The sequence below is a fragment of the Aphelocoma coerulescens genome, chromosome 1A, assembly GCF_041296385.1.
Source record: "Aphelocoma coerulescens isolate FSJ_1873_10779 chromosome 1A, UR_Acoe_1.0, whole genome shotgun sequence".
Classification (NCBI taxonomy): Eukaryota; Metazoa; Chordata; class Aves; order Passeriformes; family Corvidae; genus Aphelocoma; species Aphelocoma coerulescens.
Genome location: NC_091014.1, coordinates 67,241,802 through 67,309,129, shown reverse-complemented (window position 1 = coordinate 67,309,129; position 67,328 = coordinate 67,241,802). Strand labels below are relative to the sequence as shown.

The 67,328-nt window shown below is 45.5% G+C and overlaps 1 long non-coding RNA gene across 1 annotated transcript; it reads right to left on the bottom strand.

Moving 5' to 3' along the window:
• Positions 1-11,762: 11,762 nt before the first annotated feature.
• LOC138104297 (uncharacterized) lies at positions 11,763-62,137 on the bottom strand. The gene is made up of 3 exons (XR_011148006.1): positions 61,937-62,137; positions 14,661-14,771; positions 11,763-14,350 (listed from the first exon to the last, which is right to left on the bottom strand). It is a non-coding gene; the product is annotated as an uncharacterized lncRNA (long non-coding RNA).
• Positions 62,138-67,328: the final 5,191 nt, after the last annotated feature.

The following is a 67,328-nucleotide window of genomic DNA, read 5'->3' as shown; positions in this document are numbered from 1 at the left end:
GTGTTGGTGACAGACATATACCCAAATTTCTCTCCTGCAGTTCATCCTTGCAGTCTGCCCCAAACCCCTCTTTGGGGTGTTCCTCTGACACAAAGCCCGAGACCCTCAGCAGGCGTCACACCCATTCTGACACAGCGACACATGCCCTTGTAATCCGGGTGGAATCCGCCAGCACCGAGATTAGTCGGTGATTATCAGCTGGCTCAGAGTCAAACCAGCAGGGATTTCATACGGTTACATGCCCCCAAACAATCCACACGCATTCCAGCTCACTCCACCTCCCTTCTTCCCCCCCCAAAACCGTCGGGAAAAGCCAGGAGGGAGGAGCGGACTCACCGCAGCAGCGCAGCTGCCTCCGAGCATCTCTCTCCGGGGGTGTCCCCAGCCGGTCGCGGCGCAGGAAGAGGCAGCGAGACAAGAAGCTGCAGACTGCGCTCAGCTTTCTTCTCCACAAGGCAGGTGAGTACATCACCTGCTGGGTCTCCCACAGCCGTGGTGGATCTTCATGCCTCTTGTTCCGTCTCCCAGTGGCAGCCACCAAAACGGCACCGCGAGCCGCAGGCACCGTGGGGTTGTCGCGCAACTTTGCCAGAGTAAGAGGTTACAGCACGTTCTCCTCCCCCGCCGCCCTCTCTTGCCTCTCCCTACACTGTTTATCAGATTAGGGGACTGGGAAGAGGCCGGAAACGAATGCAGAGGACTGGGATCCCCCAGGAGTGAACCACTGACCTTTAGTGCCATGCTCAGCAGCCCGGCCAAGTGGGAACTGGGCCAGCATTTCTTCTGCAGGTTTCTTCAGGACATGCCACGACAGCTTTGCAGACAGTAAAAGTATGTGGGATCATGCCTGGAAACCAGTCTGTTCAGAGCACTCCTTCAGACCAGCACAAGGGGCTGTCAGCAAGCTTTTTGTGTGCTCAAATCGGTCCAGACCACCAAATGAGGGGGCAGAGAAGAGTGGGAACACTTACTAACTCACTCACTCATTCACTCACGCACGGAAGGCAGGGAAAACTCAGCTGGAGTCACCCCCTCATATCCAGCCTGTGTTCCCGGGGGAGTCACATTTACCGTTTTTAATGAGACAGGGAAATATCTGGATGGGGTGTGACAGTGACACCAAGTGATGCCCAGCGACTGCACAAGGGCAATGCAGAGAGCCGCAGGGATTGGGTGCCATGTGGAGGTACCAGTGCAGAACCAGGACCCTGGATCCCCACCCTCCAAGAAACAGCCCAAAGCCAAGTGATGGGGTTCTGCTTGGTCATCTGGGGTGTGGATACATCCTCTTCTTTTCCCAGTGGGCAAACTCCAAATAAAATCGAGGGTAGCACCATTTCTCATACCATTGCACTGGGTCTGTCACCAGATCCATCACAAACCCGTCTGAAGGGCAAAGCACCAAAGATTAGCTTTTCAAAGCAGCTTTAGGAATTAGGCATATCATGTGCTGGGAGTTTTTCATTGAAACACAGCATGTGCCGATGCTGCTGGACAGCTACTGAGTTTCTATGATGTATGGAAACTACGAAAGAATTTAAATAGATATTTTTGGGAAGAGTGATTTAGGATGAAAGTTTTGAATTTTGGGGGTCAGGGGGTTAGAAGGGCAATCCAGTTTAGAAGAGGGTTTGACTGACCTTTGGTATCATATTGGGTTTTTGCTGATTCAGGTTCAGGGAAACAATTATAGTGAACTTTACAATTATAGTGAACTTTACACACTTTTTTTTTTTTTTTTCCCAGAGCTTTCTATAAAGACCCTTTCTTGAAGTTTTCTAATTGCTTGTGAACCAGCAGGTTTCATTTCTGTATTTTTGGTGCCCCAGTCCTAAAAAAGGTCCAGTGATTTATCTGTGTGAATAGATGGAAGTGATAAACCAGACCAGTCCTTTCTATCTGTCTCATGTAGATGGGACTATGTTTTTTTTTATAACTATTTGGTAATTTAAGTAATGTTTGTTGAGCTATTTATATTGATGTATAAGACTTAGAATTACAGACACAAAACTTTTCCATCAAACTTTTTTTACCCTGGTGAAAAAAAATTCACCTGCAGTGAATTTTCACAAATTTCATTTGGGGCAAACTATTTTATTGTTCACATAAACTGGATTTTTTTTTTTTTTTAATACCATGAAACATATTTTATTTTCTAAAGCCTTCCCTGTTCCTGAAGTATTCCCAGTGGTGCTGTTGCAGATGTTCACTAGCACGACTGGCAGATGGAGAGATGTCACCAGTAACGTGATACTTTTACACTCCAGGAATGGGTGTCCTTTGATGAATGTCAGGGCAACTGTGAGGGCAGTTCTGCAGCAACCACACACAAAAGCCTCAGGGCTTTCATTTTCAGCAAGAACTCAGTAGGAAAAAAAACCCCAACATTGCTCCTTCACTGAAATAGTATTAGGGGAGCTCTGATGCCAAAGTGAATTGGGTTGTTCATTCAGTGACTTGGCAAGAAAAAAGGGTATTGCAGGAACATGGATGACAGGCACAGTAATAAGGAATTCAGTTATATACAGTGTGTGTCAGCTCAGCCAACTCCATCAGAGATTAAGAAATATTTTAACTAATGACAGGCCTGTCTCCAGCATAGTCTAGAGGTGGCTGCCACAAAATCATTATCAAATACCAGCAGTAAAACAATCCTGAGGGCTTCTAGACTGTGCAGCTTTTCCTCTTCGGTCCTATGACTGCTGTTGCTTCCAACCAAAGCTGTACTAAAAGCACAAATTACCAAAAGAGACCGGTTTTAACACTTGAGAACGACAAAGAGCAGGGAGCCACTCTCATCTGGATACCCAGGCTACATCATGGTGCTGCTCTGAACCCCACAGCAGACACTTGGCAGATCACAGAATCAGAGAATGGTTTGGGTTGGAAGGGACCTTACAGACCAATCAGTTCCAACTCCTGGCCATGCACAGGGACATCTTCTCCTACCCCAGGGTGCTCAGAACCCCATCCAGCCTGGCCTTCAACACTTCCAGAGATGGGAGCTTCTCTGGGCAACCTGTGCCCCGACCTCAGCACCCACACAGGGAACAATTTCTTCCTCATATCCAATCTGAACCGGCTCTCTGTCAGTGTGAAGCCATTGCCCCTTGTCCTGTCACTCCAGGCCCTTGTCAAGAGTCTCTCTCCATCTTTCCTGTGGGCTCCCTTCAGGGACAAGAAGGCCAAAATGAGGTCACCCCAAAGGCTTCGCTTCCCCAGGGTCAAGAAGAAGATGATCTCTAAGGTCCCTTCCAACTCAAACCATTCTGTAATTCTCTGATCCCTTGTGCAGCAGAACAAACCTTGACGTGATATCACCAACCTCCTCAAATCAACAAAATACCAAGTAATAGCAGCAGGACTTTCAAGCTGGGTCAAAGAATATCTAACCAGTTAAGGCACCACAACCTTAATGACCAGCACACACTCAAAGATTGGATGTGGCCGGATACTTTCTAAAACTTGTACCCACCTGGCCCTTGGAACACCCGAATGGCATCAAATTCACTTCCTGCGCAATTCAAGTGGATCAAACTGCTCAAGAGTTTGATGCATGCAGTGATTCAGATGTAGTGGTTTTTATGCAGATAATGAGAGGTAAATATCAGAGCTGAGGATGCCAGAGAACAGGAAGGAAGGTGACAGACCTGCAAATCTCTTGCTCAGCTCATATCTACATCTGCACTCTTGCTAAACATGCTGCTTATGGGATAACACACGAAGCAGGAGATTGTCAACAGTTCCAGCAGATGAAGCACCTTGCTCCTTGGCAAGAGTGCCCTCCAGAGAAAGCCCTGAACTCCTGAAATGGCATCTTTGTGAATATACTGCCGAGGGAGGTTCCTGTCATCTCCCCCAATTCACGCTTTTCAACAACCACAACTGCTCACAACAGAAATAAATGACAGCTGGTTTTATGAGTACTCTCTCAACAATGGGGACACAGTAATAGATGTTTTTACAGCAATAGAATAATAATTCTATTATATTCAGAATAATAACTGAATGGCTGAGTTGGTTTTGCTAATATGCAATTACCAGCTTACTGGGGAAATACAGTGGTTTCAGGTGGCAATCAGCCATTACTAAAACACTCTGAAAACCTCACCAAACTTTTCAGCACATCTGGGTCTAGTCCACAAAGGTCTTGTGCATGAAAAAAATCCAGACTCACATGTATTTAGAGCAAAAAGAAGCCCTTAAGAGGCACAGTGAAGCAGCTGAAGCTGCTTCTGGCACAGGGATTCTGTTTCCTGATGGCCTCAGTTATGCACCATGCAACCAACTGCACAGACCTTGAAAGGTTTAGAACAGATTACAGGGAGGAATTTTTGGCAGAGGTACTGAGCAGGCTGTCTCTGTGCACAGGACTGGGAGACTGCATCAACTCTCGTGTAAATTGCAGTCTTAAACCCCAGTATTTTAATTTTACCAGTACAGATTTTTCACTTTAATTAATCCGTGGGGGTCTCAGAAAAGTCATGTGGCCTCTCCGTGCCTCAGTTCCCAGAGCTGTAAAGGAGCAGCAAGCCTTTTCTCTCCCACAGGAGGGTGGTGAAGGTGACCTGCAGTGAGTGGAGAGCCAAATCTGCCATGTTCCACCCATCTGGATGCAAACTAGGGTATTTCTGGCTCTGGGGCTGTTGTCTTTGTGACCTTGGGCCAGTAATTTCGAGTGTGAATCATCTGGAAATAGCCCTAAATTTAGGTGTCTACATCTAATGAACTTCTGCAAGGCTTAATGAACTCTACAAGGAGTTCTAAGGCTGATCCAGCTGTCCACACAGAGGAATGGGCTGACTCTCAGGGTGCCTCAAGGTATCTCACCTGAGCTCCAAATGTTCTGGTAGGCAAAGGATTCCTGCAAGTTCTGTGCCATATCCGTGAGATCCACGTGGATATCAGAGCTATCTTAAGGCATCTCCAGTGCACTGGACACCTGCCTATGTACAGGCCTCTGAACTGAGTCCTCTTTGCTTCTAGACCCACCTTTTGTCAGCCTTGCCTACCTACCTGATCACTTCTTTGAGAGAAGAACCTTCTCTTGTGATGTGCTTTTGTGACCAAGCATCAGTCTTGGCTGTAGGAGCCTGAAATAGCTCTGTATCCAACAGTGCATTCCCAAATAACTCCTAGGCCTAGAGAACTCAGAAACCTTCGGCTCTCATCTCAAAATCTGCTGTCCTTTCAGCATGTCTTGAATCAGTGTTATTTCAAAGTTGCACTGGGACTGGCAAGGAGAAGGGACTTAATGCTGATGCCAAATGTCATTCAAAAACCTCCCAGAAATGAGCTTAAAATTACGTATTGATCAATTGGGTAATAACAACCTCTTACTAAAGTAACACCCAAACCCCAAACCTTAGGCATCATGGTAGCAACAAGGCTTTTACGCCAAGATCTTGGCATAAAAGGAGCGAGGAGCCAAAGGAAAGAGAAGGTGATGAGCCTTCATTTAGACATCCAAGGGATGCCAGGAATATTGTTCTAGTCCTAGAGCTCTACAAAGACCACAGAATGAACTTGATTGTCCAAGGGCTCTAGCAGAAGCAGCCTGTGGATCTCCAAACCCAGACCCCATGGCATTTCCAATATGCTGGAGCCATGGTTAGAACACAGATTTAATTCCTGCTATAATTAGTGCAGTACCCCTCTAATGAGAGTACAGTGCTGATGACTGCTGTCTCTTGTTTTTCCATCCCAAACCAAGGGAATACAGAATTTCCACATACCCGTCTCTCAGTAATACTTGAATACTTCACTGCTTCTGAGAACTCTCCTCTTCCATTTCACTCCCACACAAATCCACCAACAGCACTGAGCCGAGAAATTAATTCTGACCAGCTGTTCCTATTGGAGAGTACATGACAGGACTTGCCACTGAAGATCCACTGCCATTGGAAAAGGGATTATTTTTCCTTTTTTTTTTTCCCTCTACTTTCTGATATTCCTCCACTATGTGCACTCAGCTGATCAAACATGCCAGTCATACCAGATGCTACTTCAGAAGCTGAAGAGAGACATTAAATGGTGTACAAACATTGTGCAGGCCACCTGCAAATGTCTGGGGTTCCCACTGTAGGAAAGAAGATGGTCTTCTAATTGAAATGCTGCTGTTGAAAGAAAATAATGTGTATTCTGTTTTTAAAATCAGATGCTCTGAATTATCACATCAACATCTGTCAGCCTCATGGGGATTCTGGAAGTCTAAGACAACTCTTCCTTTTTTTTTTTGTTTGCCTGGTAAATACCTGTAGGAACCCGGAGTGCCAAGAACATTTCTCTGCCTGTTTTTCAGGGTTCTTACCCCCCTGAACAACACTGTTTTAGCTTCAAACCTTGGAAAAACTTACCAACAGCCAGACAAGAACTAGAAAATACAGTGGTGTGAATTAGGTGATAGACTACTATGTAAGATTGTCACAGGGTGAAAAATTCAGAGGTTTTGGGCTTCTCTTTGTAGTAAATAGATAAGAGTAAAAAATATCAAAATGGAGGACTGTTGTTGTTCTCTAAACCTTCTTCTCCTTCTTCTACTACTCCATGTTCTGCAGTAAAAGTAGTTTGGAATGATGGGATAGAGAATTCTGCAGTTCCTGGCCGGGTTACTGAATAATTGGTAGGAAAGTGAAAATAATGTACATTTTTAGTAACTATTGGTTAAAATATCTTTAAAAGGCTGTGTAAATCTTGATAACGGGGCTCACTCCTGCTCTTCTGTCTTCTATGCTGTACCTGGGTCACGCTAGTATCTCTGTTCCTCTGATAAGACTTAATAAACAACTATCTGGAAGCATTGAAACTCAAGGAAAAGTCTCTGTTTATCTTTGAAACTCCTTGCAAGGAATTTTAAAAAATTCTCTCCCATCAGGAGGGACTTGATTTATGGCACAGTTCAGTGTCAAATACCCATATCATCCTCCCTCTGCAAAGATGTCTCCACCGAATTAGACTTACCTAAATCCCTCTGTGATGGTACCATGCTTTCATCCCTGCTGTTCCTGCCTTACACCCGGAGAAACCTCTCCACAGAAAATAGTATGGCTCCTTTTCATCATCAAACCTTTCACCCTAATTATGCCTGCAAGTTGCTGACATGTGGTGGTCAACCAGGCCGTGATGTGTCCCCAGCTCTTTCCACTTCACCTTTTATTCCCATTTTGCCTGCTCCTGCCATTATCCTGCCCGTGTCTGCAAAGCACTGGATCGTGTCTAACATGCAGATTGCAGGCTCTGCAGAGTCTGACTCCCCGTGCAGTGACTACCAAAGTATTTATGGCAGCAATAAAAATTGAGGATGCAAAATCCTCTTTCCTTCTCTAATGATCTGGTACATCTGCTCCCAGTGATCTGGAAGCCAAATAGAGCAGATATTTATAGGAGCCAGAAAATGAGCAGTTAGACTTTCAAACTTCTAATGGTGGATTTTGGAGCCAATAGGCAGTACAGAGTGTTCTGATCTCTGTCCTTTAAAGAATTACTGTTTGGAGAACAGCAGACACCTTCCTGAAATTGCCTTATATTTACAGTAGCAAAAAAGACTCAGTTTGGTCATGGTCCATCCTGAATCTCTTATCTATGTGTGAAAAAAGAAGATTTCTCCCTCAGTTAATGTAACTCATGGCAAAACACAGTGATGTGAAGTCCTTACTGAGGCAACAAACTCCTCCATGCAGAAAAAAATAGCAACATCTCTACTGGGCAGGACTTTGGCTGGATTTTATGTTTTGCTCTCACAGCGATGAACACTCTGTTCAAGACCTCAGGGGCTCTGAGCAACCTGGCCTAGTGGAAGGTGTCCCTATCCACGGCAGGAGGTTGGAACTGGGTGATCTTTAAGGTCCCTTCCAACCCAAACCATTTTGGGATTCTCTGGAAACAGCGTGGGTGATTCACTGGAGAAAAATTGCCATTCCCCCCTCCATTTATTGCAGAAAAAGGATGTGGTTGGGACTCCTCCAGTTCAGATTCCTTAGACCTGTGGTGAATCAGTCAATAATAGAAGGGCCATACACAATCAAACAGCTGCAGAGCTGCATCATAAAAGTAGCATGACTCCTTTGCAACTCCCCGAGGTGTTATGAGGTTTAATTTCTGTTTTATTCTTAGGGATTCTCACAGAAAGACAATCTGTTCATGAGAAGTGCTGTTAACATCATTGCTGCTATTGGCAAGTACAGTCCTGGTAAAGGTAGCAACAAATGAGCCAGAGTAACATGCAGGAATTCCCTCTCCTCCTGTTTTCCATTCCCCTGCAACCGCATTACATACCAGGGACATTAACCTGGCCTATGGGCACAGGTCTTGTCACAATTCCAGGCTACAGATCAAATCCTGAGGGATGATGTGGGCTAGCAATCCTGCTTTGGTAGCTCACAGTACTTCAATAGACTTCATCCTTCCTTTTCATCTTGACTACTGTGAGAAGTTTGGAACTCATCCATTTGGGATTGTGCACGCTCCTTAGGTTTGTGGGTTTGTCCTTGTTGCCCTCCAGTGCTTTGAGACGCAATCTTCTACACACCAGTGTGGGAAAAGCACAATGATAGAATATTCTCCGAGCTGGAAGCCAACAAACCACCCCTGTGGGAGGAAAATCCTGACCTCTGCCACGGGAGATATGATGGAATACAGAGCAGGCACTGACCTTGGAAAGAAAGCCTGGTTCTGAGTATGCAGGTCACATACCTCTGTCTCATCTGTTTGTTAAAAAAATGGAGGGTGGACAATTTGTCTTCAACTGTCCTATAGCAGATGAAGGAAGCCTTTTAAATGACTTTCTGTCAGGAGGAGATTTAGACAATTAAAAGATGATATAATGACTCTGTAGCTAGCAAGGCCCAAACTAATGATATAAAGAAAGCAGACAGAAGAAAAAGGGACCCCCTTTTGCAAAAAAATGTCTGCATGGCTCATGGGCTTCCTTAAGACTACAAAGGTTGTGCACTGAAATTAGGATAATATGCTGAGCCCTGGGCTGATAGTTCCATCTCTATGCTAAGTAGGTAAGGAAGAAGATTCAAAGAGAGATTTGAAGGTTTCCTGCTGCTCCTTGCAAAAACATCTCCAAAGGCATGCATTTAGGACCCTGGTAAGTGCCAGCACAGGCAGTCACCAGGCTGGGTTGTGCAGTGCCAGAATCGCCCTCCACACAATTCATCAATAGATCCCTCCCATCTGCTTACAAAAGTGTTCAGGATTTCATGGCCTCACCTGCCCAGCCCCTTCCCCAGGAGCAATGTCTCAGCCAAAAAACAGCTGCCACCAGTGAAAGGTGACAAGGGAAGGGCCTCGTGTCACATCTGAGAGCTCTCAGGGGTATCCTGGGGAGCTGGTGATGCTCCCTCAACACTGTGGGAGGGGTGCAGCAAGGTTTCCATGCATGCATGGCAGTGATGTCTCATAAAGAGGACAGCCCAGCTGTGGCCCTAAATTAATAGAATAACCCACCCCTTTGCACTATCAGGAAATCACTTCTGTTGGGGCCCTTATACCTCAGTTAAACGGATTATCAGAGATATCCTGTAGATTCCAGGCAAATATTCATTCTCTCTGAGCTACCTGGAAATCAGCCAAAGATGCCAGGGCTCAGTTGTAGACTAGAGACTTAGGCCAGTTCTTTTATTACCTGGGTCTTTTTTTGTTGCCATGTAGCCATGAGTCTTTAGTCACGTCTCAGGCATCACAGTCTCTTCTTCTATACTTGGGAACATTTAACAGCTGCAAGAAATCTGTTATAAAAGTTGATTTAGCAATGGAATCATAGGCTCTCCTGGATTCTAGGATCATTGAGCCCAGCTCCTGGCTCTGCACAGACACCCCAACAATCCCACCCTGTGCATCCCTGAGAGCGTTGTCCAAATGCCCCTGGAGCTCTGGCAGCCTTGGGGCCATGCCCATTCCCTGGGGAGCCTGTTCAGTGCCCCAGCACCCTCTGGGGGAAGAACCTTTTCCTGATATCCAACCTAATCCACCCTGACACAGCTCCAGCCATTCCCTGGGTCCTGTCCTTGGTCCCAGAGAGCAGAGCTCAGAGCCTGCCCCTCTTCTTTTCCAGGTGAGGAAGCTGCAGAACTGCTGTGAGACCTCCCTCAGGATGCAACTGGACTATTGTGCTGAATGATTTTTTTTCACAGTGGATCATAAGAGGGAATGCTTGAGAAATGTTGGCACTATTTGTACCAAAATAGTCCAACTCACACATCCCCTGGACAGGACTGGCAAGTGTAAATCACTGAATGGCCTGGGTTGGAAGGGAACTTAAAGACCACCCAGTTCCAACCCCCCTGCCATGGGCAGGGACACCTTCCACTAGACCAGGTCCCTTCCACAGATCCATGGGAGGGTCTAAAGGCACTTAAGCCCAAGATGATGCATCTCACAGGAATGCATTCACTTCCAAATACAATGTTCTGGCTTGAATGCCACCCTCAACAGAATTTTACCCTCTTCTGCCATCACTTCTTCCATGGTCGTTGTTCACACAGAGATTTTGATGACCTTAAGCTTTCCTCCACAGCTCTTTAGTCCCCATATATACAGCATTTCATTTGACCTCTTCTGAAGCCTCTCAAATTTGCCTGCTTCTTCACCAAAATGCAGTGACCAGTGACCAAACCCCATTGTCCAATAAAAAACACCTAAAGGGAAAAAACCTTCAATCACTTCTAACACTTTTTTTTTTTTTTTTTTTTTTTTTTTACATATAGTAGTCCTCACCTTAAAAATGCAGCAAAATGCTGAGATTTTGGGGAAGTATAAGTTTGCATCATATTTATTTCAGAAATGAAGAGTTTGAGAGTATTATTATTATTAATCTTAGCGAAAAATTGTAATTAAAAAACCCAAAAAAACCCAAACAAAAAACAACAAAAAACCAGAAAACCAAGAAAAAAGCACCAAACAACCCTGTGGGAATTGCTTAGTCACTGCCTGGTACTTTGTGCAAAATAAATAAATTTGTGCTGAGTAAATCAAATGTTAAATGCTACAAGATCAGCCCTGGCAGGAGGCTCCTTTTGCAAGGCCTGAGAGGAGGATGCTCCTGGGCAACTCTCACCGGAATTTGTCAGGGAGGTGATAGCAATGGGGCTTTGAGATGGACTGGCAGAGTCCTGTGCACACACAGACCTGGCAGAAAAAGGGGTGGGAAGGCTGGAGCCTCAGCAGGTGTGGTGTGGCATGGCTGTACCCTGCCAGACTCACAGCATCCTACCTCTTTTGGCTACTGCAATTAATTAATTAATTAATTAAGCAAGATGAGGGCTATGCATGAAGTGCTTTTCTCTTTTTTTTAAACCTGGTTTACTTTCTCATTGGTTTTTTTTCAGATTAACAGAGAGTTGTCACTGACACCTCTGACCTCTGCTGAATTTCCATTTCCCTCAGGTGAGCAAACTACAAGGCCAAATCTATAAACAGAAAGCATTATGTAATTTATTAAGACTGGAATTGAGCACCATCAGGAACTGTTACAGTTAGGACAGATCCTAAGCTAGATTTTTTTTTTTTATTTCTACCACTAGAGGCCTGTAATGTGCTGCACATTCGGAAAAATCCACATTATCTGTCAGTAGCATGAGGGTACAATGAGTATGAATCTGCATTGTGATTGTAAAGAAGTTTCTATGTATTTAATTTCAACTTCTAAAGACAACTTTCTGCCAATGGAAGAACAAGTTCAAATAAGCAACTTTTCAGCAGTTTAATAAGAGAAAACACTTAATAAGCAAATCATTCAATCATTTTATTCTCTTTAAAAGACGTGGACTGATCTCTTGTGTAACATTGCTTAGACTGGGATTTACTGAACAGACACCCAGCCAGCTGGTTTCAAGTTAGGAATAAATAGCAATTTAGGAATAAATGTTCACATCTAGCATGTTTGTGCATTTGTTTTGAAAATACAGCACATCTGACACCTTCACTGGTGTTGGTGGTCTGGAAAAAGTACCTCACCTATGCACGAAGGCTTAATGTTGTTAGAGAAATACTATTTTCTTCTAAAGTAGTCATAAGAGATGGGTATTTCCAAAACAGTGGTGCTGTTTACCATGTTGGGGGGCTTGTTTTGGTTTGGTTTTCTTTCATGTTGATTTGACCACCTGATCACTCTGCTTTGCTCTGATAGGCAAATTTTCTGCGCGTGTAGAGAAAACTCCTCTGTGGATTTCAGAGTAACCCCTGAGATCTGTCAGTAATTGAATCTCTGTGGGTAAAAACAAGTTGAGCACTCAGACTGGTGGTTTTCTACTCCTGACATCCCCCCAGTCCAGGTCTAATAGTTTCTCTCTTACAAGCTGGCCATAGGTCCACGGGCAGAGCCATTGACATTTCTCAATATTAATTTCAGAGCTGCTGCTTCATGCTGAAGAGCACATTTTTGCACAAGTCACTGCACACCTCTCACTGGAGGTGTTTGCAGAGGAAGGCAAGAGCAATTGCTTCCTGGGATAAGGTTCATCTCACCTAAGTTTACCCACCTGAAAGTTAGATGTCTTCAGCAAACCCACAGACCCTGGAGACAAACCAGTGTTCTTGGGAGGTGAGTCACCGTGCCTGTCAGCCCTACCGTGAATCACCAGTTAGCAGTGCCTTGGTTTTGTACTGACAAAATAAAGAGCCCAGACAATTAACTGAGCCTTTATGCCTGAGTGCCATCGTTCAAATCAGGGGAAATGTCCCTTCTGCAGCCCCCAGTGCTGGGAATCGATGGCACTACTGGAAATACGCAGCTGTGAAGCTCTCTGCTGAGGGCTCTGTGAGGTAATTTCTCTGTGTGGGACACGAAGCGAGCAAAGTCGAGTGCAAAGAACTGGAGATGCTTTGATTTGCTGGTGCTGCCTCCCCCAGCGCTGTGGGTGCTAAGTGACTACATAAAACATGAGGGAGTCAGACTTACCCAGAGCCCCGTGCCAGTCCTCTGACAGCCGCTGATGGCACAGCGAGCAGGCAGGGCTGTGACATGCCACTGGAGGGGCTGTGCTTTCCTGCCCTGCCCTTCCCACGCTGGGGCACTGCCACCGTCCCTCTCCGAGCCCAGAGCCAGGGGTCACCGCGGAGCCTGAGCGCAGCAAGGCAGGGAAAAAGCGAGAGGAGGCGGCGTTTTGGAGGTGGAGGCGCTTCCCTTGCCACCCAAGCCAAAGCCTGAAGGTGACTCATCCTCCTCTGCACTCGCTCTCGAACAGCTCCTTCATGTGCTGTTCTTCCCTTCCTTCCCCTTCCTCTCCCTCCCCGTAGAGGTGATCCAAAAAGTCCTTCTTTCCCCAGGAACTGATCTTTTTTTGCTTGGTCACTGGTGTATCCAGCCCTGTTTTTATGCATTGCTTCAGGCACTGCACGAGTCTTTAGGCATTTACTGCAGAGCAGGGCAGCAAATCTGACACACTTGGTGGAATAAGCATTCCAAGTCAGGGGCTCAGCAGATATAAACTGATGTGGCTCCAGAGAAAATATGACCCTCAGTTCTCCCTTTGTCTCTTGGGACAGCAAATGCAAAATGCCCCTGGTGAAGACTTTGAAAGCAGACCGGCTTAAACCAGGCACAGCCTTGCTGATTTTTAAAACCGTGCTGCTTCTAATTCACACCAGCATGGGAATGTTCGATAACAGCTTTATTTGTGCGCTTCGGCGCCCAGCAAAACCCATCTTCCCACACACAGAAAGGAGGTGTCTGCTAAAATTAAACGTCATTCTCGTTAGCATTGTAACACGCTGAATTTTCGGACTGAAACGTGGCATGTGGAAGAGCTGATAAACAAATCCTCCGGGCTGAGGCCGCAAAACAGGAGAAGGCAGTAAAGCAGAATGATGCTGCCTCTCCCCAGCTGTAGATTTGGTGCTGTAAATCTCTGGAACAGAGACCATCCGAGCCTCGGTGTCCCTGGCACACTCGTCCTAACAAAGCACAAGAACCAGAGGACTCGGTGACCCTGGGAAGCTGATCAGCTTCTCCCTCCAGGAAACTTCACCATGGGAAGCCAGCATTCCCTTCCTGGGGTTGTTAAAGCACACACACACACCCGGAGTCATCAGGGAAGGCTTCCCCCCTCTCTTTCTCAAGGCTACATCAGTAAGCCGATGCAAATGTTTCAAAAAACTACACGGGAAGTACAGAAGCATCGATCTCATCCTAAAACAAGTCCTTCAGCTTGGCTGAGGCTGCCCTTTAGGCAAACAGCTTAGCTTTGCACACAGGAGACAGGCTCCCTCAGCTGCCCTGAGCAGGTGTGGTGGGTCTGACGTCAGGGGACACCAGCTGAGGCTCAGGTCAGACCTTTCTCCTGGGCCCATATGTTCCACAGGACACTGGGGCCACGCTGTTGCACTTGAAGCAGTCACTCAATTCCTGTAATTAATAAAAAGCAAAAATGAGCCTTCTGGCAATGGAGGCAGCACACCTCAGCGTGACTCCATTGCAAATTGTTCTCTTCCCTCAAAAAACACAGGGAGCCATCAGAAAAAATGGAGGTGATAACAATCCAGCAACCAGGGCCAGGGATGAGATCCACCACCCCAAATTTCATTTTCAGCACCAACTCTCCAATGAGCTTGCTTTAACCCTTCTGAAAAGCCTTCACCCTCTCATGCAAGATGGATATTCACACCAATATCCTTTAGACAAGCTCAAACCACCACTGAAAGATATACAGTATCACCTTCTCTGATCCTGTTGCACTTCTTTGGGAGGGAAGGTGTTCCTCCTGTCTCACTGGAGACTGCAAGCTTAAGCATTTATGCTCTGGAGACTTCCCCTCATTCCTCAGTCTCTGTACAACACACCGAGAATTTAATGGCAAGTTACTGAATGGCTTCTAAATTACAATTTTAACACAGATGATGAAAACACCTGCACTCACAGAATCACAGAATCCCCGGATGGGTCAGGCTGGAAGGGACCACAGTGGCTCATCTGGTCCCACCTCCCTGCTCCAGCAGGGCCATCCCAGAGCACACAGCACAGGATTGTGTCCAGAGGGGTCTGGAATATCTCCAGTGAGGAGACTCCACACCCTCTCTGGTCTCTGTTCAGGGCTCAGTCACTGCCCAGGGAAGAAGTTCTGCCTCATGTCCAGGTGGAATTTCCTGGGCATCAGTCCCTGCCCGTTCCCTGGTGCCATGGCTGGGCCCCCCGGAGCAGAGCCTGGGCCCTGCTCGGAGCCCTCCCTGCACACAGGGACACACAGGGCTGAGGCCTGGGTTGGAAAGGGCCTTAAAGATCATCTTGTTCCAACCCCCCTGCTATGGCAGGGACACCTTCCACTATCCCGAGTTGTTTAGAGCCCCATCCAACCTGACCTTGGACACTTCCAGGGACGAGGCAGCCACAGCTTCTCTGGGCAACCTGTGCCAGGGCCTCAGCACCCTCACAGGGAACAATTTCTTCTCAATATCCAACCTAAAACTCCTCTCTGTCAGTGTGAAGCCATTCCCCCTTGCCCTGTCACTCCAGGCCCTTGTCAAGAGTCTCTCTCCATCTTTCCTGTAGGTTCCCTCCAGGCACTGCAAGGCCACAATGAGGTCACCCCAAAGCCTTCTCTTCTCCAGGCTGAACAATCCCAATTCCCTCAGTCTTTCCTCCCAGCAGAGCTGCTCCATCCCTCTGCTCCCCTCGGTGTCCTTGCTCTGGACTGGCTCCAGCAGCTTCCTGTCCTTCCTGTGCTGGGATCCCAGGGCTGGATGCAGCTCTGAGGGTGGGGCTCAGCAGAGAAGGGCAGAGGGACAGAATCCCCTCCCCTGTGACCTGCTGGAGTCCATGCAATAAAACATATGGACACTGGGAAAAATGACAAGCTTCATTTCCCCCCTCTCATTTCAATTTCTTAGCTTACGGATATAACTAAGGAACAATTCTCCTTAAGCTGATAGAAGTTCTGCTACTACAGCTTTCTGTTTAGCACACACACTCAGATGGTGTACAGCTATTGAACACATAAACCAGGGATGCCCTGCATGCAAACACAGCTTCTGTCCTTTCTGGAAGTGAAAGCCTGCACAGGGAAGTGACGGTACTCCCACCACAGGGGCACCCTTCCTGTTCCCATCTGGGAACAGGGTGGGAAGCAGAGATTGAGCATCCTGCTTCCAGCATCCCACTCCCAGTCCACGCAGCAAAGTCACTGAGGCAAAAGGCTTGGATGCAGGAGAAGGGGAAGGTGGAAGGAAAGGCAAGGTCCTACTGGCTTTCAAAACTAAACACCAGATTTGGAACTCATGAGCAGCTTATGCATTTGACTTGAACCAGGTTCAAGGCAGGCAGGTGCTGGGTCAGCAGCCTCTGCAGTGCTGTCAATGCCTTTCACTCCTGATCTGCAGTTCCTTAACATCTTGGCATGTGGGGACTGCTCTGGCATCCACCCCACTTGAAATCTGCTGCCCACACCCTCAGGGAACAGCCATGTCCTTTGGGACCCTCATTCCCTCTTTTTCCCCTGTTCCCAGAGAAGACAATGACAGCAAGAATAGAATGGGATAGACTGGAATGGAATAGAACAGAATATTTCAGTTGGATGGGACCCACAATAATCATCCAGTCCAACAGCCTGAGCACTTCAGGGCTGACCAAAGGTTAAGGACATTGTCCAAATGCCTCTCAAACAATGACAGAGCTAGGGCACTGACCATCCCTTCAGGAAACCTGGTCCAGTGTCTCACCACTCTCTCGGTGAAGAAATGCTTCCCAATGTCCAGTGTAAAAATCACATGGGGCAGGGGAATATGCTGCAGGAGAAAGATTTCTGGGAACATTGATCCTTCCTTTTCCCAGTTCTCCATCTCTGCAATAGCAGAAAATTCAGCATATTCCCCTGCCCTGTGTAATTTTTTGACTGGGCATTGAGATATTTAAGCTACAACTGTTGTGATCAACTATTAGATTCAGGTAAGGAAACTCTCAAGTAAAGGCTGAATCAAGACCAGTGATTTGTCATCTTTCTTTTTTTCCTATGGGCATATTTGAGGTGAAGGTGGCATAGAAACAACTGCTTTCTTTCCTTTCAACCCTTTTACCAATCTGGGATTTCTGCCACTTGGCTAAGTTGACTTAGAACTTTCTTCTATAATAAATAGGATTTAGCTGAAGCTACTCTAGTGAGCTAGGCATGAGGATGTAGAAATGAAAGTCTGGTTGTTACTGTGAAAGCTGTTATTACTTCAGTCTCTGACCCTGATTGCGCTGGCTCTCAATTTCTTGTGAGAAATGGCAGTAAATGACATCCAGTCCTCCCGGGTTTCTGACTATCAGTGTCTGGGAAGAGACCTTGCTGCACTTAAAAACTAAAATTAAGTCAGTCCCTCCCCCAAAAATAATAAAAAACCAAAATACTGGACACCAAGACCTCTTGGGAATTCCATGCATTTGTAGAGTATGTCTGTATGCTGAGAGGGAATCCTGTCTGTTGTTGCCATCTCAAACGCACAGGAAACATTCCTTTTGTGGATATGAACCCTTCTGTTGCAATTCTCCACACATAGGAGGTGGCAGGATTTCCTCCAAGAAGAAATGAAAGTCCTTGTATGCCCCCACACTGATATATCCTTCAGGATTCCCGTAAGGACTTGGAGCAGCTTATTTGTCATTTTTTAATCAAACTCAAGGGGATTTTTAATGTGAAAAAAGTCCTTTGAACGAGACAGTCGAGTGCATCCAGTGAGGGTTGTGCTAAGATGCAGACTGGCAGTCAGCACAGCTAATAAATATTTGGTTCCAGAACTTTGACCCAAAGACTGACAACTTTTTTTAGCATTTTTTTTGAATTCTATAAAAAACTGGGGGGGGGGGGTGGAAAATTGCTCTTTTAAAATCTTCCGCTTGCTGCCAGAGTGCTCCGAGCGAGAGACTCACCAATATTTATGACTCCAGGGTCAGCGCTGCTAATTGAATTAATTGAGGCTGTGCTGATTTGCACTGTCAGAGAACATGACCCCAAAACACTGAATTTAAATTCATTTTCCTCATGTTTCCAGAGTTCTAGCGAGAGAAAAACTGCCTCCCCCTCAGGATTCATAGGGCATGGGGGTATATAAAATGAGATAAGAGTTGTTTGATTCTCCCTGTACTATTAGGGGCAGGGAATGAGGTGAGAATGTAGATGGCATAAGTCTGTTTGTCAAGGATGAGCAGGAGGGGGGATGGAGATCTGCTGATGCTGACGGTATTTCCATGATCTCCAGATCTCCCCTGCAGCATCCCACTAATCCCATCCCTACCAAGGCACCCCTTACTCCAAATGGAGCACTCTAGGACCCTGCTTTGGTTTCTGTGCCAGAGCAAAAGTCACACACCAGTTCTGCTGCAGGAAGCAGGGATCCTCGTTCCTGTGCATCTCTCCAGGACCCAACCCAGCAACTCTGACAGTTTTTCCCTAGAAAATGAGGACCTGCTGCCCTGCTTCAGACACAGAACCTTCTGACCATCCCACTTCCACAGGGGCTTGCTGGCTGCCCATCCCTCCAGCTGCTCTGCATCAAACCCAGTTAATGCCACGCAGAGAGCCCTGTAACCCAGGTGAACTCTGGTTCACCCTGCTGCTGCTGCTATCTGCTTACAACCTCAGCTGCCTCTCCAGATGATGGCTGCTGACCTGGTAATTTAAGCCTGGTCTCCCTTCACATGATTATACCATTCCTAGAAACTTCAGTTGGCTTTGTAATTGAGCAGGTCCTCTGTGCAGGTCCAAGGGCACTTTCCAGGATGCTGTGGTGATCCTCATCAATTCCCCTGTGCTCCAGGTGTCACCTGGGGCATCACCAGATGTTACTTGGCTTGGATGCAGAGTGCTGTGCACACCATGGATTTTCCAAGTCCCAATACCAATAAACCACTTGCTCATTCCTCTTGCTGGCTGCTGTTCATGAGAAGCATGAAAACTGCAAGCCACGATTATGAGCAAAATACCTGTGCCCTGCCCTTATGTGATTCCCATCAAAAGAGCATGGGAGAACTTCTAGTGGGAGGTGTCCCTGCTCATGGCAGGGGGGTTGGGACAAAATTATCTTTGAGGTCCTGTCCAATCCAAACCATTCCATGAGCTTTGAGATCTTTGGGGCAAAACCTTATGGATACAGGAAAGAGCTGTCTCCTCCCATACAGAAACTGAGGTGCAGGACACCTTCCCCTTTTCAAGAGGAGCTAGAAGTTTGTGGAGCTGGAGATATGTAATGGACAGGGATTTTCCACCCCTCAGTCCCTGGAATGAGCTCTGCTAAAAGAGGCCAACTTGAACTGCTGCCTGAATCCTGCAGAAACAAACTGGCCAAGCTGGCAGCTGCTGAACCATTGGTAGTCACCTCCCAGAATGGCCATCAGCTGCCACTTTGACGGTAATCCAGCACTCTTTGGTGGCATTTACCTTAGGGGACAGATATTTCTCTGCATCAAGGAGAGCAATTTCAGCTTTCAGAACTGTGTCTGTATGTTTATTGCTTTTTTTGTGTTCAAGAATTATTCATGTCACAACTCAGATTCTGACTCAACTTAATTAGCACTGGAAAGGTCATCTCACAGAAACTTAGGTAGATGAAGGACAGGAAGTCTCATACCATTTCCTTCCCTTCCTTGCTCCAGAAGGAAAAGTCTAAACATTTCTATGCTTGTGCCCAGCTCTGGTCCTGTGCAGGGTCAGGAGCTGGACTTATGATCCCTGTGGGTCCTTTCCAATTCAGGATATTCCGTGATTCTGTGAGATGACATTATGTTAGCTGTGGCTGTTTATCTGTAGCCAGCAGAGAAACCTTCCAAAACAGTGCTTCTGCTCTTTTTCTGTGGCTATGAAATGTGTTTGAAAAAGAGTGGAATTAGCTGGGGATGCTGGCCCTCAGGCAGTGTGCTCCTGCACATATCAAATTTAGTAATGTGCATTTAATAGTATGTCATTAAGATGATGTTGAGTTGGCTTCACCCTCGTAAATCACACATCTCACTGCATGACCCAACTGGTTTGTTCCAATTTTGTTTCAATAATATTTCATGGACTAGGCCAAGTTAACAGGCTAATATTCATGCAGTTCATGCATATAAGTACAGCTTTGCCTGATATTTCTCTGTCTCATCCAGCAGCTCCCAGATTGCAAAAGTGAGGTAACTATAATCAATTATTATCTGTATTTCTGCTAACAATAAAAATCATCATGGATTTGCTGTCTACTGAGCATCTGACCATCCTTCCTGGAACAAAGATGCTGTAGAAGTGTTCCACCTCATTATTCAAGGATTAAGTCCAGCATTAAAAACTAAGTTTCAGCCAGCAAAACTCACTCTTAATGTCCAATCTAACCCTACTCTCTGTCAGTGAGAAGCCATTCCCCCTTGTCCTGTCACTCCAGGCCCTTGTCAACAGCTCTCCATCTTTCCTGTAGGCTCCCTTCAGGTGCTGGAAGGTTGCAAGTTGCATGGATATCGAGGGCTGCAAAAGGACAGTGGGAGAGAACCAGACACGTCATTTTGCAGGCACAGCCTCAAGGCACTGGATTCCACACCATGACATGATAGCTAGTGAATGCAACAGCCCTCCAGGGTCCTGGCTCTGGGAAACTGGAGCTGACCCTCACTGTTTGGTCCTGCCAAGGCTCACACAGCCACGTATTCAATCCCCCCTTCCCCTAGAAACCAGGATTTCCTAATGGTCTGAGCAACACATTGCACAGTTTCTGCCCTTTTTTCCCTCCAGGGGCTGGTGTTAATCTGGTGGTTCTCATAGCCTCTGCTAGTGCCTGTCCTCTGCCTTAAGGATACACTTGATGCACGTTTCAAGAACTGCTTATGCGGTACAAGTTATTCCAGCAGATTCTAACACGAGAGAAGAGCCACTGAGAACAGCACGAGGCCAGTGGGAGGCTTTGCTTGGAGAAAGTCCAGGACCAGAGCAGCAGACCCAGGAAGGAGAAAGCTGCACAGCCCTGAAAGCAGAGCCAGAGGCAATCTGTGTGTGGCAGCATCGTGCATCTCCACAGGAACTGTGTGATGGGGTCAGTGAGAGACGACTGACACACAGCAGAGCAGTGTTTGGAACCACAGGGTCTCTCTCCCCTGTGCTGGCTTTCCTTCATTGCCTCATCTCATGATCGTGGTTACATCCAGAACCTACCAGCAACATCTTCCCCCCAAAACCCACCATTTTTGCACCTGTTTCCACCAGTGCTCCCCTGGATTTCAGCAAGACTGCTAAAAGGAGAGAGAAAACGTCTGGAAATTATTGTCCTTGGTGGTCTGGGGATGCAGCTTGTCCCTCTGTGTAAGCACAGCCAACTTGTACTCACAGCATTCTACAGCTCCCCTGGGACTAAACCCCCTCTCAGTGTCTGCTGAGCCGGTGCTCACCTATAGCTCAGAGTCAGATGGAAGCGTGGGGCTGGTGACACACACTCAGAGGCACTTCCAGTCACACACATCCAAAAGAAAATTCACAGAGGAGCCACCTGCAGCAGAGCAGTCATTGCAAATGCCACCTCCCAGCCATCACGGAGCATGTTCAAAGCAGGGGGATTTCCACAGGTCAGGGACACAGCGGCAAAAACAAGGCAAAGCTAATCTGCTGGGTATTAGTGGAAGGATACGTGTAATAAGAGGTCAGCTAGTTCAGGAGAAGCCCCTTTGATGTTTCAGATCTGCCTGACATCTGAGAAGTCCGCTGCCTTCCAGAGCTGGCAGCAGGAGCTACTGCTTTCCTCAGGCTCTTTTCTCCATGCCTGTGGCAAGCAAAGCAATGACATATTCAGAACTGTCTGGCTTGGAAGCACTGTTTTTTGGGATGAGGGCACTCCAAGTCGTTACAGGATTAGTGCTAGGGAAACATGTTTTAAACAGAAAAGGTCTGGAGTTCATTTTCATTCCCGTTCCCACGTTGCCCAACCACTGTGTCCCCTTCCTTAGGTTCAGCCTAGGGCTGGCATCCAAGAACACAGATTCAAAACAGGCTTCTACTGCCTTGCTGCCCTAGTTCTTCTTCCACCCCACAGCAACTACCACATCCCCAGCCTTGCTAAACGGGTGAAATGCCAGAGGGCTTTTGCTGGAGGCTGCATGTGGCTTCAGACTGACAGAGAGCAGGTTTAGGTTGGATATTAGAAAGGAATTCTTCCCTGCGAGGGTGCTGAGGCCCTGGCACAGGTTGCCCAGGAAAGCTGTGGCTGCCCTATCCCTGGAAGTGTCCAAAGCCAGGCTGGATGTGGTTCTGAGCAAGCTCGGACAGTGGAAGGTGTCCCTGCCCATGGCAGGGGGCTGGAATGAGATGATCTTCAAGGTCCCTTCCAACCCAGGCCATTCTAGGATTCTGTGATGATTTTGTATGGATCATAACTGAGAAACAAAGGGCGCCAGCTAACTCAGGGAGCTGTGTCCTTCAGATGGGAGGTGAAGAGCAAAACCTTTCCAGTCCTGCCTTTTGGACCTGTAGCACAGCTTTACTGTTGCTAACCAAGTCAAAGTCTAGCTTCAAGAAGTCAGGGCTACAGCTAAGCCAGCAGCCTGAAACCTGACCTGGATTTATTCCGTGAGCATGTTTTTCTGTGCTTTGGGTATGACTGTGCTTGGTGTGGGGATGGCACAAGGAGCACAGATCTGATTGCACAGTTAATCCTTCATTACAAAGGTACTCTCTGGCTTCTCAGCTGGTAGGAGGGAGGGAGACAGACAGATGAAACCCTGACATTTTGTCTGCACAGAACTAGAGACCTGGACTTCCCCAGAGAGGAAATGCTGCTGGATACTGCCAAGAAAGGGCTTTGCTGTGCTCAGGTTTCCCTGACTTAGATCTCTTTGGGGATACAGAGAGGGAGCTGCTGCTACAAAATCTCTCCTACCCACAGAGCTCTTGGCAACATTTTCCTCATGGTTCCCAAGCTCCTCTGTCTCCACAGAGAACAAAAGAATATTCCCACTGCCTTTGCAACACAAGTGCATCCTCACCTCAACCAGCTGCATCTATCCCGAGCCTTTTGTAAAGGAAATCCTATTTAAGGAACTCCAGTTTGAGCTCCACTGCCTTGTTCCTGCAGGCAGAGCTCTCCAGGGCTGGGACTGCATCGTGGCTCAGCTCAGCTCAGGTCACTCCATGCGCAGCACCAGCATCTGCAAAGTCATCGAGACTTGGCTGCAGTGTGCTGTGCCGAGCTGGAGCACAGCTCCACGGGCACTGCGCATTCCTGCGGCAGGAACAGGCACCGGGAGCACGGGCAGCCTCGCCGGGACCTTACAAAGGCCGGGAGAGAAGCGACGGGGAGAGGAGCCAGGCTCTCTTGGAGTGGGGCACAACCTGTCACAGCACCCATTTGAAATTCCCCACTCGCACTGCCCCTTCTTCCTCCTCGTCTCTGGTGGAGGACAGGAGAAGTTACTGGATCACCTGGTCATTTCTAGCTGTCGTCATGCCCCTGATGACTGCGGTTTAATTATAGGAAGTGGACTTGGCCCACCTCCAGAAGCCAAGGACTCAGGTCTGGTATCCAATCATTTCCCCACAACTCAGGAACGCTGAGCCTCTGCAACTGGAGCAAACAGCTCTAGCTTGCTCAGACTGCTGGACCAGTTCTTTAGAGATGACTGTTCCTTGGTTTTTAAGAAAACGTCACCTTCTAGGATATTTCAGGTAGAAACTTCTGAGCAGAGCCACATCACTATAAAATAATGAGCACACAATCCTGAAAAATGAGCTGCAGTGACATTTTATACAACCAAAAAAAAAAAAAAAAGGGGGGGGGAGGAGAAGAAGAAAACACTAATCACGTCTGTATGCATCAGCAGCATCACTACTGCACTGGTAATTATGCCAAACCCGTACATTTTCTTAAAAAGCAAAAAGATGATAGGTTCTTTAATCCCACACCTCTTCTAATTCAAACCAGGCTGAAAGGTATGTCTGTCTAGCTGTGTGAAGCTGTTTCACACACCTGTATCCCACACCTCCTGTGTCTGTAACGCTCTCACCCTTACGTAAGAGAGAGGGATGAAAATCTCTGAAGTGACAGCTGTAAGAGAAGAGATTACTTTCCCCCCTTATTCCAACACAGAGGAATCTGTTGGAATCTGCTAAACTGGGAACAGCTTCTACTTGGGCAATGCTGCTCTTACAGACACCAGTCAAGTCAGGGCTGATTCCTTGCTCTGATAAGGACACAGAAGGCTCCACATCAGCGAGCTGCACACTCCCCACAGCTGGCAAAGGAACAAGGAGCTCAGGGGGTCCATGACAGCGTTTGACAAAAGAGCTGGAGAAAGCCACTCCTGCTGTGAGCACAGACACATTCCTGCTGCAGGAAGTGGAACACTAGGGCAGGCTTTCTAGGGACACAAGGATTAGCTGGGACAGATAAAAATGGCAGTAACAGAAAATGAAATACAAGGCATTCCTTGCAAATTTAATTCTCCTCTTAGTGATGCATGTCCTTTTCATTTTCGAGGCTGGCGCTGTCACCAAGGTCAATGCAAATGTGCTGTCAGCTGCAGGAAATTGGTGGGAAACTGAGCATTTCTGAATGTCCCCAGGATTTCTGATGGCCTCTGCAAAATTGCACCAGACTTCATTCCCTTGTCACAAGTCCCACTTGTACAACTGAAACAATTTTTTTTCCATTTAGGGTAGAGAAGACATCTCCATTAATCTGATCTGCCCCAACTCACAACCAAGAGAAGCTCTCCCACACCCTGCTAAGACAGAGGTTTTGCTGGAATTTTAGAAGGGATAAGAACATCACTTTGTTAGTTCTCCTCTCCTAAAAGCACCCCAAGCAGCTGAGATTATTTGGCTTTCTTCTCTACCATCCAACTATCACCCTAAAAGGCAGAGCTGGTCCAGCCAGAGCAGTACCCATTCTCCTCCAGTGCTGTGCCAAAAGCTGTGCAGGCAGCTGTGGAACAAAAAAACGGTGCCAGAAGACAACACTGGTAAAATATCACTTCTGAGACCAGTCAGTTCTGTGAAATGTAAGAACATTGCCATTGCATCGTCTGCCAGCACCACGGCACTGCAGAAATCCTCCTCTCTGTAGGCACTCTTCAGAATGGGTGGGCTCCACCATCTGTCTCCTGAGCACTGCAGAGAGCACAACAACTCCCTCTGCACATGCTCTGGCACGCAGCAGCAGGGAGTGATGGCCCCAGCTCTGGCTCCGAGTGGGCAGATGCGAGCAAATAGGATTTATCAATTCATCCCTGTGTTGCTTTTAGCTTTGCCTTGGTACAACTGCGCTGAATTCCACCGAGCTAAGCTGGAGTAATACCTCAGGGAACCTGCGGCTCCTTCCCACCCACGTGCCCCACTCCAACCACAGCTTCCACTCCGTGGACAGGTGGGTTTGGGAAGCAAGCTCTTTTCAGAATGAAGCCCTGGCAGAGGGGGCAGCTTGAGGAAAGTTTCTTTCTCAGTGAAGCCACCTCTGAAATGTACTGGGGAACCAGAGCACCAAAAGACCAATGATAACACTCAGTACCTGGGTAGTGATTTTTACTCCCAGAACTCATTTCATCTTCTAGCAGAGGGCAGGGAGTGTCACTTGTAGTTATTGAAAGGGCCAAAGACGGCGAACACCAGGATCCATGTTCCCTATCTCCCAGACAGGCTGTTCCATTGCCTTACAGACCCTGTAATTATTTCTGCAAACCAGCATTCAGCTGGGTCAAAGGAGATGAGACTTCGCCACCAGGCCATCTTCTCTCCATCAAACCCACCCCAATGCAATGTGACGGGAGGATGTCAAAGATGTCACATCTACCAAAGCTGCTGGCTTTTCTCTTAGCAACCCTGACAGCTGCCAGGAAATGATGCCTTGCTGTTACTACGGTGACACAGGGGCCCAAAGCCACACGCCACACACCACTCACTTGCAAGGGAAGGGGAGAAATGCTCACCCTGGCTCTCCCATCACTTCACAGGTGAGGAGGTGGGGGAGGAAAGCCTCCACTCAAGCCACAGAAATTCCAGCAGTGTAAATGAGGAGCAGGGTTCCTGCCACCTCTGGTCTAGAAAGGGCTTAGGCCACCTGTCCAGGCCACCAACAGGTTTGGTATTGCACTGCTTCCTACCAGCACCCAGAAGCTGTTGCTGAGGAGTGACATGAATGCTAAAGAAAGGCCTCAAAGGTGGCAGAGATGCACCAAGTGATCCAGAAACACCATCACCAAAACCTACCACACAGAAAAGGGAAGAAAAACCCCATTCTTTGTCTCATTGGATGACGCCACAGCCTATTCTACAAGGAGAAAGAACAGGGAGAGGACAAGGCCTTTTTTTTTACATTTTTGTTGTTCACTTGGCACATTTCAGATCTCAAACAGTGCCACAAAAAGCATCAGGCCTGTGTAAGTACCAGCTCCTTTTGAGGGATGCAATGATGAGGCTATGGAAGGTGGTGACAGCTACGGTGAAGGGCCTGGAGGGGAAGCCACACAAGGAGCAGCTGAGGGCACTTGGTCTGTTAGGCTGGAGAAGAGGAGACTGAGGTCAGAGCTCACAGCAGTTCTGCAGCTTTCTCAGGAGAGGAAGAGGAGGGGCAGGCTCTGAGCTCTGCTCTCTGGGACCAGGGACAGGACCTGAGGGAACGGCTGGAGCTGTGTCAGGGAGGGTTAGGTTGGATATCAGGAAAAGGTTCTTACCCAGAGGGTGCTGGGGCACTGAACAGGCTCCCCAGGGAATGGGCACGGCCCCAAGGCTGCCAGAGCTCCAAGAAAGTTTGGACAATGCTCTCAGGGATGCACAGGGTGGGATTGTTGGGGTGTCCTGTGCAGGGCCAGGAGCTGGACTGGATGATCCTTGTGGGCTCCTTTCAACTTAGCGGATTCTATGATTCTGTGAGCGCAAGAACCAAGACCCCACAGAAGCAGAGACAGACACACAGCCTGCTGCAGGATCATACAGGGGATTGTCTGCCCAGCCCAGGAGCTGCAGTTTTCCACTGTGCCACCGCCTCAGCACAGAAACCAGACAGGATTCCAGCCCCTTGCAAAGATGGGAAAGAGGTTTCCTACACCTCCGCCAGTCTGTTCCTGACCCCTGACACTACAAACCTATAGCCTTATGCAGAACAGGTACAGGATTCCAGCTCTGACTTTGCCAATGTGTTAACTCTGCCTTTTCCTGCCACAGGAGACACCAAGTGTCAGCCCAGATGGAGCCTTTTGGAACAACCTGGGTCAGCTAAATGGGAGGGAGCCTTGACACCAACACAGACTTCTGTCCCCTCTTAATAGAACCTGGGTTTCCTTTCCTTGCTACAGAGGAAGAAGAAAGGCCTTAGATTTTTTATCTCCTGGCCTACAATTGGTTGAGTGTACCTTGTACTCCAAAGACAAAGTAGGTGGAATTGAAGATGGATGGGAAGACTGACGTATTCCCTCTCCCCCATCCCCAGCCTGTGTGGAGCTAAGCCAAGAGGAGCAGGGTGTTCCAGCTGAACAGTGCAAAGTCCTTCCCTCCTGCAGAGGGAACAGCAGGGAATATTCTGCTCTTGTTCCATGCAAAACAGCACAGCTCCTCACCACATCCCACCCAGTGGGTGAGGACAGAGGATACCAAAGACTTTCAGAGCTGCCACTTTGCCACACATCACAGCCAAGAGGATTAGTTCAGTAAGGGCAGATACTAAGCTCTGATCATCTTGTTCCAAGGGTACAGATTACTGCAATATGAGCCATGGGGAGAAAAAAAAAAGAAAAGAAAAAGAAAAAAAAAAAAAACTGGAAAACCAGCTGACAACAAGTCAAGCCAAAACGTTTTTCTCAGAATGGGTAATGACAGAAAAAAAAAAAAAAATATCACTTTTCTTTTTTTCACCAGTTTGAAAGCTGATAAGAGTTTGGAGCAAAACATTTCTAAACTGAAAATACAGGCAAAAGATTTTCTGAAAGATGTAAGCACAGAGGAGCCATTTGATCTCTTGGTGTCATCCCCTTGTGTTCCACAGACCAATTTCACCCATTCGCTTCTTCATCAAACACAATGAGAGACATTGAGCTAAAGCTTCTACTCCTGAAAGCCATCCAGTTTTGAAAACATCAGGAGGTGGTGATGCTTCCCTCAATCATTTCCTCCAGGGAATAACCACTGGATTCACAACAGGCCCTCATTTTCTGTTCCCTAACAAATCAGTGACAAACTCTAGATCACCTGGAGGGCACAGACATGCACCCATGCCATCCAGCATATTCCTCCAAAATTATTAGCACATTCAGAGACAACCATCACTGGAGCCATTTATTATTTATCCAGCTCTGGAAGGTTATCAGCTCCCAGCTGAGATCATCAGAGACATTCTTCCTCCATCCTATCTGATTGAAGAGCAATGGAAATCCTGTCTGGGCTTTCTGACTGTGGGAATCGTGCCAGTTGACCTCCCCTGGTGCTTCCAACAACCCTGTTTATATAACCACACAGCCATCCCCTGCCCTGGGGCAGTTGGCCAGAAAGCTGATGGCTAGTCTGGAATTACAGTAAATTTAGATATGAGTATGGCTTCTGTTAGGAATTGGGAGTGTCTTCTTATGGCTGACATAAGCAGGCCTGTATGAGAGGTTTGCAAAGCACAATACTGCAGGTCATCAGGGAAATCAAAGGCTGAGACTTTCAGGAGAGACTAGGAACAAGGATCCAGCTTAAAGTCAATGAGAAAGAATTTGCTGGTTCTCCTTGGTGGGTCCCAGCCCAAAGAGACAAATCCAACATTTAGCTGGAAGCTTCGAATCCCAACCAGGGAGCAGTGAAACTGGCATTTAGATGATGATTTGAGCTTTCTCTGCTACTTAAGGCAGGCTCAGTGAGGAAAAAACCTCTTAGTGAGAAAAATTCTTGAACAGATTCCCTGTGATTCACTGTGTTCCTAGCTCCATCTGTTTCCCTTAATATCCAGTGTAGCTACACATTAACCTCACATTTTAAGAATGAATGATGAAGGCTGTAGCCAGCTCTGTACTCTGCAGTGAAAAGGCTCCATAAGGCTAAGCTAAAAGAAGTTAACACTTCTAAGTGGTGTCTTTCAGTGTAAACCTGTCAAACTCTCCCAGCAGTACAACTCTGGAACACTAACCTGCTTTAATATGCAAGAAGCTGTGGCAACTGCTTCTGATGGGTTGCTGTTTTTTTGTCTTTTTCTTTATTTTTTCCCCAACCCTTATTTCCTATATTTGAGCTAAATCTCGAGCCAGGCTCTCTCATCCACTGGGAGGTTCTGTGAAAGCAGTGGTCACCCTTTCCTGGTTTGAGTAGGCCAGTGCAAGCCAGGCTTGATACAAACTGTAGGGAAGGAGTTGCTGAGGTGCTTTGCAGCACAGCCCAGCCCTCAGGAGAGGTTTTAGCAAGGGCAGAAACTTGCAGGAGGCATTTTTTAATGTCCCCCTCTGCTACGTGAGAAGGAAATGCTTCTGGCACAGCCTGCCCACCCTGTCTCCTGCAGCCTGCTTCGTTACCTCACACAGGTCCAGAAACTCCCTGAACTTCTGGCTAGGATGGAAGGGAATTCTGTGGCATTCAGGAATTAAAAAAAAAAAAAAATCATCTCATTCTTAGGTGGTTAAATCAAGAAAAGGGCTCAGCCTTAATTTTCAGAGGAAATATCCTGTCCACGATACTGTGTGTTTCTCACCAACCCAGGGCAGTGGAGCACAATGGAAAATCATATAGGCAAATCATATTGGGATCTTCATGGATTGGTAATGATAGGTAACAGATGACCTACAAGAAGGATGGAGAGGGACTTTTTACACGGGCCTGGAGTGACAGGACAAGGGGGAATGGCTTCACACTGACAGAGAGGAGATTTAGATGGGATACCAGGAAGAAATTGCTCCCTGTGAGGGTGGTGAGGCCCTGGCACAGGTTGCCCAGAGAAGCTGTGGCTACCCCATGCCTGGAAGTGTCCAAGGCCAGGTTGGATGTGGCTCTGAGCAAGCTGGGATAGTGGAAGGTGTCCCTGCCCATGGCAGGGATGGTGGAACTGGATGATCTGTAAGGTCCATTCTATGATTCCATGGCCAAATTTTGCTCTCCCTTGTCTATCTCCAAGTTACATTTGGAATTAGATGAATCTCACTAAGCAAAGTTCCAGCTGTGTATTGTTAAGCAAAACATAACTGTGCCATTGGATCTGCCACACAGACAGACTCCCTCCAAGCCAGCTCTTACTCTCATTGGTATCTGTGGTGCACTCAGTCACAGCAAGGTTCATATCTCTGAACTTCAGGCAGTTGATGTGGCCATCCAGACTTCCAGGGGTAATGAACAGAACCAGAGACTGCCAGGACGCACCTCATCTCCATCAGAATGTGAACAGCTCCTTACACCAGACAACTCCTGCTCCTTGTTTCTGGATATCATTGGAGTTGAGATCCGTTGCTCAGAACTATGTCTAAGTCTTTGCTGTCAATGTCTACAGATAAATGAAGTAAATCCTGCTCCAGTTGTCTCTGAGACAGTAAAGGAGTGGTCCAATCAGCTTTGCATCCATGAAGTTATAATTAAATGGTTAATGTAACATGGGCTGGTATCCCTGGCTCCGTGGAGATTTCGGAATTTAAAGTTCTACCCAGGGCATTTCATATCTTCCCTGTCTAATGCCCATGTCAAGAGAAAACTCAAATTGCCAGGATCAACCACTTGATAACGATTTGTGTAGGAGAATGGATTTCTACATATTCAGTTTAGATTAATGTCACTATTAGGCTGCTATTCCTTTATCCCAGCTCTTGTCACACAATGCAATTATTAATGCTTTGGCAGCATCTTCCCTGAAACTTGAACCAACAAAGTACCCAAAGCCTTGAGCAGAGCCTGATATCTGCCTGCCATCTCATCACAGCTGCTGGATATTGATTATCAGCTAATTACCCAATTGACATCCTCCCAGTTTTATTGTCTTGTTAAGGAGCTTATCGTAAGATCTGTCAGACAATCCAAAAAGACTTCATTTGCACAGCGCTAATAATTGAAGACTTTGGATGAGTAATAAAATACAAGACATAAATTTCTTATCACCCCTTCTTCCTACTTCCCTCCTGGCATGACAAAGCACAGTAGATGATGATGATGCCTTGCAAATCTGTTTCCCTTCTTCACCCCAGAGACTCTTATCTGATGGTATCTAGTTTTGATAAGGAAAACATTGTTCCAAGTAAGTTGAAATCAGAAGAGACAGCCTTGTTTACTGGTACTCTGGAAGTCATCCAAACCAGTCTTTCTGTAGTCTTGGAATGTATAAATCAGAAAGATTAACCTCCTTGCAGAACTATTGTGCAAGTACAGCTGCTTTGTCTCCTCCTCATGCCCAGGAAGGGATGGAATCACACAAATCCTACTCAGCAATTTCAAATTAAGTTGGAACCCTTCAGGTTTGGGGATGATCACCTTCCAGAGCTCCATAAGAGCACTTCACTTGTTTGAGTCAATATTCCATACAAGCAACACTGTGGTTCAGCTTTGTGGAATAACCTCAGTCAGGTGTGATTCAGTTCAGTTTATAAAGGAAAAAACTTGAATCTACCCACTCAGAGCACAACAGGGCACAAACTTTTGATGAGACCCACCAAGAAATCTTCTTTGCAAAGGTTTCCTTTTGATTTCTTTGAACAGAACAGAATACAATCAGCAATGCACTTGGAGCGACCTTGAGCTAGAAGGGTGGAAAAAAATTCCAGAGCTCTCAGGGTACAAATGAAGCACCAGCAGGTTCTGATTCTCTACAGCAGGACAAAAATCACATGGCAAGCTGTCTACACAGTCAGACAAAGGCATAGAGACTTATCACTGAAAAGGTGATGCCAGATATAGAGTACTATGCTAATAAAAGTCAGACTATGCAGATTTGATTCACTCCTTTGGATTAAAATTCATTTTTTTTAATTACTACTCCCAAACGTGCTGCAAGATATAGCTATGCCAGTATAAAAAAAACCTATAGGTAAGCATCAAATAATTTAAGAAAGATTTAGAGTATAAATACACCCTTCACTAACAAAAGGGGAAGGTTTCAAAAACAGAGCAATTCTTAGTCCCACTCCTCTTGAAAATGGAACAGATTTTTCCCAGGTAAACTGTTGCTACTTCAAAAAACTACTGATTGGAATGTAATACACCAAGAAAAAAAATATAGTAGCTGAACTAGTAAAACATTAATTAATATTTCTTATCATTTATAGGAAAATGAACACAAAATAAACTGTCTTTGAAGGCATCCTTACTCTTACTAAGACATGTGGCACCTTGCTTTGTTATTTTCTGTTTGAATTTCATCCAGTGAAGACCCAAATGGCTTTACATGCAAGTGTCAGCTCAGGATATATGGTTTTAAATAAGATCAATGTGCTTTCAGATTCTCAAAGGCACCTAACTCTCAAATCAATTAGCTCCAAGCAATCTCTAAGCAGTTATCACAGGCTTGAAACATCCGAAAGACTTTGGAATCTTCCTGTAGCACTTGGCCAGTTTGAAATTTAAACCATTTTGTCTTTCACTGGATTTGATGCTCTTGGATGCTTGAAACGCTTTTGAAGGCCAATCTTATGGATAGAGTTGATGCCTTTAAAGACTCAAAGAGCCTCTGGACTTTCAAGAATGCATCTTTTCTTTACTCTGTACAAGAGTTCCTTACCTGGAAACCGAGGGCAGCAACAGGAAAGTCCTATTCCCACAGACTGGGATAAGAACAGGAATGATTATTAGACACCGAGATTATACAGGAACAGTGGATTGGATTATGACAAACCCTGATTCTTCCTGATGCTTTTAGTCCAAGGTAAAGAGCTCTGACCTAACCCTGAAAGGGAATGGGCAAGACCAAAGAACCTAATAGTGGCCTAACTGTGGCCTTTCAGTGCCTGAAGGGAGGCTGCAGGAGAAATGAAGACACTATTTAAAACAAATTGCACTCCCAGCTCAGCTCCTGCAAGGCAGAGAAGTTCTGGTGCAGGAGAAGCACAGGGAGCCACAGCCTTCCAAACCAACAAGAGAACCTACAGGCAGACCATATCTTGTTTTCTTTCCCAACCTCCAGAAGCCTTCCCTGGAAGGGGAAGAAGACTGACCCCTTCTGACCCCCTTCTGCAACGTGGCTTTGAAAGCTGGATATCAGATCCTCCCCCTTCCTGCTAAATAGAGACATTTTCAGAAGTCAAAGTCAGTTTCCTGACTCTTGTATGTGTTTATTCTGTGCACTGGATGATATTTAGTTCCCCATATTTCTTCCCCTCTAGCTGGCCTGTCATCCAAGGGTGTGATAAGTTCATCAGAAGAATGAGGGGCAGTCTAACCTGCCTGAAGAGAGGTGATGGAAAACAGAGTCCTTGCTAACAAGAGCAGCAGGACAAGGGTCACATATTGGTAGAAGTGATGAAAGCTCCTGCAGGTCTATTCAGTGTGGCTGTTGCTATGAGAGTGAAGAGATTTGCTGGCCCTGAAGCAAGGAGAGGACACAGATGCTGTTTGTTCCATATCAGTTACAGATTCTGGTCACTTGTGTAAGTTAATACTCTCCCAACTTCTTTTAGGCTCATTACAGCTCTTCTTCTGTTACAGCTTGGCAACACAGTTCTGGCTCTCCTTCCACAAGGGAGAACACACTGCCTTCTGCCCCTAAGAGGCACATGGTGGCAAAGGGCAGATTTTAGTCTCTGAATCTGCACTGGTGGTTCTACCTCAGGTTTATTATCTGTGTGGAAGAGAAAGACAACCATCCGTCAGGCCTCTAATCTCAGGAGCGCTCTCCCATTCAGAGCCAGTCTCTCTGTGCTGATGAAAAAATATCTTTGCACCACTGTTCTCAGTAGGATCGTGCTGGACCATCTCCAGCCCTTTCTACTGAAAATGATAAGGTGTGAACAGGGAAGTAATAAGGACTTGAATCTCTCTATCCAGGTGAAATAAAGAGATTGTATACAACAGGTGCATTCCTGGTGCTGTTGAACTCTCCTTTTGAAAGTTTGTTCCTACCACAATTAGACTTTGGCTGTTGTGTTGAGGGCAACAGCATCAGAATCATTGCCCAGAGCATTGCTTCAGAAACGAATTCTGTTCCAGGAATGATGACAGGTTTCGAGATAGCCAAGCAAACAACACGCTGGAGTACTGCCCATGCTGTGCAGTGCTGTGAGTGCCATATTAAACACATGTTTAATCACTGTAACGAAGGGGAAATGGCAGAAACACAAGTTCTGCCTCCTTGATCAGCTCTTGTAGCACTCAAGTGCTACATCCAGAGTTGAGCCTCCAGTACAAGACAGGAGGCACCACTCCAAGGGTATATGGAAGGTGGGGGCCTCTGCTTCATTATCCACTCAAGGAGCCTTTCCCTCCCACAGGAATATGAAATGAAGGAGAAATTTATAAAAAAAGAACATGCAGAGGGCACAAGCCACGTGCACAGGAGAGGGAGAGAGGCACTGGGAAAGGGCAAAAGTCTTTAGCCATTAATTGGTGGGACCACCAAGGATTGTCAGGTACAGCTTTGGAGAGGAATTTGTAACTGATAAGAAGGAGGAAACAAGAGGAGTAAGACAGCTGAGGATATTTGAGGTGGGCCTGAGGGACTGAACTTAAGGAACGTTTAGTGGGTCAGGGCAAAACAAGGGGGGAGGAAGAAAATAGGACACAGAAGGGTACAAAGAAGAGCCAGTCAAATGTAACCCCTCACTGATCAGTGGATGTGGCTGAACAAGCCTGCACCCCATCACTACAGCCCATCCTATATTTTTATTAAATCCTTTTAGAAAGGTCTTTTTAAGCCTTTTGAAGACTTTTTCTGTCTTTCTGTGCCACCTTACAGCCCGTTCCACATGTGGGAATGCTCTAAGGACAAGGTGCCAACTACTGGGGACAGGAACTGACGCAAACCAAATACAAAGCATTTTGGAAAGGTAAGTAGGGTGAAATGTCTCTTTGTTTTCTAACCTCAAACTGACTTTTCCACAGCTCAAATTTCTTCTCAAAAATTTTTTTTCCAAATGCTCTCATGGGACAACTGCTGAAGCAACTCTCAACAAATTTAGGTGCTTAAATACAAAACATTTCAAGTTGGAAAGACCATATTTAAGGAGAAAACAGATGATCTTTTGGGTCAACCCTAGGCAGTGTTCTTTTCTACAAAACGAACTGTATATATTCTATAGATATAAGTATAGACACACCAATGTAGCATTAGAAAAAAAACCCAGACAAAACAGGAAATTATAATAAAGGTAATATCACATTCTAAATTTTTTTTCAGAGTCCTTGTTACAAGGCAAATCATCTCTCCTGAGCACCAGTGGGAAAGGCAACAAGTTTCTCCTATGAACACACTACAGCAGGAGGGGTTTAGCAGCAGACTCTCTATTCCTGGGTCTCTGTTGAGAGATTCCTGGTTTGAAGTCAAGAAAGAGGAAAAAATATCTTTCCACAGATACAGCTTTATCTAGGTATAATTCCTAATAAAGTAAAAGCCTTGGTTTCACGAGGGAAGCAGATAAGGAAGCAATGCCCAGAAAGGGTTTAAACAGAGAGGTTTTACTAGATTCCCCAATTCTCTTTTCTGTTGTGCAGTTTTGGCCAGAGAAACAGGTGCAGGAGTTCCTGAAAACTGGAGTCCATAAGATTTTTCTCATCACCATCCAACTCCACCCCAGCCTTATTTCGTATTTTTTTCATGAGGCCAACCCTTTTGCTTCTCTAAAATTCGTTGCCATAACTTTCCGTTCTGAGATCTTGTGGCGACAGAAAACCTTCACAGGCAATCATACACTAATGCCAGCATCAATCAGCAACCACATTAAGACAACAAAACCTCTTCCAAAATGTCAATACAATAAACAGTGATCATATTCCACTCAGTGCAGGCCACAAAGCCTTGCCTGTACTTCCTCATGATTTTTACATGACAACTGCTTCAATTTATGGGAATGGTCCTGCCCTGTTGCTAAAGAAAGGAGTCAAAGAACTGGGGTATTCAACTAAATAATCAGGAAAGACAATTCCTTCTCTTCCCAGGGACAAATGCACAGCCATGTCATCTACAGAATGGATAAATGTCATTTCTAGGTTGCTTGAATTTTAACCCAAATCCAGCAGCAGGCAGGCTCAGTTGTGATGGAACAATGCCTATGCTTTGCTGTGACCAGGATGTCAGAGCTTCATTTCAGACATGGCTGAAATGGACTTTTTTTGAGGGGAAAAAAAAGCTGCTTGTAGGTGAAAAAGCACATTCCAGGAGCTGCACACCCAGTGCTGCCTGCAAGTACCGCAGTGCACGGCACGAGCCAGACCACCACAACTTCTGGAGCTACACACTCCCTTCAGGAGCCCCTCTTGCTCTGCCCAGCATCCTCTGAATTCTGGGAAGGGAGAAGGTTGAACTTCATGATGGAACAGTATCTCACTCTGGCTGTTTAAATACAACTCTCATGTATTATGAAGGCAGGTTTTCCACAGAGATCATGGCTGTGCTGAACCTGAAGATTGTAATACCTGCAATCCATTCCCTTCAGGAATCTTTACCAGTGGCCCAGGTACCCTATTGGAATGTGACCTGTATAGATGCCAGTGGTTCTGTGGTAAGTCACTAACCTTTTCCCAGCCTGGTTTTTTTCTTTACCTGTTTACCAGCATATGCCACCATTCCAGTTTCCTCCAGTGACATGAGGAAGTTTCTCTAGGATGCCATCAGCATTCCCTAGTCTACAGGGCCCAGGAACTGCACCAGTAGCATTTTTCTTGCATTAAAGAAGAATGAGAGCTCAGAAAGCTAAATTCCCTAAAGCTATCTCCACAGATTCAGCACAGCATTTTTTATTTCTGAAGTAAATACTCTAAAATCCAATTTTGTCTCCTACCAGGATTTCTATGCAATATTAATATGCGTAACAGATTTTCCTAGTATTGCTTCCAGTTCTTATCTTCCCTACCACTGCACTTTTTCTTTATACAGTTATTGCTTATAGTGGAAAAACTTCTGCCACATAGGGCCTAAAAAATAATATTTTGATTCCCAAAGGCCTTTCGGTAATATGGTAATGCAAACAATAAAGATAAAATTTCCCTGTGGAACTTTTCAATACAGTATTACCCACCCACCCCAAGCACTTACACCATAACTCTCTTTTTCCTAATGCTGGTATTCAGGAGACAACACAGAAATGACAGAATTTAAAGCAAAAAGACAGATGATGCAGACATGTGTCATGCAGCCCTGAAAAATGTTTGTTACACCTTCTCATCCTACTTTTCTTCTTCCCAGCTTAACTCGTTTGCTTTGAAATTCTTCCATTCTGCTGGAACCTGTAGCATGAATCTTGATTGTTTTTAGAACAAACCATGCTCAGTTCATTTTAAAAATAAGGGTTTCTGTTCCATAAGACCTTAGAACCCATCTCCACTGTCTGCAATCTGTAGGAAAACTGACTTTCTTCACTTCACTGTCTCTTCCAGCATTCCCATTCTGCATTAGTGCAGCATTTTTCATGGGATCTCTCAAAAATTCCTGCCCCACCACCACGCACGTAGCTCTGCAGTACTTGCACATTCCTTGAGCATTCCCTTTGTGTTTCATGGCATCTCCCAATCACTCCCCAGCATTCCCTCAGCCCACCTTCTCTGGAGACAATAAAACACTCACTGCCAGGCACTGAGCTCCCTCATCTTGCCAGAGAATGTGGGAAAGACAACAGGGTCTATGTAGGAACTAAAATGGAACTGAGCACTGAAAAAGTAAACGCTCACATTTCAAAAACTGACTCTCTCCAAATGTAATTTTTGCTATGTATGTAAAAGGTATTAAATATGTCAAAGACCTTGATCTCAGCCCTCATCCAACAAACTATACTGAACTCTCTGAGGTTTCTACACCAAAGGTCCTCTCAGTTCCTTCTCCAGGAGATGATGTCAGTGCTGTTGGACAGGTGGATTACATGCAAAGGCCACAGGCCAAGGCTTGCTCATCCTCTGATTTTTGTCTCTGCATTCTGCACTGAAACAATGTCAGCTGGCTCAGGGCTTGCAGGTGCCACGGGGGGCAGGCAGGCGAGGACAACTCACCTTAACTCACCCACCCTCCTCCCAAAATCCTGACCTTTATGAGGAATTGGAAATAAAAACAGCTCAAAGAATCACAGCATGGGTCAGGTTAGAAGGGACCACAGTGTTTTGGTTTGGGGGTTTTATTTGTTTGGTTTTTGGTTTTTTTGTGTTTTTTTTTGTGTGTGGTTTGTTTGTTTGGGTTTGGTTTTGGGTTGTGTTTTTTTTTTTTTCTTTTTAAATAGCTAATTCAGGAGTTCTCTAAAGCTTATGATAAGAATATCCTGATAGTTACTAGATACATTTTGTTTACAGCAATATTGTTGGCTGGACTAGAATTAGACTCCTGCACATTTCTACCTCTACGTTTAGCAACGGTTTTGGATTTTCTTAAGAAAGACTCCACTGTTGTGGATTGGAAATGTAGGAGCCCACAGCCTGTAAGGAAGAAGGATACATGAATTATAGCACAACTCCCAAAAGTTCAGTGTTCAAATGCTGAGGGACTCAAAAATGGGAGGGGAGGGGGTGCAGGTGGAGCACCTACACACTTCTGAACGCTCAGAGAAAACAGAGTATCTTTTTCCTGTTAATGGCAAGCACTTATCCGTGGTATTTAGAGCATAAATAGGATCTAAAGAGCAGCCAATAGCTGCTTTCTAAGCACGGCTAAAATCAGTTATATTCACGGTGCAAAACAGACCAGTGGAAGGACATTCACCACTCTATAGGCAAATTTAACATATGAGGATGCCTACCCTAAGCCCTGGGACAGTACCTGGGTGCCTGGCCTGGCCTTCCAGAGATCTGGAATTTGATGCTGCCCTTTAAGTTGACGGGACTCCCGTGATTTTCAGGTTCAGGATACCAGAGGGACGCCACCAGGGTGCTTTAGTTCAGGATATTGAGAATTGAATGGAATCCTCCTCCCTCTTGCCATTTTCCAGTCCTTCCCACTTCAGAGGGAAGCTTTGATCCAACAAGGATCACAGGCAAAAGGCTGGTGAAATCCCAGATGGAAGAAGGCCAGCGCAATTAGACACAATCCCGCTTTGTAACTCACGATGTTTTCCCTAAGTAAATTATTGCTAATTTGATACACCAGGAAACACAGCTGATGTTTTTCAAGGATAAAAACCCCTCTGTTCATGAAGACACAGCACTACAGGCCACAGCAAGACTAAGACAGGCTTAAGGACCAGCAATATTAATGGATTATTGGAGCAGCTGAATTCGCCCCAGGACCACAGCTTCCTCGAAAGGTGCACAAGCCAAGCAGGCATCACAGGGGATGTGAATGGACAGACAGAAAAAGCAGTAAAGAAGGAAAATTCTATTTAAAGACTGAGATAAATGAGCGGTATGACCATTAGCAGCATATTTTCTCAAGGTTACCCATCAAAAAACTATGAAGAAATAGAAGTCATGTCACCAGCATGGACAAATATCACAGAATAGGTAAATTTAGAAGGGGTCACAGTGGGTCATGTGGTCCCACCTCCATGCTCAAGCAGGGTCAAAATATACAGCCTAGATGGCAAGAGCAAGAGAAGCCTGAACAAACACCGTGTCTCAAACAGTGCTTCAAACTTTTTAAATGTTGCTTTTAAGATTCTGTGCTTTTGGGCGTGAACCTCACAGCTTTAAAACTGAAAGAAAATGCACATGCAGACTTCCAGTCTCGGGATAACTTCAGACAACCCAGCATTCCACTTAATTGGAGTTTGTGGAAGATCAGTTTTGAAGAGGCAGCTTGCATCCCCTCACTACAGACCAAATGTTCCACTCTTTCCTCATCCAAATTTGAGATAGAGATGAATTCATCTTCCTTACTCCCTGTGGTGTAGAACAGGTTGTTCACTAAGTGGAAAAGCCTTCTGGAGTCTTTATTAGGGAAAAATAAGGGACAGAAGCTGACAATTAATAACAGAAAACTCCTGGAGTGACAATGACTGTGGCTTGTCCTCCAAGTTATTACTTTCCCACCCCCAATACAGATCTAAAAATCATGCTTTTCTGTTTGTGTGCTTTCCATCTGTTGCAAAGACAGCAAGAAGGAATATTCCACATGCATTTCTCCCACCATGGAAGAGACATGAGGGGAACTGATATTCCTATATTGCTGTGCAGCAGCATCCAAAGGCTTCCCTTCGGATCAGTATCTGCTCGGCTGCGCTCTCTGTCAGCGCAGAGGACTTCATGACCGTGCTGTTTACATCTTCTGGCAAAAGCAAGTGTAAATGTCTGTAAAAAACACTCCTGGACTTAAAATATGAGCATTAAGATTCTTAAGACTTCAGAGTGATGCAGAGGTGGGGACAACTTTAACAGAGAGTCTTGGGCTCTTTCTGAGATAAGACATTCCAACTTCCAACCAATTGTAGTGGTATCAGTACCTCTCCTTCCACACTTGTTTCCTACCTCTGCATCAGTGAGGGACAGCAGCATTCCTAACTAGGTAAAAAAAGCCCCTTTTTTTAATTCCATAACACAGCACCCTCTTTTTCTTAAGGCAGAGAGAAAAAATAAAACAAAACAAACCACCCAAGCAGCTTCACAGCACTTATTGATACACCTTGAGCCGTCTGAGCTTAGAGGATAAAGGTTTATTTTCACTGATGCCATAAAGAAGGAAGCCACTGAACAGTCCACCAGGGAGAAAGCTCCCACTGATGCAAGTATGTGGGAAGCACATGAGCCACAGTGCCTGCTCTGCTGAGACCCCCCTGCAGGGCTGCATCCAGCCCTGGGGACCCAGCACAGGAAGGACAGGGAGCTGCTGGAGCCACTCCAGAGCAGGGACACCAAGGGGAGCAGAGGGATGGAGCAGCTCTGCTGGGAGGAAAGGCTGAGGGAACTGGGATTGTTGTGTGTGGAGAAGAGAAGGCTTTGGGGTGACCTCAGTGTGGCCTTGCAGTGCCTGAAGGGAGCCCACAGGAAAGATGGAGAGAGACTCTTGACAAGAGCCTGGAGTGACAGGGCAAGGGGGAATGGCTTCACACTGACAGAGAGCAGATTTAGGTGTGATATTGGGAAGGAATTGTTCCCTGTGAGGGTGGTGAGGCCCTGGCACAGGTTTCCCAGAGAAGTTGTGGCTTCCCTGCTCCATCCCATGGCAGGAGGTTGGAACTAGATGGTCTTTAAGGTCCCTTCCGACCCAGGCCATTTTGTGATTCTATGAATGTTAAAGAAATACTGATTTTCTGCAGGAGTACTGAAAAGATTGGGGAAGTGGGTGCCTGCATCCATGTGTTGTGCATGCTTTAGTAGATAAGGGCTGACTGCACATAAATCTGTTTGCTGGAAACTCATTTTACATCACCAGAAAACCTAGCAGGTTTCGTTTGTCACACACAGGGACGTCCCTCAGGTTGCCCAATCACATCCTGCTCTTGTACAACAACTTCAGATTAACCTTCATGGCTGTGATGGTGCATATGGCCTACACATTTTTTTAATGCCCTCCCAATCCTTTGTTACAAGATTAGTGCAAGCAATTATTCTAATGCCTTCATCTGTGTGAGGCCACCTCACACACAGAAGCCACCAGTGGAACTCAGTGGTTACCAGTGCTCCAAAGGGCAAGAGGAAAAAAAAAAAAAAGAGGGTTAGAAAGCCAAATTGCTCATTCATAGGCAGCAGAACAACCCCTTCTGTCCAACTGCTCAAAGATACAACCCCTCCATTACATACAACCACTCACACATTCATTCCTCCTCAGGCACAGTGGCACACAGATATATTTTGCTCCTGTGGGTGCTTGTTACTACTAAGTTGCAAAGCATTACTGGACTTTCCTCCCACCTCCCTATCTTTGACAAAAATACTCTTTCTTTTTTTTAAGAAGTGCTCTCTTCCACCTCAATCTGGTGTATTTTTGATAAAGCATGTAGCTCAGCCTTCTTATTTTTTATCTTGGTAGACTCATTTCCATGGAGATCTCTGGAAGGCCAGAGAACAGAACCATCACACTCCCCCCTTCTACCATCCCCACTTGAGCCTACAGTGCTTTTTTTCACATATTCTTTTCATCCTCTCTCTTGTTGCACTTGTGCTTGACTAGAAACTCATGTTTACCACTACAGCACTCCTGACTCATGCAAAATGTGAGATCCAACATTAACACAATTCATGAGAAGGGAATTAGAGAACAGAGAAAGCGATGTCACCCTCTCCATCTCACCACCCACTCCATCCCAGGTCCTTCTGTGGCCCGAGATGAAGGAGTAACTGAGCACTTCAGTGCCTTTCACTTGGTGGATCTATCCCTAAAAAACTCCATGTAGCAATGCACTCATCGATCTATTTAAGTTAGCAATGAACCATCAAGAACGAGCCAAACAGAACTCTGATATTTATACAGAGACTAAAAAAAATAAAAATATACTTAAAACCTGAAAGATGATTCTGAAATACCCCTACATCAATTGAATCACAGGCTCTTCTGCAGGTGTTTCAAAAATTGTGCTCTAGAGCTTCCCAGGTACTTGATAGGTCACCTGGGCCTGCTCAAAGGCACTGGCATTCCTCAGGCAGCTGAAAATCTGCATCAGACCTGTGCCTAATCTCTCACAGATTTTAGAACCTAGGGGGTGGAGTTACCTTGGTTGTCTCCAGTGTTTTATGGACTCACTGAACAACTCAGCCAGTGATCTGAACTCCCATTACAGTCACTGGGGTCAAACTGGTATTTCTGCAGCACGATCCCCTTACTGTCAGGTCAACATTTAAGGCTGTCAGTGAATCACACCCAGCAGTTCCTTTTCCTCTCAACTGACTGTAAAAAACCAGAGGGAGCCAACTCATAGGCTAGGAAGGAGATCATACCTTGCTCTGAGCAACCTGGTCCAGTGGGAGGTGCCCCTGCTCATGGCGTGGGGTTAGAACGAGATGATCTTTAAGGTCCCTTCCAATCCAGGCCATTCCGTGATTCTATGGTTCTATTATTAAGTAATATTAATTGATCTAATAGTTTAGAACTAATTTGTAGCCTGGGCCCCATTAACATTCACAATAATGCACAGATGGCATTCACAGGGCACACAAAAACGAAACCCCCAAAACTCAAGTGGTACAGTGAAGGGATACAAAAATGACTTCAGAGACTCTTTGAGAGAAATATAAACAAGAATAATGCTTTCTCTGTCATTTGTTCTCCCAACAACAGAATCCACGTGACTGCTGCCCTGGCCAACTCAGATCCTCAGGTATTGTTCATTAGCTACATGAATACAAATATAACACATATGTACAAATAACTTCCTACCCACATTGCAGCTCTGACTGCTTCTCTAACTCTGAATTTTCCTTTTTTTTTTTTTTTTTGGCAGACTTCAAGAAGCCAGAATGAAGTGAATGTCACCAAATGCTTTCACAAATTGTTTTATTGAGCTGGATTTTGATCTATTTAAAAGCCTAAAAAGGTGGATATGCAGCAGGAAGGAGAAGTGGATAATGGTGCTGCTGGAGAATAGCACTAAAAGCCAAAAAGGGAAATACACAGAGCAACCAGTTTGATGATGCAGCCACCAAATGAGTCTTCAGCCAGGTTGTGTAGGAGAGTATAACAACCTTACCAATTCCAAAAATTGGAAACACCAGAGAGATACTAAACCCTACCCACCACTATCTACATCTTGCAGCATTACACAGGCAGACTCTCAAGTGAGGAAGGGTAACAACCATCTCCAGGCATTTGGGATTCTCACAGGACAGACACAGGATGGAGAATTAAAATGGGAGTCTACAACTAAAACTGATGAATTTAAGTGCAAAAAGTGGCACAAGTGTCATCCAAAATGTCCTAATGGTAAGATTTGGAAAACAGCCTCTTGAGAGGTATGAAATAATATAAAAAGCATTTTATAAAGCAGTCTTTTCTTAAAGGGAAGAAAATAGGTTTAAAGAGATGTCTAATACAGGGATGTAGGTCATGTTGTTATTTATAAAATGCTGATTCCTATCATTATTTCCAGTATATTCCTGAATGTTATCTTTCATCAGTGACAATGGCAGAGTGAGTGCTACAAGAGTCCCTTCAGGCTTATTTTCTGCAGAACCATATGGAAAAATTAGGAAGAAATTCAAGAGTTAAATACAATCACCCTCAGCAGAAGCTTTTCCCAGATTAGCCCTTGTGTCAATGCATTGAGAAGAAACCCAGAGGTTATTTTCATTGCTGATCACAGAAAGGCTGAAGTTATCAAGGACCTCTGGAGGTCACTTGGTTCAACCCCCTGCTCAAGTAGGGCCAGCCACAGCTGCCTGCCCAGGAACATGACCAGTCAGCCTTGGAATATCTCCAAGGATGAAAACTCCAAAACTTCCCTGGGCAATCTGTGGCAGTGCTCAGTCACTCTCATACTTTAAAAAAACCCCAAACAAGCAAAAACCCAACCAAAAAAACAGTTTCTGTTCTAGTTTGTGTCCATTACCTTTGGTCCTGTGGCTGAGCACCATGGAAAAAAGCCTGGCTCCATCTTATTTACCTCCCCACATCAGATAATTCTGGTAAGATCTCTCAAGAGTTACAAAACTCTCAGCTTTTCCTCGCAGCAGAGATGCTCCAGTCCCTTCATCAGACTCTCTCCAGCACATCCATGTCTTTCTTTACTGGGCACCCAGAAGGGAAGACAATACTCCAGGTGTGGCCTCACCAGTGCTTAACAGAGGGGAAGGATCAGCCCCTTGACTTGCTGACAATGATCCTCCTAACACAGCTCAGGATACTTCTAACTTTCTTTGCTATGGGAGTACACTTGGCTCACATCCATCCTGGTGCCTGCCAGGACCTTTCCTGCCAAGCTGCCTCCCAGTCACTCAGTCCCCAGCAAATACTGGTGCCTCTTCCTCCCCAGGTCCACAGAACTTTGCACTCCTCCTTCCTGAGCTCCAGGAGGTTCCTGCCACCCACTTCTCCAGCCTGCCCAGGCTCCCCTGGATGGCAGCACAGCCCCCATGGACACCAGCCACTGCTCCCAGTTCTCTGTCTGCTGGGGGAATACTCTGCCCCATCATCCGGATAATTAATGAGGATGTTGGACAGGATTGGACCCAGTTAGAGGCCTCCATTTAGACTTTGTGCCACTGACCATCCCCTTCAGCCTGTCCCCTGTCTCCTGATTTACCCCACCCTCAATCTGCTCTGCTGTGAGGGAGACAGTATCAAAAGCCTTACTGAAGTCCAGGTAGACAATGTCCACTGCTGTCCCCTCATCTACCAACCCAGTCATTTCCCCACAGAAGGTTTTCTGGGTTGGTCAAGCACAACATCCCTCTGGTAAATCCATGCAGTCTCCTCTTGATCACCTTCCTGTGCCTGGAAATACCTCCCAGGGTGAGTTACTCCATCACTTTCTCCACCGATCAAGGTGAGCATGGCCAGCCTGTGGTTCCCTGCTTCCTCCTTCCTGCCTGCTCATGGAAAGGAGTGGGAAGAGTATGAGGATATTCTTTTCAAGAAAAGAAGGCTGACAAGTGTCTGGCATCTACCCTGTCTTCTGAAGGAGGGAATGTTAGATCCAGCCATATCCTCAGCAACATTCCACTGCTAGTCTGAGGACTTCAATGCCATCTAAATAATCTGCATCAGTTTGAACTTCCCCAAAAGTGACTATTTTATCCTCCATAAGAACAAAAATTTCTGACATGAGCATCCAGGAGCCCTCAGGAAAAAAAGGAACTTTACATGCTGATAAGAACACATTAGAGTAGAGCAACATACAAACAAAAGAAGTACCTAGAAAGTTAAATAATTTAGAAAAGGTATCTTCCATCTAAGAGCAATGCCTTTTTTGAAAGCAGATGGTCTGGAGTCTGAAATAAAATCAGACTTCCCCCTGACTGCCTCCATCCCCTATTACTTGATTAATTTTCCTCAAAGCATTTGGATGTAACTGAACTCCAACCGTGGAATCAGCTACAAAATAAACATGTCTTGTTGTCCTTAGGCTGAGCTGCTGCATCTTGAAACAGTATTCCTGTTGAAGTTAAAGTCTATTCAGTGCAGGAATTATTAATAACTCCTTTTATTAACATTCCTTTGGCTGAACTGTTTGGGGTCAGCTAAAAATGTTTACTTCAGTAAGAGGATATTCTGGAAGAAGCAGTGTTCTATCAATTGAGGAGGCAAACCCAGTGAAAACAAAGAAAAAGATATTATAACAATCCAGGGTTACAGAATATGCCAGGTTTGGGGTTTGGTTGGTTTTTTGGGTGTTTTTGTTTTGGTTTGGGTTTTTTTGGGGGGTGGGGGAAGTTCTTTTTACTTGTAAATCCATACCAAAGCTTTAAATGCTTCTCTCAGATACCTGAATTAGCAGATGGTATGAGTTTAAATGATGTATTTCCTCAAATCTACCTGGAAATGTGCACACAATCAGTTCCTGCTGGGCAAATACTCACTATCTGCAAGGTGCAGCTATAACCAATGGCACAGCTATTTCTGCAGCATTACTGATCACCAGCAGAGATGGCAGCTCCATGCACCAGGGAATGGAGAGTGAAGTGCTGCCCTGTCTTCTGTCTGCACCAGAACAATGCCACTCAGCATTATCTAACTGGGATTATCACCTGACTGGCAGCAAGAAAGCCTGATGAATCATTTTTATTCCAAAGCACATTAAAATGTGAAAGGGCACTGCATTAGGTCCAGAAGGTTCTTCTCCATGGAAGAACCTTCATCAATATCAAGTTTCACCTTTCACATAACTCACTGCAAATCTATCCTGCGTACCAGGACAACTTTCACCTTTACTGGTAAGAACCTAAAACTTCATCCACCTCTTCAGGAGAGAAGTTACTCTCAAAACCAGTAGCTGGGACTTGCACAAAAGCTCAATTACCTCTGAGGGGCTAATACTACTCCTAGGATTCAGTTCCCACTAACTTATGCATGGAAAAGCTACGTGCCATCAGCAGAACAGAGAGCAGCATCCTACTCACTTAAACACATCCCTGCAGCTGCACAGAAAGCAAGCAGCGAACCAAAAATTGCCTCAGAGATGCATTCACAGTGACTGCAAACCCAACATTTCCAAGAAAGCCTTGATTAAGTCCTGGAGACAAGCCAGATAGAAAATGAAGCACTTCTATGAAAATTATAGTCACTGATTCGTTTCTATTGGCTGCAAAGTTGTTTGTTTAAAAACGTTTCATTCCCACCACACATTTCGAGTAAACAGGTACACAGAAAGCTTCAGCACTTCTTCATCCTTTCCCCTCTCTCCCTATTTCCTCCCCACTTCCCCCAGTCCTTAAGCTTCTCTCAGCAGCTTGCAAATGGTACCTCCTTCTCCCACTGCACGCACAGCAATTCCCTCCTTCCAGCAGAACTGGGGACACGCGTGAGCTGGGCACAGAAACACAGAATGGTTTGGGTTGGAAGGGATTCCAAACCCCTGCCATGGAAGGGACACCTCCCACTATCCCAGCTTGCTCAGAGCCCCATCCAACCTGGCCTTGGACACTTGCAGGGATGGGGCAGCCACAGCTTCTCTGGGAAACCTGTGCCAGGGCCTCAGCACCCTCACAGGGAACAATTTCTTCCTCATATCCAACCTAAACCCACCCTCTCTGTCAGTGTGAAGCCATTCCCCCTTGTCCTGTCACTCCAGGCCCTTGTCAAGAGTCTCTCTCCATCTTTCCTGTGGGCTCCCTTCAGGCACTGCAAGGCCACACTGAGGTCACCCCAAAGCCTTCTCTTCTCCAGACTGAACAATCCCAATTCCCTCAGCCTTTCCTCCCAGCAAAGCTGCTCCATCCCTCTGCTCCCCTTGGTGTCCCTTCCCTGGTTCAGCACTGAAAGCAGAGGGAAGTGGTGACTTGAACTGCCTGGCCTCAGCCTTTGAGAAAGGGTTGATTTTCCTACCTAGTGACTACAGACCACATCTGCTACACCAAGTAATTTATCATGGGAATTTTGTTTGCTTGCTTTTGAGCAAAAGAATGAAAGCATTTTCTTGGGGAAGAAAAAACACTTGGTACAGTCTGCAAAAATGGGTAGTTTTCAGCCAATTCAACTTAATTCATAATTCATCCTAATTGATGATACAAGGTGTCTGTCTAAGCAAGTGCATTTTCGTGAACAAGTAAAATGACCACAATGAATCAGTTAACACACTTTCATGTGAAGTAGGAAAAGCATTCCTAGAACAGTTATTCCTCTTTTGTTAAAGCAAGGTGCGCCCCAGCCCCTAGTACACACACACTCTGCTCTGGGAATTCCAAGGCAAGACCTCAGTCACCTTGAGAATCACAGAATAGAACCACAGGATCATTAATGTTGGAAAAGATGCCCAAAAGCATTAAGTACAACCTTTGAACTATCCCCACTTCATCAACTAAAGCATTAAGTGCCACATCCAGTTGTTTCTTGGATACCTCCAGGGATGGAGACCTCCCTGGGCAGCCCCTTCCAATGCCTGACCACCCTTTCCATGAAGAAATTCCTCCTGACATCCAACCTGAACCTCCCCTGGCACAGCTTGAGGCCGTTTCCTCTCCTCCTGTCCCTTGTTCCCTGGGAGCAGAGCCTGACCCCCCCTGGCTGCCCCCTCCTGTCAGGGAGTTGTGCAGAGCCAGAAGGTGCCCCCTGAGCCTCCTTTTCTCCAGGCTGAGCCCCTTTCCCAGCTCCCTCAGCCCCTCCTGCTGCTCCAGCCCCTTCCCCAGCTCCGTTCCCTTCTCTGGACACGCTCCAGCCCCTCAATGCCTTTCTTGTCCTGAGGGGCCCAGAGCTGCCCCAGGATCTGAGGTGTGGCCCCAGCAGTGCCCAGCACAGGGGACAGTCACTGCCCCGGCCCTGCTGCCACCCCATGGCTGGCACAGCCCAGGGGCCATTGGCCTCTTGGCCCCCTGGGCACACCTGGGCTCATGTCCAGCTGCTGTCCCCAGCAGCCCCAGGAGAATGCTGTGGGAGACGCACGTGAGACTCTGCCACCGCTTAAAGGACTGAGCCTCACTTTTTGCCCAGCCCATAACTTTGGACACCCTGTTCTTCTCCTACTCCCCACTTTCCACCAGCACCACCAGAATTCCAGCTCCATGGTGACTGTATCCACAGGCTGATGAAGCTGAAAGCTGAGCTTTCAGCCAAGCTCGGGGAGCTGATGTGAGTCACAGCACAGCTTCCAGAACACCCAAGTGGATTTGGGCTTGTTTGGAACCTTAGCTGAGCGCAGGCAGAGGAGCTGCTCCTTTTGGCAGCACATCACACGTAACTCAGTGGGGGTGAGCTGGCTGTGAAGCCACACTCCCAGTCAAACACTTCTTTTACCTCAGCTCCAACAGCTGCAGCCACAGAGCAAAATCCACGGAGCCAACAGGTTGCAAAGCTCCCTGGCCTAAGGACCAAGTTTTCACTCATCCTTGTACAGCCTCCACAACCAAAAGGCACCCCAGCTCAAGTGACATTCTTGAGCCAGCTCAGCTTTCAGACTTTGAATTGTTGCAATCACTTCTCCTAGATCCACACAGATCATGCCACATCAGAGCCCAGCTCTCGCTTCCCCACAGAAAACAGACATATGTTTTATGGGCGTTTTTCACTCCTGAGCATACCCTGTCCCAAATAACCAAGATCTTGGTTCTTTTCCCTCTGAGCCCTATTAGGGCTTTCTGCCATCTGCTATGTCTGTGACAGATGCTTGTATAACTGAGAGATCAAGCTAAATATAAGATACCAACACCCCCGTATGCTCCAAACATTCCAAGTTTAGTACTCCTATTGTAAGTGAGGCCTAAATATAGCAAGATAAACCAAAAACATCTTTTATGTTGAAGCATTCCTAAGTTTGGTGACACCTCAGCACAAGCCCTCCAAAGCTTAGCAGGGAAGGGAGGGGACAACATCTCCTGAGGGTGTTATTTGGAGATTAAAAGCATCATTACCAAGGCTGTAGCAAACCCTTCTCCCACGTGAGGACACTCGGCTTTGAAGCAGCACAGCTGAGCTGTGTTTGCCACCATGGCTACAAATCCAGAGTGCCACAGAAGCTCCCTGATGGAGAGCAGCACTCTGCAGGCAGCACCAGCCCAGCCCAGGAGGGGACTGACACATTTTCTACTCCTCATCTTGCTCAGCAGAGGAAAACTGCCCTCTTTTCTAAAGCTCCAGGGATCTACACAGGTAGAAAAGCCGTCCTGTTAGCTGCCCCCCCCCCCCCCCCCCCCCACAAAGCCACAAGGCTCTCATGTCCTAAGGGACAGGGAAATCAAGGAGCAGAGACCCTTTGCAGGCTGAAGAGCACCCAGCAGCACAGGAGCTGCTGTCACTGGAGAGCTTTTCACCTTGAAGTAATTCACAGCACTTCATGGACTCCAAGTAGCTGCTATTTCACCCACCCCAGAAACCCAGGTACCCCCAGTGCAAGCTGACAGCTGCTTAGGCAGGCTACTGGGGAAAAAACCACTCTCAGTGTGGAAGTGGAACACACCACTGGGCAAACAGCATCAGCCAGGAGGGAGAGGCACATTTAAATAAGGAAATACAGGTGCCTATGCTGGACTTCAGCCAGCTACTCTGTCCTGAGAGGTCTGTTAATCACAAGGACCCAAACCTTCTTTTCTTTTTTGGTCTCAAAAACACATTGATGACACAAATATTACACTGTGGCACCACTGCAATGCCCAGATGCAGTCACAGTACATCTAATGAAACAGAGCTACAAATACCACAACTTCTTCCTTCCAAGTTTCATTGAGGAATCTCCTGTTAAAGCACTATTTATGTGACAATACCAATTGTGTTGTGAATTAAAGTACAGCCTAAACTTCTCACACTGTTTGTGCAGTCCTGCTTACTGCAAACAAACCTGAGCTGTCTCTTTTGACTCTGCGCTTCATTTCCACTGAAGACAATGACTGAGCTTTGGATGAATTCAGTGAGCTTTAGAACAGAGCCCAAAGGGTTGAACACCTCTCTCCAGCAACAGAGATCTGGCTAAAAACCTAAATGCTGTGTAGCATCAACCAGAAAAATCTTCCCTTGCCTACCAGTTCCTTAAACATAAAGAACAACTTGGCTGAATGGAACAGGGAGGACACTGTGCCTCTAAACAAAGGAGTTCTCTTATTTTATGACAGGTCCCCCTTCTGCATTTCAATGTAAGTTAACAAGCACAAAGATATCCATGCCACATTGCTAGGAGTACTCCTGGGCTCAAAACAGCCAAAGCTACTGACAGCACACATCCAAAACCCACCCAGGAGAGCAGAAGACAAGACTAGGTACAAGCATACCTGCAACACAAGTCAGACTGAGCCTGATGCCTCCAGCCAGACCTGACAGGGAGCTATCAGTGTATATCAGCTGTGTTGTGGAAGCCTCAGGTGATCAGGTTAATTAAGTCCTATTAGTGCGCTCAGGATCATGACACCAAGATCAGGAGGGCAGCTGCAAATTGTAAACAAACACACAGAGAATTGCCACACAGATGGGCAAAATTCCTGTTCACACATCCCAACCTTCAGAGGGTTGAGAGCTATGGAATACAAACCCTGGGCTGAAACAGCTGGCACAAGCCAAGGCACAGCCTCTCTCTCCAGAATGACTGGATGATGCACAGGCCTGAAGCCCTCAGCATTCCCCTGTCCCTGGCAGATCCCACAGTGGGACCTTTCTGCTGCTTCGCTCCTGCCACGGGAAGGGTAGGAAAGGTGATTTCTGAGCTCTGGCCTCCAGCTCTCAGAACAATCTGTGATGTCTTGCTCTCTCCCCTGTCCCTTTTTACTCATGTAGCACCTACTCTCAACATAGAAGTATTGGCTGGAATTGAGGGAGTTTGGGCTGGGATGAAGTTAATTTTCTTCCCAGGAGCTAGTATGGGGCTGTGTCTCAGATTTGTGCTGGAAACAGTGTGGGTAACACTGGGATGGTTTCGTTCTTGCTCAGCAGGGCTTGCACAGAGCAAAGATCTTCTCTGCTTCTCACCAGAGAGGCAGCTGGGGGGTGCACAAGGCATTGGGAGGGGACACAGCTGGGACAGCTGATCCCCACTGACCAAAGGGACATCTCATACCACAGCACGTGAGGAGGAAGTGGGGATGTTGGCAGCGATGGTGTTTGTTTTCCTAAGTCAGCGTTACACATGATGGAGCCCTGCTTTTCTGGAGAGAGCTGAACCATGGGCAGTGGTGAATGAATTCCATGTTTTGCTTTGCTTGCAGCCCACGAGTTTTCTCACTTTCACCTTCCAATTCTCTCCCCCATCCCACTGCGAGGTAGTGAGTGGCTGTGTGGGGCTGAGCTGCCAGCTGAGGCTAAACCATGACAAAAGGTCATCTAGACCAACCTCCTGCCCAGAGCAGCACCACCATCAATGCTAGACCAGGTCACCTCCAGCTTCATCCAGCCAAATCCTGGAAATTTCAAGGGCTGGAGTTTCCCAACAGCTCTCCAGATGACTCATTTCAGTGCTAAACTACCCACGTGGTGACTTTTATTTTTTTTCTCATGTCCATTCTGAACCCCAGTAATGTCACCGGAGACCTCACATGGGGATTTCTCTCAAATTTAATGTCTTTCCCCTTTCAGGTAACTCCCAGCCTTATCCACTGAACTCCCACACTAACACACACTGCCTTGCCCTTACATTTTCAAAGGTTTATATAGGACATACAGCTGTAAAGTTCCTGCTAAATATGACCTGATTTAGTTCCAAGTTTAGCATTACCAGGACATTTTCAGGGATGGGAATTTCACGGGCTTGTGGCTGTGCAGCCATGTGATTTTATGAAATAGCATTCAAGTGCAACACTTTCAGTAAGGCACTCCAGAAGAGGATATTTACAGGGGATCACTGTTTTCTGGGGTTTCTGTGGTCCCAAAAGTTACTGAGCACCATTTGGCTGTCTCACACCAACACAGATTTGTGATTCTATTTCAGGCCTGTCTGCACCACAGAATGCCCACAGAGATGTCAGACACCTCGAGCATTATTTCAAAAGCATCACAGAGAGACCATGCAAAAGGTCAAGAGATCTGAGTCCCAGGAGCACCAAGTGCAACACCAGCCCTTCCAAATATGAAAGAAGCAAGCTGGGCAAATCCTGCCTCTATATTCTCAATGGAAGACAAAAAAATCAAAGCAGCCTGCAAACTGTGAAGCTCTAACTGCCTTTGGTCACACTGTGCAGCTCCCTTTGAAGCCAGCAGGACCACAGGAGAAAACACCTCTGAGATGCTGCAGTGGTTTCTTGAAGAATCATTTTGCTTTAGAGGGAAAAAAAACCCCAAAACATAAAATCCATGTTGGATTGTGCATTCTGACAGAAGAACAAAATGAATGGGCATAAGGAGGCAGGAGATGCAGCGTGGGCGATGCTCAGCACAGCACTTAACGGCGCTTCGAAAATTACACTTGAAATATAATTTGGACATAATAAGTGGAATTGTATCAGAGAGCACCAACACCTTGGAGGTGATAAGAGCTCCTTAATCACATCAGTGTAAACACCTGGATTTCAAAGGAGGGAAGCAAGAGCAATCAGAATGGAAGGGAGCAGCCTGGAAAACCCAGAGTAATGACAAAATCGGATTCTTCACTGACCAGGACAGCAATGCTAAAGGAGAGCCACGGTTTTCAGAACAGTCTGGCATATTCAGGCAATGAAAAACTGGATGAACCCTGTTACCTGATGTGGCCAAGCTCCCTAAATCCTCTGCAGAGTTTCTCTACGTGGGGAAATGAGTGAGTGGGCAGAGAGCCCCACTCAGCCAGGGAGCTACAGAAACAGCTTTACAGCCACATCACAAATGAAGTGCCCAGAAGTCAATGAACTAATTTAAGCTACAGCTCCTCTGCAGACATAAGGTCCATGTCTACACAGTGCCTTAAATAGCACACAGTATGGATTCTCCAGCTGGCCCCATGTAGAGAAACTGCAGAGAGAGAGAGAGAGAGAGAGAGAGAGAGAGAGAGCGCTCAAATGATTGCCCTGATTTCTGGGATGATCTCTGTTGTAGAAGGAACCTGGAACAATTCCATTCAAGTGTGACAAAAAGGACTTCAAGGGCTCTGTTTATGAAGAAATTATTTCTGCCCTAATTTTACTCCCCCTTTTGCTTTCAGAGGTCTGCCCAGTCTCTCCCAGACAAAATGTTACATCGAGTCGAGGTAAAAAAGCCAAGGGGAGTGACAGACATCTGCCATGCACTTGGGAAGAACCAAGGAGAAGAGTGGGGAATTAACTGTCACTTATAGGGAAAAGTCAAAGGAAAATGTAGGATGTTCACATTTTCCAGTGATTAAACCCTTTCTGAAGGTGTCTGAATGGCAACAAGGATTGCTGAGGATTTTTGTCTCTCATATAAAACTGGGAACTCCAAGGTCCCATGCTCAAAGGGCTGGATTTGTATCTTTTAGATGTATTAATCAAGAATTACTCTGAGATAAGATTAAAATGCTCTCTAGAATGGGCAAGCAGGAGGAGTTCATTGAGCAGGGAATTTCTTTAGGCCGAATCACTATGCTGATGGGATTCCCATTACTAGAAACTTACGGTTACAATCCATGTAAGCCCTGAAAAGGATCAAAATATTAATCATTTTTTCTGGCTGGAAATTATCCATCAAAGCCTTGTTCAGCCAAGAAATGGGATAAAATTTGAGTTGTGTCTAAAACACTGATGTTCAGAGAGGCTCTGAAGACTCTGGGATTTCTGCTGACCCCCCCCGCCCTGTGTGTTCTGTTCTCTCTACATGACAAGCTCTGCTCTCTCCCCCACAGCAAGCAGAGAAAGATGTAGCTGAACTGGAGCTGTGGGAGGTGGTACCCTCTGGAAAAACTGAGCCTGTGCTGCAGCAGCTCTACACAACCCCCCCTTTGGCAGGAAAACAGTCGGTTTCACAGGTAATGATTTAATAAATCAGGGAGCTCACTGGAATGAAGTCTGCTAAATGTGGGAACAGTTTTTTCAGTTCCCTTTCACTCTCCAAAAAAAAAGGTATTTGTCCATAGACTACAAGACGAAATAGTTTTTTGTTTGGAGATTTTTTTTTTCTTCTTTTTTGACAGCCAAACGTTTTCTTCTGCCAACAAGAGAACTCTTGGAGGTGTTGCTGAAAAATTCTGAAGAAAAGAGAAAGCTTCTACTTCAAATCATGTTTTTGCATGTTTGAAAAGCCTTTTCAGCTAGTTTTTTCTAGCTGAGAGATTTTTATATTGTTGAAAGTAATTAAACAGAGGAAAGTGGAAGTTCCTCTCTCTTCTACTTCAGCTGGTGATTTGTGAAAATATCACTATTTCCAGAATATTGATGGAATATCCTTTAGGCCAAAGTTTCATGTCTCTTCCATCTGACAAGCACGGAAGTGAGCTTTGTTCTGTGGCACACCTGCTTTGTGTGACTCCAGACCTCTTCATTTTCCCTGACTCTTCCTCACACTCGAACTTCTGCAGCTGGACGAAACCCAACATCCCTCCTTCCAGTCCTTAGGAAATCAGACTTCAGGCCAGAAGGTTCCCTGAACCAGAAGAATCTAAGCATCCTTTTTTTCCCCCTTATTCTGCAGAAACTGCTAGTCCCAGATGAGGAGCCCCAGCCTGTAACTTTGTCCATGGTCTTTTTCATAGGCAATGATTGACTAGAATGGGGATGTGAGTGATTTGTAACAGCGCATTCCAGCACAGAGTTTGTCCTTTGTGCCTGGATTTTTACAGTGGCAGCATCTGTTTCATGCTGCCATCAAATCACAGTGATGTTTCCACTCTCTCCTCAGGCTATGATGAATGTAATTTTCCAATGTTTGCCTGAATCCCACACAGCACTAATCAGCAATTATCAAAAGCAGCAAACACAAATAATTAAGATATTTCCACGGCATGCAGGCACGGTCTTCTCTGGGATGTGTGCCTCACACTGCCTGGGTAGAAATGTTGTCTGTACCACCCAGGAGAAAGCCTGAGGGGAAGAGCAGCTTCACCTCCACGTCTTGACCCCAACTCAAGCAAAACAGTGTGGATGAGGCATCCAAGTGATTTTATATTTTCAGAGGAAACAAGCAGCTTAAAAGTGGCACCCTCTGCTCCATAATCAGCCCTGCAAACATGGGGAAGCCCAAGCAGGGGATGCAACAGCATCAAGCACCTTTAGTATCTGACATGATTATCGGTGCTCTGGCAGATCAACCAGTGCCCCTCATCCTCTCACTCCCAATTGCTCCCAAATACAGCCCAACACAAGAGCTTTCAGTCTCCCTTGTACTGACACGTTGTTTCTCCGTCACATCTCCCTATTTGCTCCAGTCTGGGCTCCTCAGCCAGCCTGTAAAGCACTGCAGCCAGGGGCTCCTTTCAAACTTTGACGTGGAGGATTTATTTTTGTTAACGTGTAATATTTCCTCCCGCTACAATTAGAGGGATACTAAATAGGCATGCTTACATATTCAAGTGTACTGCTCTCAAATTCCCAGGAAAAATCAGTGGATCTGTGTGAGCATACTGACATGGGTGGGAATGCTTGCTGAAAAGCCTACACACCCAGCTCCCCTCTCCTCTCTCCAGCTTATTTTTGCTGCTGAAATCATCATTCCAATTTGGACCTGCTGTAAAGTGGTAGAGCTTAGAGGAAATCAGTGGGCCTACAGCAGTTCCCTTGACCCAAACCCTTTTATTCATACCCCATTATAAATCGAGCAGGTTTGATTTGACCACTGGTCTACCAAAAGTCCAGACCCACAAACCTCTCTTCCCAGAATGTGTATTGTATTTAAATCTCTGCTTTAGTCTTTATGTGTGTAAATCTGCACAGAACTGACTCCATTCAAGTGACTTGAATCAGCATCAGCTCAAACAGGTGGGATTATGTGAATAATTCCTTACAGGACAAGAAACGTGAAACATTTTGCCTCCAGATTTTGCATTTTGGTTCTTGCCTTGACCAAGGCCCTTAACCAAAGAAAGAAAGAGTCTTGTGTATTTATATATATATATATCAAGGATATTTCTCATTTCTGTAACCAGCTGTTTCACTTTTGAAAGAGATGCTGACCATCACCCTTTAGGTTTTAAAGCAAAGTCTCTGTACCAGAAACCAGGATGAGGCTGCACACGAGAATGTATCTATAGGGTGATTTAGATGACCATACATATAAATTCTCCAGGGTTTCTGTGCCTTCTGCAGCATCCAGTGCTAGAGGACAGACAACAGGACTGCTCGTCCACCACCAGCTTGGGACAGACTCCAAGCTCCTAATCTGGCATGGATGTGCAGGGATGGACTTCCAAATGCCTCTGTCTGGATTCACAGTTCCTCGTGATCACACTGCCCCACTTGTGATCACACATCCCACAGAGATGATCAAAGGACTGGGAACATCTGCCATATGCTCCAGGAGAGGCTGGGAGAGCCAGGACTGTTCCTGGAGAAGGGAAGACTCAGGAGGACCCCCGCACTGTGGATAAATCCCTGATGGGGGAGGGTGCAAAGAAGACTGAGCCAGAGTCTTGTCAGTAGTACCCAGTGAAGGGCCAAGAGTCAATGGGCAGTAACTGAACAACAAGGAGTTCCACAGAAATGTACAAAAAATGCTCATTTTGAGTGTGGAGGTGATTGAACAGGGGAATGCATTTCTCAGAGAGGTTGTGAAATCTCCATCCTTGGAGGTATTCAAAATATGACTGCACATGGTCCTTTGCAGCTGGCTCCAGGAGACCCTGCTTGGGGCACAGAGGCTGGACTAGAAAATCACCAGAGATTTCCTCCAAACTCAGCTTTTCTGTGATTCTGTGCTATTGCTGAGCAAGAAAATAACAATTTTCAACATCTGGCCCAACACAAATGAAAACATCACCTGACAATTATTTGCTAAAGAGTGCAAAGATGGAGTATTTACAGATACCATCCGTTCTGAAACTGGGAACACAAGGAATGACAAGGGAAAGTGGGGAGGGAGAAAAGGGGATGGGAGGGCAAGGACCAGGATGCCCTGCACTTTAACTACTCTTTAAACTGTAACATTTCTTCAGCCTCCTAAGAGGGCAAAACTGACTCCATGAGCCACACACCAAGAGATCCACGTGGCCCAGGGCTGTCAGGCAAGTACCATATTCCTTGGAGAACTGCAGAGAAGGGGAGCACTGGGAGAGGTCTCCAACTTACCCCTCGTGGTGATTCTGCTCCAAAGGCCGAAGTTCAGGCAACCACAGGGACCCCAAGGAACTCCCATGTGCCCTGGAGTCTGGGACACCAGGAATCCTCTCTATCTCTACCAGTCAGGTAGCGATGGAGGCAGTGTTGGTACTCAAATTTTCTCAGAGCAAATTGTCATGTGTGTTGCCAGCAAATTTGTAGATGCAGCTTTTTTTTATGTAGCTATTTATCCTGAAGACTCAAACAATTACCTGGAAGGCTGGAACTTGCTCACAGCATCAATAGGTTGTAACCTCTCTTAACCATATTTATGAGCAGAGACATTCACCAAACCCACTTGCTAGCAGACTCAATCTTGCTGCTTCTACTGAGCTTCACTTCATGTGACCCAACAGAAACCCTAAGAGTGCAGCAAAGAGTAAATCAGTCTTCTTTTCATGCAATAAAAAGTATTGCCTGGAAAAGTTCAAACAAATGGAAATAGCAAGACCTTTTTATGTCTCAGTTTCCCCATCAGTCACAATCTCATCTTCCACAGAGATGCTGCTCACACAGGTTGTAAATAAAATGAATCAGAGCTTTTCTCTCATTTATCCACAAAACACCTGCCTCACTCCAGATGTTACTGAATAGAAGTAATCAGAGAGGGCTTTGTTTTAAACACTAATCACCAAGATTATATTAAAAAAATAAAAATGCTTGGTTTTACTCATGTTTTTAGTGTAGTCACACTCTGGGATCCAGGGCTCCATTTTACCTGGTGCTTTACACCAGCAGTTCCTGTCTTGAGTGGATGACAAAGCACGGGAACACCACTCAAGCAACAGCATCTACTGCTTGCCCACACATCATTGTTAATGTAATTCCTGCTCAGTAACATATTAAGAGGTGCTGAACTCCACAGGAATTTAGGGCACTTGGAAAGATCAGCTGGGAAATGCACGGGGACTCACAGACAAATGCCCTCAATTGCTCCCTGCTGCCATAAGCAGCTTTTGTATTACAATTTCATGGCTGTTTCGTGCTCATTCACTTCACACTGGTAATCTCACAGGGCCACTGGCTTCCCCAGAACCCAGCCCAGTGTTTCACCATGGAGTGTAAGAAGTCCTGAAGCTGTGTGTAAGTTTTGGGGCAATTTAGACTGAAATTGAGGAGACTCACCTCCAAAGTGCACGTAGGTTATGTTTGTACAAGAAAATAAAAGCTGGTATGTGTTTTTAACCATGTTCTGCACAAAGTGAGATACACAAGCAGACTTAAAGTATCACAGCAGAGATTTACTGTGAGAAAAAAGAAAAGACTTCCTTCCCCTACACTTCCAGATAATATTTATCTGCAGGAGGTTTTAGGTTCCCTTGTAAAAGCAGATAAAGTCTGGAGCATATTAACTTCCACTACAGTAAATCATATTTTTTGATACTGCTACAGTAGCTTTATCACAGGAGTGTTAAAAAATTCTGGAGAAGAGTAGGAATTAACACGTTTGCTTGCTCTGTAGATGTCTCCATGAAAGCTGACATTTTCCATGTATCTTAGATGGTATAAAATTAATTCTCCATCTCTCATTCATGTCTTTCATAAACTGTTCCATATTAAGTTTAAATCTATGCACAGTGAAAGAGAAGAATTTAAGTCTTCACTAAAACAGCATCATAGCTGTGAGGCCTATGGGCAAAATAAAGGACTCATGGGCTTATGTGTTTATTTCATTGCCTTAATTTTTATTATCTTAAAGCACAGACACTGTGTGATCACAGAACGTTGCCCAGAGTCACAGAACACCAATAGATGAAAATATATTTGGTGTCACTTTAACACATCTCTCCTTTAAAAGAGGTGGGTTTTTTCCTATTTATTGTACCACAGGGGAACCTGATAGGCAAGATTCTTTCCTGCTGGCCAAAATAAAGCTCTTAGTTATGTAGAACTTTATCAGATGTGAATAGAAAAGGAAGACCCTGAGCTGGTTAGTTCAGAAGAAATGAGTTATGTTGACTTGCACGAGGGCATTTTGCATTTTTCACAGGAGCAATGAGCTGCACAAATGCAGCCAGTGAAGTCTCTGTTCCCACATTCTTCACATTCATTTTGGTACCCAAGTCACAGGAGTAAGAACTGAATGAGTAGTACCAAAAAACTACCAAAAAGACACACAGAAATCAAAGGACACTCCCCCACTCTGCTACCTGTCTGCCAGTCACAAATGTTCCAGCCAGGACGTGGCATTGTGTGGACACACTGATCTGATCTGAGCTGCTCTGTGTGTTGGGGGATTTCAGCAGCCTTTTGAAGGTGTCATAAATGGGTGAGATCACAGACACCTGCACACCAGGAGAAGCACATCCCAGTCCTGTCAGGCAGTTTGAATATGCATTAGCAATAGTGGCTCTATACCCTACTGTGAGACCCAGCTTCCATTTGCTACCTTTAATTAATAATTGAAGGCATTGACTCCCATTGTTTTTGACTGCTGTTTAGGATCCTCGATAAATAGATTGATACCCTGGATTACCACAGCACAGCCTGCACATCCCCAAACCCTTGACTGGTCTGGGGGACTGACACAAAAGCTCCCTTCCCATTTCTGAAACTCCTGAGACAGAACACGGTTTCCCTCCAACACTGGAATGTTACCAAGGGATGAGAGCAGCACATGAAATATTCACAGGGCAAACAGACACAGAGCCAAAGCAGACCAGAGCATAACTCCAGGCCTGCCCAGACACCAGGAAGGCTTCACAGTTTGTAATGACACCAAGTTCTTATCACATTTGTCATCCCAAGTGCCGACAAGGTGTCTTGCTGGAAATCAATTCAACATTACCCCAGGAGGACCAAAGCAGTGAGTTCAAAATCTCTACACCAAACATACAGACCTGCTGGAGACTCAGCAAAAACTTCACACAAACTATGTGTTTTTGACAGACTGGCCACAAGACAAAACAAAGCAGTGGTCTGGTTCATGCCACTTTTATGTCTCAAACACAGGAGGATAAACAAAAGCATAATGAAAAAAGGTGCCAAATGCTAAGAGCCAAAATGCCAGAAACCAACATGGTATGAAGTCCACAGGAAGACATTAACTCATCATGATTTCCTGCACAAATTTTTTCAGGACAAGCAAGTTTGTGTCACAGCAATGTTTTCCTCATGGGCAAAAAGATTTCCCATCTGATTTTTGGAGCCTTGAAGTTAATCCATCCTTCTGTTGAACTAAAGCAACCACCCAGGGTGACTTTGGGGTCTCAGTTCAGTGGGCAACACCCAGTTCGAGCTGCATCCCTACACTCCAGTGACCAGCTGTGGATGTTACCCAGAAGTGCACAGCCCTCTGAACACCACCCTGTCACTGTACAAACCCAGCAGCTGCTCCTGCAGTATTCACATCTTACCCTCTTCAGGATTTAAATATTAAATACCACAAGAGTTTACATTAAAGCCTCATTAGCAGTAAATGTTCTTCTCTTGGAACGTCAGCCATTTTTTTATCATCTAAATAATCATAATGAGGGTATGTACCCCAAGTAGTGAGATCTTTTTTTTTATTTCTCCTTCTAACTTTTCAAATTCCATCCAAAAAGAAACTGCTACTGAAACAACCAAACTTAATGATATAAATTGAAGCTGCAGATGTCAGGGTTGAGGGAAACAAGCATATCCATGAGTATTTCAGGAACATTTTCAAGTGATTTATTTGCATTAAAAGCCACAGCAACCGTCAAAGGCCAGCAAATCAAGTTCTTTTGGCTAAATAGAAAAGCACCAAAGGAAAGCTACATCCCTAAAAGCTGGAACTGGCTTTTTTGGGCTGAAGATGAGTACTGGAACACACTGAAAACAGAACAGAAGACTCAAAGAAGCGGGCAAAGATACATCTAAACACCTACCATTGCCTGAGTGATTCCACTTGAAGGCAGGACCCTGTTGCCAGTCTCAGCTCACACCATCAATCCAGAATGTGTCATGACCCAGCTGCCACAGGAAACTAGCAAATCCTTCATTCAGAGTTTAGTGCAGAATTCTGCAGGCAGATTTGTGTTCAGAAAGGCCAAACAGCAATGAGCTAAACATTCAATAAATTAAATTTTTTTTTTCTCCCCAACCTGGAAAAAATAGTTCAAGTCTACTGTGTGTTCTCAGTATTCATGACAAAAGAGCTGGAGGATCCAGCTGGGTATCAGCCTAGGAGATGTGGGACTCTAAATGGCACTTCCACTGCACCTGGGTTTCACTCAGCAAAACTCTTCTGTGAACTGAAAACAGGTGAAAAGGGTGACCCATGAAATGCACCTGTCCTTGACCTGTCCTCCTCCTAAGGATCAACCAGTGCTTTTTCTGCAGCTCTCCCTGTCACAGTGACAACTGCAGGCTCCCCTGCTCCAAAGCCAAATGTGCTGCTGCTCCTACCTAGTGAGAGGAGGTCACCAAATATACCATCTACAATTACAGTTTCATCTGCTAGCTGTAAAAGGTTTCTATTCAAGAGTCGTAATTGTCTTCTCGTTGGAATAAAATGTGAGGTATTTTAGGAAGCTCTTAGAGAAGCTGAGTGGATTGAAGCATTGTTGTGCTAATTAAAGCTTCTTTGATTTTCCAATGCTTAATCTAACACTCTACAAAGTGAGCATTTTTATAGCAAGGCCAGCCATGGGAGATAATGCAACTCCAAAAGTACCTGGTAGAAGCCTTGAGCACAGAATGTTTCTCATCTTCTTTTCCCCACAGACTGAAAAAGAGCACAAAATCGTGGTCTTTTGACAGCCTTCTGAGGGGAAGAGACACAACCCTGTTTACTCCTGTGGACCTGGGTTACTCCAAGAGCCTGTATTTGGCTGTGGCAGGCCAGAGCAGCTGCTCTTGGGGGCAGCCCTGAATCTGACACCTGACTGGCTTTGGCAGTCAAACCATCTGACTTAAACTGCCAGCCCCAAAGGCACCTGCTCCAGATGCTGCAGAGGACAGGCAACCCTTTAACACTGGGGAAGGGTGCACCATGAGAGAAGCTGTTCTGCTTTCAGAGCTAAGAGTCATTTTATGGCTTGGAGCTTTAGGATTCTTATTCACTGAAGAGTAAATACCTGGATTCTGCATGGCGAGAAAGCGTACGTTCACACCTGAGATTCACAGGATTCCACAAAGCAATTGTTTTGTATCCATCAATGAAACAGTGCATGAAAACTGACCAACCTCCAAGATTAACCTCCAGATCAATCAAATTTATGTTGAAGTCATCAGTATTATACCAAGAAGGTAACAGGAAAATAGCACCTTGTTACTGAATGGACTCTGTGTCCCCTCTGTGTTGAAAGTCTGATGAGTTACTGCTCCTCTGAGGACCCCACTTGCCTGTGCAGCTGAAGAAGAAAGAGGAGCTTATTCCATGGATCATCAAGTGTTATCTAAGCTATACCTGCAGAGACACATTTTTTCCCTCAGTGTAGGATGCTTTAGAGAGAACCTATATAGGAGGTGGCTTGGTGTAACCAAAGGAAGGACTCAACATGCAACATCTTTGTAAATTATGAAGTATAAAAGACAGCATAGGAGGATTTGCATTTTGGGGTAAAAACCCCACACATTTACTTCTGAGATTAAGTAAGGAATTAACACAGAGATTCAACTAACCCAGTACACAGTGTTGGTTGGGTTTTTGTTTGGTTTCTTTTTTTTTTTTTTTTTTTTTATGGAGCGATTTTAGAGGGCAAAACCATGTCCTAGGATCTCGTCCTGAATGCACAAAGTTTCAACAGGAAACAAGAGGAGCTTTGCCAAGAGCAAATGGGAGAAGACTGCTACTGTTAGAGATGACAAACAAGCTTTTTTTGTTTGGTTTGGTTTGTTTTTTTAAACACAAGAAAGAGAAAAGGAAGAAGCAATGAGACTTCAGACACACCTAGAGCCAGCAAAACTCAATGACAGTGATCACCCCCTTGAAAGGAGGCACAGCCACAAGCACCTCATTGAATTAAGAACACTACCACAGAGCAGCCAACAACAGACAAACAGCTTGGACTAGACCCATTTGAGACCACTGCAAGTCCTTGCTGACAGCTCAACAAAACAATTTCTGACAGTTTGTAAGTGACATTCAATCAACTGACTGGACACTCGAAGCTATCGATGAACAAGGGTTTCATTGACAAAAGCTTTTCTCGACCAAAAAGGCAAAACAAGCAAGGCAATAAAATCACAGGACAGACCACACAAAATGTTCTGCCTCGTGTGAGGTCAGGGTACTTTCCCTTCATTTCACCAATGTGTGATCAGCGCTCTGTATGCATCCCACTGTTGGAAACTGCCCCTGTCTCCTGAAAAACCCATCTCTGTAGGTAGACTCCCAACACACAACAGCTCTGGCACAAAATAATGAGTATTTAATTAGCATTTCTATCACTGCCTCCTTTGTGTACAACACAACACCGGGACACGGCACACGTGGCTCTATCGGAGCACTCTGCATGAAACATGCCTTGAAAAAACAATTTTCCAGCGAAAACAACATCAAGTCACTTGGATTTGCTGACATCCAACCCAACCCAAAGCCTGTGGTCGGTCACACAGTGGTCTGAAACCTGGTTTCAAGTCTGCACTTAGATGATAATGTTAATTAATAACCACAAGCCTTTGTGGCAATCAGTGTTCACGGCCAGTAGGTTTAACCTGATTTCTACTGGTTTTGGTAGGGACTGAGTGAAGCCAGCACAGCTTGGACCTAGAACATTACTCCGGGCTGGATCCAAAGCCTGGGGAAGCCAAACCTTTGGACTGATTGCACTGTAAAGCTTGAGTTGACATTTACAAGCCTCTCAAAGCCCACAGCCACATTTCCCACTCCCTACATTGCCACTTCTTATACCATTCAGTAGGAAAACCATAATAAAGCAACCATTCATTTCAGACAGAACTGGCCAATAGTGACAGCAGAGAAACCAGACTCCAGAAAATAACCAGACAGAATAAACCTGGGTAAGATCCTTAAAAATTATCTTTAATTGATGCCAAGTATGAACAGATGAACGAGTACAGAAGCAGGTAAAACTGCATAGATGAAAACTATGCATTTCAAATAGTTCAAGAACTCATAACATCAGATGTTTTAAAAATGGTAAGTCAAACAATTTCACTACTTGGAAGTAAAATGAGCTGTAATGTGACAATGAAGTACATACTTGACCCAAAGTATAAGCGACTGGTAAATGGTGGAAATAAGTACAGCTGTGTCAGCTTAAATGGTTTGTTGCCCTGATGGTGCACTTTCATATGGAGACTATTCAGTTTATATATTTCACATCGGCAATATCTGATCTTTAAAGTCAGAGGTATGTCTGAGAGGCCATTTACAGTTCTATTGACAGCTGTTATTTATTCATTTCAAACCGACATACTGCAAAAAAACCCAATGTTTTACATGTAAAGGAAAAGGAAAAAAAGATTTCATCATAGCAGGTTATAGGTAAGGGTTTGCTGAATTTAGTCATAAAAATACCATTTTTACTTTTGTACAAAAGTAAAATATACATTTGATCCCAATTACATTATAGAAATGTCACTGAAACAATAACATGGATCAAAGACTGATGCACCTAAAGGAACTGAATGCAGCGTCTTCATTTTATTACAGAATAGAAATGGAAGATGTCTTTTTTTATATATAACTTGTAGTGACATTTGCTAGAGCCTGTGAACAGGTGAAATATACAGAATTACATAGATATTAACAGAAACTTTGAGACAAATTTCAGTTAAGACCTCAGTTTCATTTTATTTCCTTTGAAAATATCAAAGCATGCTATGCCTTGACAGCATAAATTGTTGACCTCACCGGTGGCAAGTTCAGCTGTACTGAGTGAAACTGTAGAACACCCTGAAGTTTCTTTTTTTTTTTTTTTTTTTTTTTGCAGATACAAATACTGACACCTTTAAGAATACTTGATAAGCATTTCAGGAAAAAGAAATTCCCTACACCTGATTAAGTAAAGCCAGAACAACAGAAAACAGAAAAAGAAACTCAGCCTGAATTAAGTCCAACCAAAATTGAAGTGTAGGTCCCTGGTTAAAGCATCTCAGAAAAGGAGCCTGTTCCAGACTTGCAGGAGGCAGGTCTGGGACAAACTTGCCCTGCTGTGCAATTGCAAGGACAGCTTTCCAGTTCCATCCAGCTCTGCGGCTGCAGAGGCTAAATCACACCTTGGAGCTGACTCTGCATCCCTCTGAGTCTGAAATTACTCTGAGGACCACTGGCATCAGGCTGCTGGAAGCCTACAGGATCAGACCATTCCTGGAAAAGCTGCAGTACCTCCCTCTTCTTCAGGTTAGGGGAAAAGATTAATGCAGAATGGCACCCTTCAAGCAACAGTTATCAAGGTAGTATTTGGAAAGGAATACTTTCTTCTCCATGTATTGCATATCTATGCAGAAGATTTTGTTCTAAAATACAACTTTCCACCTTTTTCTAATAAATTTCAGATGTTCCTGACCCAGTGTTTGTTGTGTTTTGTTTAATAAACACGCATGTAAGAAACTGCACTGTTCAAGTGTGGACTACAGAAAAGTGAAACTCGCCATCAGTTCCTTAAAATCAGCAGGTTTTGATGTTACACTTGGGCTTCAGCTCTCTCATAATAGAAACCGACTTCCTGTACTTCTGCCTAAGGAAAACAATCGTCCCTTGGTAAAGAAAAAACCCTGCCAATAAAAGTTGCTACCGCTCCTGTTGCCGATTTGGGCCACTGCAGCCTACAGTGAATGATACACAGCTGATTTGCTAACAAGGGTCTGATCTCTGAAATCTCTGCAGGGGTAAAAACCACTGCTGCAAGCAAGAGGACTTAGGCTGAATTTTGTCCTGTCTCCAGTGCTTCGTTCTGTCTTTCAAGTGCTCGTCCGCGTGACCAACAGTACGTCAGGCGAAGCGCGTGTGCAGTTTTGTAAAGTGGAAATTAATTCTTTGGACCACGATCGTTTTCAGCTTCCCCAAAGGCAGCAGGGTGGATTATCCTCACAAAGGTGTAAACCAGGAACAAAGGAAGGGATCAAGTGTTAGTTTCCGCCTCAGTAAGCCAGGCTGTGAATCTGCAGCACTCGTGTACCAAGAGTTCTGCTGCACGTGGGCACGCTCTGCCCAGCCACCCCCTGCACAGTGGGGTCAGTTCCAGTACATGTCATGATTACTACAGGCTTATCTGTCTGAATGGACTTGTGAGGCAGATGAGGTAAACTGCATTAAGCCCCATTGTGTTCGGAATTAAAGCAGCCTTAATTCAATTCAGGTTACTTCCC